We start from the raw sequence: 72,089 nt of genomic DNA, 5'->3' as shown, positions 1-72,089 counted from the left end.
AGATAAGAGGAATTTTCAGAAATAGCACAGGTCTTCAGGACTTGGCTAAGATAAGATTCCTTTCCGAGGCAACTTTAGAACATCAGCTAGATTTTATAGCATTCATGGAGACTAGGAGAGATAACTTCACTTCTCAGTTCTTGAGTTCTTTATGAGAGGGAGTGGCTTTTGACTAGCATTGTCTCCCTCCAAGAGGAAGATCCGGCGGGATCTTACTTGGTGTACGATGTGATACCCTTCAAGTTCGGGAGGTGATATTGGAAGATTTTGCGGTTAAATTTCGGATTACATCCAAAGTGGATGGTTTCCAATGGGCTCTCGTAGCGGTTTATGGGGCTGCTCAACCTGAGCTTAAACCTGATTTTCTCGCTGATCTGGTTCGGATCTGTGATGAGAAATTACCTCTTTTGATAGGAGGTGATTTCAATATTATTAGGAGAGCTGAAGAAAAGAATAATGATAATTTTGATGACAGATGGCCATTTTTATTTAATACTATTATTGAGAGCCTCGACTTAAGGGAAATTGAACTGCCTGGTAGGAAATTCACCCGGGCAAACTCCCTTCAGAACGAGACGTTTGAGAAGTTGGATAGGGTTCTTACTAGCACTGAATGGGAACAGAAGTTCCCTCTAGTAACGGTGCGTGCACTACAGAGAGCTATTTCTAACCACATACCTTTGTTGCTAGATTCCGGTAGTGCTATTCATGTGTGCAACAAATTTGGATTCTCCTTTGAGTCAAGTTGGTTCATAAGGGATGGGTTTATAGATTTGGTTGCGCGGGAATGGAATCGAGACTTGGGTGGGACATCCAACGTTGATCGATGGCAAAATAAGATCATGCATCTTAGACAATACCTTCGTGGTTGGGCTAAGAATATGTCAAGGATCTATAAAGATGAGCAGGAAAGGCTTATTAAACTCAATGATGATCTGGACCGTCAGGCTGAGACGACTAATCTAGATTGCAATGAGAGATCTGTGAAGAATGAAGCTGAACACCGTCTTCGGATACTCCTTAGAGAGGAGGAATCGAAATGGGCGAACAGAGCTAAAGTTTTGGCGGTTGTTCAGGGGGATGATAATACTAAATTCTTCCATTTGATTGCAAATGGAAAGCATAGGAAGAAGAGAATTATCCAGCTCGAGCAAGATGAGGGAACAATTGTAGGTCATGAGAACCTAAAATTATACATATCTAATTACTATAAACAATTATTTGGTGCGTCCGATAATAGTTATGTAACTATGGATGAGCACCAAGTGGCGGATATTCCTCAAGTTGGAGAGACTGACAATGAGTTATTATCCGCCCCATTCTCGAAGAAAGAGGTGTTGGAGGCAATAGGGGAGATGAAGAATGGTAAAGCTCCCGGGCCAGACGGGTTTCCGGCAGAATTTTAAAAGAAATGTTGGCATATTATCAAGAAGGATCTTATGGCAATGTTTCAGGATCTTTATGATGGTCAGCTCCAACTATTTCATTTGAATTTTGGTACCATCACGTTGCTACCAAAGAAAGAGGGGGCGACGCGTATTGAGCAGTTCCGTCCAATTTGTTTGCTTAACGTTAGTTTCAAGATTTTCACAAAGGTGGGAACAAATAGATTAACAAAGATGGCACATTCGGTGGTGCAATCTACGCAAACAGCTTTTATGCCTCGGCGGAATATTCTTGAAGGTGTTGTTGTTTTGCATGAAACAATGCATGAAATCCATTCGAAGAAACTTGATGGCGTTATCTTCAAGATGGATTTCGAAAAGGCATATGACAAAGTTAAATGGTCCTTTTTGCAGCAAACCCTACATATGAAGGGGTTCGACGAACTTTGGCGAAAGCATGTCAATTGTTTTATAAAAAAAGGGAGTGTTGGGATTAAGGTTAATGATGACGTAGGTCATTTTTTCCAGACTCTCAAGGGTCTTAGACAAGGGGACCCCATGTCTCCTATTTTATTCAACAATGTTGCAGACATGTTGGCCCCGATGATTAAAAGGGCCAAGAATAAGGACCTGATAGGGGGCCTCATTCCGCACCTTGTGGATGGGAGAGTTTCTATACTGCAATATGCTGATGACACCATTCTTTTTATGGAACACGATCTGGTTAAGGCCAGGAATTTGAAACTCATACTTTGCTTGTTTGAGCAGCTCTCTGGGCTGAAGATTAATTTTAATAAAAGCGAGGTGTTCTGTTTTGGAACAGCCCAAAATGAACAACATGCTTACAATCAGTTATTCGGTTGTGAAACTGGGAACTTGCCCTTTACGTATTCAGGGATTCCTATTCATCATCGAAAACTATCAAACAAGGAATGGAAATGTATTGAAGATAGGTTTGAAAAAAAAGTTGAGTTGCTGGAAAGGCAAACTTCTGTCTTATGGAGGACGGCTGGTGCTAGTTAATTCAGTATTAACAAGCATGCATATGTTTCTCTTATCTTTTTTTGAAATTCCCGTTGGGGTTCGAAAAAGATTAGACTTCTTTCGATCCCGTTTGTTTTGGCAAAGTGATGAGGTCAAGACTAAGTACAGGATCACTAGGTGGGATATTATCTGTAGACCAAAGGAGCAAGGAGGTTTAGGAATTGAAAATTTAGAGATCAAGAATAGATGTCTACTCAGCAGATGGCTGGCTAGACTATCTTCTGACACAAAAGGTATGTGGGTACAAATTTTGAAGAATAAGTACTTACAGAGCAAATCCTTATCTCAGGTTACAGCTCGTCCATCGGACTCTCCCTTCTGGAAGGGGTTGATGCGGACGAAAAATGCTTTCTTCAGTAGAACTAGGTTCATCATAGGTAATGGTGAATCCACTAGTTTTTGGGAAGACACTTGGTTAGGGGACTCGCCTCTTGCATTTCAATATCCGCAGTTGTATCATATTGCACAACGGAGACAGGCATCCGTTGCGTCAATACTTAATGAGAGTCCTCTCAATATTCAATTCCGTAGATCTCTCATTGGGGATAGATGGCTTAGTTGGCTGCATCTTGTGAGGAGGTTGATGGACGTCAACCTTTCCCATAACCCGGACAGGGTGTGTTGGAAGTTGACTAGTAATGGCATATTCACGGTTAAGTCGATGTATATGCATCTCATAAATTACACACCTATTCCAAAATCGGCTAATATTTGGAAGATCAAAGTCCCACTTAGAATTAAAATCTTTATGTGGTTTGTTCATAAAGGGGTAATTCTAACAAAGGATAATCTTGCCAAGCGAAACTGGAATGGGAATGTTAGATGCAGCTTTTGTCCAGATAAAGAGACCATTCAACACTTTTTTCTCGATTGTCCTATGGCTAAACTTATTTGGCACTCGCTTCATATTGCCTTTAACATCACTCCTCCTAATAGCATGACCACGTTATTTGGGATGTGGCTAAATGGGGTTGATGTGCAGTTTGCTAAACTTATCCGCGTGGGTTCCTGTGCTCTCCTGTGGGCAATATGGAATTGCAGAAATGACTCGGTCTTTAACAGAAAACGCGATTTGCACTTTTTGCAGGTTATCTACAAGGCTACCGCACTGATCCGCACGTGGTCATTACTCACTCTTGTGGAAGCCAGGGAGCCTATGGTTAGTGGGTGCGTCCGATGGGAGATGGTAGCACAGGGTATCTTCAATCGGTTTGGATGGCGGCATATTAATATGATAGGTGTTTAGTCATCTATTTTCTTTTTGGTCATCACCGGCTTGGGATTGAGAGATGCCTTGTATCTTTGTTTTTTACTGATTTTACATCAAACTTTATGTACTCGGCTAAGACTTGCTTTTGACTTTAATATTTGACTGTATGCATCACTTGATGCAGAGGTGGGGCTATGCCTCCTTTTCTAAAAAAAAAAATCTAGACGAAGAAAGTATGAAATATATCTATGTATATTTATATATAGTACGTAGTGGTTTTTTTTTAAACTTACATTTAAGAGACCAAACATGTAGAAAACTACTTTAGAACACTAATATAAAAGCATTTAGAACACTACTTTAATAATTTAAACACTCTTATATTAGTTTAGAGAGGGAGTAGTAGAGAAAAGGTGACTCCATAAAAAAATTTGAACCTGGCGCCATCCCTGACAGACACGCTCCTTTGTGATCTTGCACGAGGATGCAAGACAACAAAATTAAAGGCAACACATAGGAGATTATTAGAAACGGGTGTGGGTGAGCTTTGTCTGAACAGCAAAAAACCATGCATGCATACATGTAGAAAAATACCAAGTAGTAGGTCCTTCTGGGGTCGTCATGCGCGGCCCCACCCCGAGCAGCCTCCATTATAAATCACAGGTATATGCTCTTCCCGGCCAAGAGCGAGCTAGAGCTTCCCACCTCACTCCCTCCCTCATCAGCTCACTGTCTCACTCGCCTCGATTCTCCTCTCTCTTCTCTCCTTCGTCCAGGCTCAAGGAAGCGGTGGCCGGTGCTCATGGAGGTGTTGGGCGCCGAGGACAAGCAGACGCCGCCCAGGAAGAGGAGCGGCCGGAAGGGCGCGCGCGCGGACGGCGATGGCCGGCGGCCGTCCTTCTCCGGGCGGTGCGCGCGGCTCGTCAAGGAGCAGCGCGCGCGGTTCTACATCATGCGCCGCTGCGTCACGATGCTCGTCTGCTGGCGCGACTACGCCTGAGGCACGCCGCGCCGCGCCGCGTGCGAAGCTCGACCGACCGAGGAGCAGCAGCCAGACGGACCAGCTCCCTCCCATCCTCTCTCAGCAGCCCGAGGATCCTCCTCCTGTGTAAAGAGTAGATTTAGTAGGAGTATTTTCTTCTCTTTCACCCTTTGTTGTTAGGAAGAAGAAGCAGTAGAGCGACGCAGTGCCGCGCATTTTGTTGCATTCTGATCTGATGTCATGTGGTGCGAGCATCTGATAGAGGAAGAAGTGTTGATCGTCGAAATTGGGGGAGGGGGCGTTGCTGGGTTCCTGATTTGTCTGCTCCTGGAAATCACCCCCTTGTTTGACTCCTCGATGTGTGGTTCATCGGAGTGCGAGGAGATGCTCCTACGAATCTTAACATTTGGGCAACAAGTAGGAGTAGCATGCATAGCTGCTTTCCTTCGGCCGTATTCTTTCTTTACTCCTGGAAATCACCCCGTAGCAGCTTACCGGCAGCAAAGGATTCTCGGCGCCCTTCGAAAAAAAATAACCAGCGACAGCATTTCAACCGGCGAGGTTTTTACTAGTATTCTAAGCCGGATTTTTAGTACTCGTTGGCAGATTTTCACTGCTACTAGCACTACGTAGTGTAAGTAGCAACCTTGGCAAAGATCAAGAAATTTACCACGGCCTGGTCGTGGTAAAACGCAGCAGCTGAAGAGGAGGAAGGAATCTAGCCTAGGAGCCAAAGAAAGAAAAACCGTTGCAATCTTTTTTGAGGGGGGGCTGCGGCCACCCGTCCCGAGGCGAGCCAGGCCCAAGTGTGCGGTGCTCGCTGAATGCTGACGCACTGAATAATTTACTCCCCAAGACGACACCTCCGTATCTGAGCGTCCCTGTTTCCCCTGTGCTTTGCACGCGGCTCCCTTGGACCAGCCGCGGCGTGCGTAGTCGGAAGCCGGAGGCCCTGCAGCCAGCTACCAGATCGCCACGCCTACACAATATATACGGTGCTGCACGTAGGAGGAGGTTCAGTCGGGCGGCATCCCATCCTACACGAGGCTTCATGGCTTCAGTCGCCAGCAATCAGAAAGTTTGAATGGTTTGCGTGTAGGTACACGTACGTACGTAGTGGCTGCTTACGGTTAAGTGCGTAGTATAAGGTACGCAGCCAGCAAGCATCTGTCGATGCTGGGGAGATGTCAGGGGCCGGCCCATGCTGTTGCTGCTGCCATGCTACGAACGTCGCAGCAGGCAGCCAACACCAACACGGCCGGCCGGGCAGCGGTGGTCCTATGACCACCCTAGTAAGTACTCGCTCCCTGGTCCCTTTGCAGGTAACCAAAGCGGGTGTAAGCTAGGATCGGGAGGGAGGGATGATGCATCGGACCCCCACCGGGCTCGACCGGCCGCGACACATACGGCCCCTGCCTTCTTTGCTTCTGCCGTGCCATGGTGCATCCACATCCATCCAGCTTTGATCATTTGCCTTCTTTGCTTCTGCCCTGCCATGTTGCATCCACATCCATCCAGCTTTGATCATTTGCGACGCGTTTGATTGTAACAGGGCCATAAGAGCAACTCCACCACAGCGATCCAAATAGTTTGTCCGCGTCCGTTTGAACCGGTACGGACAAAAGTGAAGCCTAATGCACCGACTCAAATCCAAAAAATGTCCGCTTCGCGTCCGTTTGGATCCATTTCTGACGTAAATTTGGATCACAATTGACACAATGCAAACATTTTCTGTGTGTGCGTTGTTCACGTGTGTCCGGCCTGACTCACTAGTTCCCCATCCACCCATCCACCTCTTTTTACTTATTTAATTCATTGGTTCATCCTCACCCACTTCTCTCTTATTATTTACTGTCACAGTGTTGTCGTTCACTTGCTTATCGTTGGGTGCATTGGCTGATCCACTTAAAAAAGCGAACACGGACACGCGAACGGTCGACCCAAACGGATAAAAAAAAGACAAAAAAGTTGTCCGTTTGGGTCGCCGCATTAAAGTTGCCCGAAGTACTTTAAGTTTCATGCGAACCGCCTTTTCTATGCGGGCGAGCAAACCAAACATGTCAATTTCTTTTGGCGTGGCCCTGGTTGGGGTTGATACTGGCCACCACACACGTCATTAGGTCCACGTGATGTGTGAGAGTGGAATAGCTGCTTTGATCGCAATGCCGCTAGGATCCTCGCATAGAAACTACACAATGATTTCACCGTGGACTTGCTATGTTAATGGTGGAGCCCAGATTGAAGCAAACTACGAGCCATTTCTTTTCCGGCAGCACGAAGTAATTTTTTGGCCTTATAACTATCAAAAGTACATCATAACATTAAAATAATCATGTGAAAACCATTTCTTTTTCGGCAACACGAAGTAATTTTTGGCCTTATAACTATCAAACGTACATCATAACATTAAAAAAATCATGTGAAAACTTGCCAAATAAAGCTTGATTGCTCAATATATCAAGACTCAGAATAAATGGTTATGGATCCAACAAACACGAGCAGTATGTGTTGGAATTATGCCCTAGAGGCAATAATAAATGTATAGTTATTATTATAATTCCTGTATCAAGATAATAGTTTATTATCCATGCTATAATTGTATTGAATGAAGACTCATTTACATGTGTGGATACATAGACAAAACACCATCCCTAGCATGCCTCTAGTTGGCTAGCCAGTTGATCGATGATAGTCAGTGTCTTCTGATTATGAACAAGGTGTTGTTGCTTGATAACTGGATCACGTCATTGGGAGAATCACGTGATGGACTAGACCCAAACTAATAGACGTAGCATGTTGATCGTGTCATTTTGTTGCTACTGTTTTCTGCGTGTCAAGTATTTATTCCTATGACCATGAGATCATATAACTCACTGACACCGGAGGAATGCTTTGTGTGTATCAAACGTCGCAACGTAACTGGGTGACTATAAAGATGCTCTACAGGTATCTCCGAAGGTGTTAGTTGAGTTAGTATGGATCAAGACTGGGATTTGTCACTCCGTGTGACGGAGAGGTATATCGGGGCCCACTCGGTAATACAACATCACACACAAGCCTTGCAAGCAATGTAACTTAGTGTAAGTTGCGGGATCTTGTATTACGGAACGAGTAAAGAGACTTGCCGGTAAACGAGATTGAAATAGGTATGCGGATACTGACGATCGAATCTCGGGCAAGTAACATACCGAAGGACAAAGGGAATGACATACGGGATTATACGAATCCTTGGCACTGAGGTTCAAACGATAAGATCTTCGTAGAATATGTAGGATCCAATATGGGCATCCAGGTCCCGCTATTGGATATTGACCGAGGAGTCTCTCGGGTCATGTCTACATAGTTCTCGAACCCGCAGGGTCTGCACACTTAAGGTTCGACGTTGTTTTATGCGTATTTGAGTTATATGGTTGGTTACCGAATGTTGTTCGGAGTCCCGGATGAGACCACGGACGTCACGAGGGTTTCCGGAATGGTCCGGAAACGAAGATTGATATATAGGATGACCCCATTTGGTTACCGGAAGGTTTTCGTGCATTACCGGAAAAGTTTCGGGCTCATCGGTAGTGTACCGGGAGTGCCGGGAGGGGTGCCGGGGACCATCGAGAGGGGTGTCACGCCCCAAGGGGTCTCATGGGCTATGGGAAGAGATAAACCAGCCCCTAGTGGGCTGGAATAAGTTCCCACTAAGGCCCATAAGGTTTGAGAAGGAAAAAACACAAGGTGGAAAGAGTTTCCAAGTGGGAAGGTGGAATCCTACTCCAAGTAGGATTGGAGTAGGACTCCTCCACCTCCAATTTCGGCCAAACCTTGAGGGTTTGAGGCTGCCTCTTCCCTCCCCCTCCCTCCTATATATACTAAGGTATTAGGGCTGATTTGAGACGACTTTCTCACGGCTGCCCGACCACATACCTCCATAGTTTTTCCTCTAGATCGCGTTTCTGCGGAGCTCGGGCGGAGCCCTGCTGAGACAAGATCATCACCAACCTCCGGAGCGCCGTCACGCTGCCGGAGAACTCTTCTACCTCTCCGTCTCTCTTGCTGGATCAAGAAGGCCGAGATCATCGTCGAGCTGTACGTGTGCTGAACGCGGAGGTGCCGTCCGTTCGGTACTAGATCGTGGGACTGATCGCGGGATTGTTCGCGGGGCGGATCGAGGGACGTGAGGACGTTCCACTACATCAACCGCGTTCTCTAACGCTTCTGCTGTACGATCTACAAGGGTACGTAGATCACTCATCCCCTCTCGTAGATGGACATCACTATGATAGGTCTTCGTGCGCGTAGGAAAATTTTTGTTTCCCATGCGACGTTCCCCGACAGTGGCATCATGAGCTAGGTTCATGCGTAGATGTCTTCTCGAGTAGAACACAAAAGGTTTTGTGGGCAGTGATGTGCGTTTTGCTGCCCTCCTTAGTCTTTTCTTGATTCCGCGGTATTGTTGGATTGAAGCGGCTTGGACCGACATTACTCGTACGCTTACGAGAGACTGGTTTCATCGTTACGAGTAACCCCCTTTGCTCAAAGATGACTGGCAAGTGACGGTTTCTCCAACTTTAGTTGAATCGTATTTGACCGAGGAGGTCCTTGGATGAGGTTAAATAGCAACTCATATATCTCCGTTGTGGTGTTTGCGTAAGTAAGATGCGATCCTACTAGATACCCTTGGTCACCACGTAAAACATGCAAGAACAAAATTAGAGGACGTCTAACTTGTTTTTGCAGGGTATGATTGTGATGTGATATGTCCAATGATGTGATGTGATATATTGGATGTATGAGATGATCATGTTGTAATAGAAATATCGACTTGCACGTCGATGGTACGGCAACCGGCTGGAGCCATAGGGTTGTCTTTATACTAACATATGTGCTTGCAGATGCGTTTACTATTTTGCTAGGATGTAGCTTTAGTAGTGATAGCATAAGTAGCACGACAACCCCGATGGCGACACGTTGATGGAGATCATGGTGGGGCGCCGGTGACAAGAAGATCGTGCCGGTGCTTTGGTGATGGAGATCAAGAAGCACGTGACGATGGCCATATCATGTCACTTATGAATTGCATGTGATGTTAATCCTTTTATGCACCTTATTTTGCTTAGAACGACGGTAGCATTATGAGGTGATCTCTCACTAAAATTTCAAGACGAAATTGTGTTCTCCCCGACTGTGCACCGTTGCTACAGTTCGTCGTTTCGAGACACCACGTGATGATCGGGTGTGATAGACTCAACGTTCACATACAACGGGTGCAAAACAGTTGCGCACGCGGAACACTCGGGTTAAGCTTGACGAGCCTAGCATGTGCAGACATGGCCTCGGAACACACGAGACCGAAAGGTCGATCATGAATCATATAGATGATATGATTAGCATAGGGATGCTTACCACTGAAACTACTCCCGACTCACGTGATGATCGGACTTGGGATAGTGTAGGTGGATCATGAACCACTCAAATGACTAGAGAGATGTACTTTTTGAGTGGGAGTTTAGCATCTAATTTGATTAAGTTGAACTCTAATTATCTTGAACATAGTCTAAGTCCACTTTGAATATATTTGTGTTGTAGATCATGGCTCACGCAAGTGTCATCCTCAATTTTAATACGTTCCTAGAGAAAGCTAAGTTGAAAGATGATGGAAGCAACTTTGTAGACTGGGCTCGTAATCTTAAGCTAATCTTACAAGCTGGAAAGAAGGATTATGTCCTTAATGCTGCGCTAGGAGATGAACCACCCGCTACGGCTGATCAGGATGTTAAGAACGCTTGGTTAGCGCGTAAGGAGGACTACTCAATAGTTCAATGTGCAGTCTTGTATGGCTTAGAACCGGGACTTCAACGTCGCTTTGAGCGTCATGGAGCATTTGAGATGTTCCAGGAGTTGAAGTTCATCTTTCAGAAGAACGCCCGGATCGAGAGGTATGAGACCTCCGATAAATTCTATGCTTGCAAGATGGAGGAAAACTCGTCTGTCAGTGAACATGTGCTCAAAATGTCTGGGTACTCAAACCGTCTAGCTGAACTGGGGATTGAACTCCCGCAAGAAGCTATCACTGACAGAATCCTTCAATCACTGCCGCCAAGCTATAAAGGCTTTGTGTTGAACTACAACATGCAAGGGATGAACAAGTCTCCCGGCGAGTTGTTTGCGATGCTGAAAGTCGCAGAGTCTGAACTCCGTAAAGAACATCAAGTGTTGATGGTGAGCAAGACCACTAGTTTCAAGAGAAACGGCAAAGGCAAGAAGGGCAATTCGAAGAAGAGCGGCAAGCCTGTTGCCAATCCGCCGAAGAAACCCAAGGCTGGACCTAAGCCTGAAACAGAGTGCTTCTATTGCAAGGGTATGGGTCACTGGAAGCGCAATTGCCCCAAGTATCTGGCAGATAAGAAGGCGGGCAAAGAAAAATCAGGTATATTTGATATACATGTTATTGATGTGTACTTAACCAGCTCTCGTAGTAGTGCCTGGGTATTCGATACCGGTTCTGTTGCTCACATTTGCAACTCGAAGCAGGAACTGCGGAATAGACGAAGGCTGGCGAAAGACGAAGTGACGATGCGCGTAGGAAACGGTTCCAAGGTTGATGCAATCGCCGTCGGCACAGTGTCACTTCAACTACCATCGGGATTAGTGATGAACTTAAATCATTGTTATTTAGTGCCTGCGTTGAGCATGAACATTATATCTGGATCTTGTTTATTGCGAGACGGTTACTCTTTTAAGTCTGAGAATAATGGTTGTTCTATTACTATGAGTAACATCTTTTATGGTCATGCACCGAATGTGAGAGGATTGTTCATATTGAATCTTGATAGAGATACGCATATACATAACATTGAGACCAAAAGAGTTAGAGTAAACAATGATAGCGCCATATTTTTGTGGCACTGCCTCTTGGGTCATATTGGTGTAAAGCGCATGAAGAAACTCCATGCTGATGGACTTTTGGAGTCACTTGACTTTGATTCACTTGACACGTGCGAACCATGCCTCATGGGCAAGATGACTAAGACTCCGTTCTCCGGAACAATGGAGCGTGCAAGTGACTTGTTGGAAATCATACATACCGATGTGTGTGGTCCAATGAGCGTGGAGGCACGCGGCGGATATCGTTATTTTCTCACCTTCACTGACGATCTAAGTAGATATGGTTATGTCTACTTGATGAAGCACAAGTCTGAAACATTTGAAAAGTTCAAGCAATTTCAGAGTGAAGTGGAAAATCATCGTAACAAGAAGATCAAGTTCCTACGGTCTGATCGTGGGGGTGAATATCTGAGTTTCGAGTTTGGTACTCACTTAAGACAATGTGGAATTGTTTCGCAGTTAACACCGCCCGGAACACCACAGCGTAATGGTGTATCCGAACGTCGTAATCGTACTTTATTAGAAATGGTGCGATCTATGATGTCTCTTACTGATTTGCCGTTATCATTTTGGGGTTATGCATTAGAAACAGCTGCATTCACTTTAAATAGGGCACCATCGAAATCCGTTGAGACGACACCATACGAACTGTGGTATGGCAAAAGGCCAAAGTTGTCGTTTCTTAAAGTTTGGGGATGTGATGCTTATGTCAAAAAGCTTCAGCCTGAAAAGCTGGAACCCAAAGCGGAAAAGTGCGTCTTCATAGGTTACCCAAAAGAGACAGTTGGGTACACCTTCTATCTCAAATCCGAGGGCAAAGTGTTTGTTGCTAAGAACGGAACTTTTCTCGAGAAGGAGTTTCTCTCGAGAGAATTGAGTGGGAGGAAGATAGAACTTGACGAGGTTGTCGAACCTCTCATCCCTCTGGATGGTGGCGCAGGGCAAGGGGAAACCTCTGTCGTTGCGACGCCGGTTGAGGAGGAAGTTAATGATGATGATCATGAAACTCCAGTTCAAGTTTCTGTTGAACCACGCAGGTCGACGAGATCACGCGCTGCTCCAGAGTGGTACGGTAATCCCGTCTTATCAATCATGTTGTTAGACAACAATGAACCTGCAAATTATGAAGAAGCGATGGTGGGCCCAGATTCCAACAAATGGCTAGAAGCCATGAAATCCGAGATAGGATCCATGTATGAGAACAAAGTATGGACTTTGGAGATACTGCCTGAGGGCCGCAAGGCTATTCAGAACAAATGGATCTTTAAGAAGAAGACGGACGCTGACGGTAATGTGACCGTTTATAAAGCTCGACTTGTGGCAAAGGGTTTTTCACAAGTTCCAGGAATTGACTACGATGAGACTTTCTCTCCTGTAGCGATGCTTAAGTCCGTCAGAATCATGTTAGCAATAGTTGCATTTTTCGATTATGAAATCTGGCAGATGGATGTCAAAACGGCGTTCCTTAACGGTTTCCTTAAGGAAGAGTTGTATATGATGCAACCCGAAGGTTTTGTCGATCCTAAAAATGCTGACAAAGTGTGCAAACTCCAGCGATCCATTTATGGACTGGTGCAAGCATCTCGGAGTTGGAACAAACGCTTTGATGAGGTGATCAAAGCATTTGGGTTTATACAAGTGGTTGGAGAATCTTGTATTTACAAGAAAGTGAGTGGGAGCTCTGTGGCGTTTCTAATATTATATGTGGATGACATATTACTGATTGGAAACAACGTAGAGCTTTTGGAGAGCATAAAAGGTTACTTAAATAAAAGTTTCTCTATGAAGGACCTAGGAGAAGCTGCTTACATTCTAGGCATTAAGATCTATAGGGATAGATCAAAACGCCTGATAGGACTTTCACAAAGCACATACCTTGATAAAGTTTTGAAGAGGTTCAAAATGGAACAGTCCAAGAAAGGGTTCTTGCCGGTGTTACAAGGTACGAGATTGAGTAAGACTCAGTGCCCAGCAACTGATGAAGATAGAGAGCATATGCGCTCCGTCCCCTATGCTTCAGCCATAGGTTCTATCATGTATGCGATGCTGTGCACTAGACCGGATGTTAGCCTGGCCATAAGTATGGCAGGCAGGTTCCAGAGTAATCCAGGAGTGGATCACTGGACGGCGGTCAAGAATATCCTGAAGTACCTGAAAAGGACTAAGGAGATGTTTCTCGTGTATGGAGGTGACGAAGAGCTCGCCGTAAAAGGTTACGTCGATGCAAGCTTTGACACAGATCCGGACGACTCTAAGTCACAAACCGGATACGTATTTATTCTTAACGGGGGTGCAGTAAGCTGGTGCAGTTTCAAGCAAAGCGTCGTAGCAGATTCTACATGTGAAGCAGAGTACATGGCTGCCTCGGAGGCGGCTAAGGAAGGTGTCTGGATGAAGCAGTTCATGACGGATCTTGGAGTGGTGCCAAGTGCACTGGATCCAATAACCTTGTTCTGTGACAACACTGGTGCCATTGCCTTAGCAAAGGAACCAAGGTTTCACAAGAAGACCAGACACATCAAACGACGCTTCAACCTCATCCACGACTACGTCGAGGAGGAGGACGTAAATATATGCAAGGTGCACACGGATCTGAATGTAGCAGACCCGCTGACTAAACCTCTTCCACGGCCAAAACATGATCGACACCAGAACTGTATGGGTGTTAGATTTATTACAATGTAATTCACATGGTGATGTGAGGGCTAGATTATTGACTCTAGTGCAAGTGGGAGACTGTTGGAATTATGCCCTAGAGGCAATAATAAATGTATAGTTATTATTATAATTCCTGTATCAAGATAATAGTTTATTATCCATGCTATAATTGTATTGAATGAAGACTCATTTACATGTGTGGATACATAGACAAAACACCATCCCTAGCATGCCTCTAGTTGGCTAGCCAGTTGATCGATGATAGTCAGTGTCTTCTGATTATGAACAAGGTGTTGTTGCTTGATAACTGGATCACGTCATTGGGAGAATCACGTGATGGACTAGACCCAAACTAATAGACGTAGCATGTTGATCGTGTCATTTTGTTGCTACTGTTTTCTGCGTGTCAAGTATTTATTCCTATGACCATGAGATCATATAACTCACTGACACCGGAGGAATGCTTTGTGTGTATCAAACGTCGCAACGTAACTGGGTGACTATAAAGATGCTCTACAGGTATCTCCGAAGGTGTTAGTTGAGTTAGTATGGATCAAGACTGGGATTTGTCACTCCGTGTGACGGAGAGGTATATCGGGGCCCACTCGGTAATACAACATCACACACAAGCCTTGCAAGCAATGTAACTTAGTGTAAGTTGCGGGATCTTGTATTACGGAACGAGTAAAGAGACTTGCCGGTAAACGAGATTGAAATAGGTATGCGGATACTGACGATCGAATCTCGGGCAAGTAACATACCGAAGGACAAAGGGAATGACATACGGGATTATACGAATCCTTGGCACTGAGGTTCAAACGATAAGATCTTCGTAGAATATGTAGGATCCAATATGGGCATCCAGGTCCCGCTATTGGATATTGACCGAGGAGTCTCTCGGGTCATGTCTACATAGTTCTCGAACCCGCAGGGTCTGCACACTTAAGGTTCGACGTTGTTTTATGCGTATTTGAGTTATATGGTTGGTTACCGAATGTTGTTCGGAGTCCCGGATGAGACCACGGACGTCACGAGGGTTTCCGGAATGGTCCGGAAACGAAGATTGATATATAGGATGACCCCATTTGGTTACCGGAAGGTTTTCGTGCATTACCGGAAAAGTTTCGGGCTCATCGGTAGTGTACCGGGAGTGCCGGGAGGGGTGCCGGGGACCATCGAGAGGGGTGTCACGCCCCAAGGGGTCTCATGGGCTATGGGAAGAGATAAACCAGCCCCTAGTGGGCTGGAATAAGTTCCCACTAAGGCCCATAAGGTTTGAGAAGGAAAAAACACAAGGTGGAAAGAGTTTCCAAGTGGGAAGGTGGAATCCTACTCCAAGTAGGATTGGAGTAGGACTCCTCCACCTCCAATTTCGGCCAAACCTTGAGGGTTTGAGGCTGCCTCTTCCCTCCCCCTCCCTCCTATATATACTAAGGTATTAGGGCTGATTTGAGACGACTTTCTCACGGCTGCCCGACCACATACCTCCATAGTTTTTCCTCTAGATCGCGTTTCTGCGGAGCTCGGGCGGAGCCCTGCTGAGACAAGATCATCACCAACCTCCGGAGCGCCGTCACGCTGCCGGAGAACTCTTCTACCTCTCCGTCTCTCTTGCTGGATCAAGAAGGCCGAGATCATCGTCGAGCTGTACGTGTGCTGAACGCGGAGGTGCCGTCCGTTCGGTACTAGATCGTGGGACTGATCGCGGGATTGTTCGCGGGGCGGATCGAGGGACGTGAGGACGTTCCACTACATCAACCGCGTTCTCTAACGCTTCTGCTGTACGATCTACAAGGGTACGTAGATCACTCATCCCCTCTCGTAGATGGACATCACTATGATAGGTCTTCGTGCGCGTAGGAAAATTTTTGTTTCCCATGCGACGTTCCCCGACAGTATGTAGGGTATTACTCTTCGGAGGCCCGAAACCGGGTAAATCCCCGTGCGACCTCCGCTCTGAGGCTTCCAGCTACTCTAGAACCCATACTGAGGGATCCAACATTTTTCTGCACCGTTGCAAAGATTGCGATGAAGAATGGTGGTGTTAGAACATAAAAGGAAGAGTTGATTGCGTTTGTGGAGGTGAAGAGGGCATTGGCGACTGAACGAAAGGATGAGGAGATGATTTTTTTTCTCTTTGAGATGAAGACGATGGAGGAGAAGAATTGGAAGGCAAAGGTAACGATAAATGACACAGATGTGGTAGCCGAAAAAAAGACTTGGGATTGAGGAGAAAAGGCTTGCCTTGGAGGCTAGGGAGAAACGGGAGAATTTCCAATTTAGCAAAGGCTTGCCTTGCACAGTGGGGAGAAAAGGGAGAATTTGCAATTGAGCAAAGACTTGCCATGAGGGCAGGAGAGAAAGGAAGAATTTGCAATTGAGCAAAGGCTTGCAATGGCAGCCGAGGAATGTGATATCATGTGGATGGATCCTAACAAGCTCGACAATAAGGCAAGACAATAATGAGCGTTAACTCATGGGAAGATCTTGGCCAAGTTTGATGGTTGCAACAATGGTGGCGACGACATGGTGGTGTCGACTATGACAGCGCAAGTGCGTCAGATCCATATGAACTACGATGTCTTTCGGTTCACCACATATATTTTTAAGGAACTTTTTCATTCGGTGTCATTTGGCACAAATTATGGTTATGATTAGTTTTTCAATAGGACCAACAAACTTTATTTATGCGTGTGGTTGAGTTATGATGTTTGAATTTGTCTATGTTTGTTTCAAATTGTGATGGATTTGTTTCAATTTTGAGCAAACATTTGAAAGAATTGGCAAAAAAATCAAGGGGTTGTGTTTCTAGGTCTCTAGTGCTTTTATCTCCTAGACGAACTATTAACTAATCCATTGAAGACTTTATAGTAAAACATGAAAGAATAACAATACAATTTTCTACGATAAAGAACAAACTAAGACCCCCTATTATACTCATAATTCGAGTATAATTCCTTTGTTGCAGTGGTATTACTGAGTTTCAGCTGGGAGTACTAAGTCTGCTATGAAGTTGCTGTCATATAACCTTCTAGTGTTGTTCTGCCAATATGACCGCGTGGCCTAATGGATAAGGCGCTCGCCTCCGGAGCGGGAGATTCTGGGTTCGAGTCCCAGCGTGGTCGTCTTTTTTCGTGTTCCGTTGTTGATTCTACTTTTTATTACGGGCTTGTCAAACAGAAATGCAGTAATTTATATTTATTCTTCTAATTTAAGCTATGTAGTTCACTACAAATCTTGTAATTTAAATTATGGGCTTCACTCCGAATTTTTCTGAATCATATGAAATTGCTAGGAGCGCTACAACCTTATTTCGCTATGTTATATTCTCTCTCTATCCAAATAATTATAAAAAAAAATTGAACTAGACAACTACAATTATTTAGATACAGAGGAAGTAGTATATGATGAAACTTCATCTCTCGCATTACAAAAACGAGCATTCATACTAGGGACCGCTAAAGTGGAATTTGAAAAGGCGCTGAAGCTAAACTTGCATTCATACTTCCTCCTATTTAAATTACGTGTCGCAGAAATGAATGTATCTGAAATTAAAATACATCTTAACACATTAATTTATATTTATTCTTCTAATTTAAGCTATGTAGTTCACTACAAATCTTGTAATTTAAATTATGGGCTTCACTCCGAATTTTTCTGAATCATATGAAATTGCTAGGAGCGCTACAACCTTATTTCGCTATGTTATATTCTCTCTCTATCCAAATAATTATAAAAAAAAATTGAACTAGACAACTACAATTATTTAGATACAGAGGAAGTAGTATATGATGAAACTTCATCTCTCGCATTACAAAAACGAGCATTCATACTAGGGACCGCTAAAGTGGAATTTGAAAAGGCGCTGAAGCTAAACTTGCATTCATACTTCCTCCTATTTAAATTACCTGTCGCAGAAATGAATGTATCTGAAATTAAAATACATCTTAACACATTAATTTTCACTACAAGTAATTTTGGACGGAGGAAGTACATCACAAGGTACAAGTTACACCCGCGCTGGGTGAAACCTCTTGGATTTTGCTGTTGTACATCGGAAGGTGATACCACAAAATTCAGAATCATCTCCAGAGAAAAATAGTTCAGACAAACATACTCTGTGCAACTGCTGTTTTGCGGATCAAGCAGCTGACGTTAACCACACACAAAAAACGTACGTATTTGTCGGCCAGCGTCGGATTTGAGGTGCCTGAATCGATTCGTGGCTTGTGACCCATGCAGCGCCTTTAGATCAGAACATACCTTAGACCCCCCTGCGACGTTGAAGATATTCGATGTTGAGTTAAACCAGGTCACCTGTACCAATTTTAAAGTACCTCATTACTTTCAAATTTAGCCTTGTTGACAAATCTTTCTAGCGATCCTTTTATATTCAGATTTCTTCGGAAAGGATTACTCATGAAGAAGCACAAACCTTAGTCTACAGCTTGTGGTTTTGCATTTGAATCTCACAACTGGCTCAAAAGGTCTGCAGAGAAGTTAACTTCATTCTCTTCCATAGCTCTCTGGGCCAAAGATTAATCATATTGACATCCTCTAAGATCATGAGTGCACCTGCGCTGAACCCAAAATATAAGGGCACACTTTCTTATCTTGGTTTCTTTAATCCACCAGAACACCAAGCCAGAGTCCAAGCAGATAGCCTGAATGCTGAGATACCTACTGACTCAGCTAAAAAAGGAACGAGCAAAAGATTGATTCTCCTTCCTTAACTGACCAAACCATTCAGAAATCTGTCTCACTTGCAGAACACATGGACCTGATAATGGTCCAGCCTGGTTAGAAACTGTTTTATCAAATGTCAACGGAAAGAGACTGAGCAGTGCACCAATGGCAGAAAACTGAACAGCCGTGCTCCTTGATCTTGTAAAACTCGTTCCTGTTAGCACTGCCAACTTGTTCCTCAGCTCAACTACTGATTCTGTCTCATAACCAACATCGTTAACAAAGAACATGCAAAACAGTAATCAAGCAATTGTAAAATATGTCACCGAAAAGTGAAAACAACTCCAGAAGATAATGTCCTAGCACTAAATCGATTAACAGAAGTTGGAACAATATGTATGCAATGAACATGCGCAAAAGCATATTCAGAATTAAAAGAAGAGGGGGAAAGAGATCATCACCCTTACAAGGCCTAAAGCAAAAAAGCATGTCTAAGGCTAAGAGATTATTTCACCACTAATAGACTCATTTAAAAGAACAAATAATCAATGCAGACTACCAGTCATATCAAAAGAGCTGGTCTAGCTTTGATAATGAAGACTGTAAGTCAAGAACAGATTGTATCGCCAATTTCATGCTTAAAAGAATGGGAGAAAAGTAATGAAGGGCCTCCGAGTGTGAAGAATTCTTGTGACAGTGTCTCAACTCTCAACTTAATCACGTGAGAGAAAGTTCCCAAGGATGTCACTCGACATTAGATTCTAATCTTTACACCATCACATATATCGGAATAGGGTCTCGCGTCGCTCCCCTTGCGGGCGACACGTGAGGTCTCAACCGTTTCCGCCTAGACCTCACCCAGCGCTCACCTCCCCCTTCACCATTGTCGATGGTCGGCGTCATGCAAAACCCGTGCGTGCGATGGCGGCGGAGGAGGGCCTCTCCTTCCTCTCCGGATCCGCGGGTGGTGACGGAGTTGTACATTAGGGGTAGTCCTACGAACCTACATCCCTAGGCTTACCTAAGACCCTACATGGACGTTAGTGTTCCAAAAGCCACCGGTGCAGTCGTGACCTTACTCGAGCAAGCGTGTCTTCACTCGGCTTGTACAAGCTCACTCGGATCATCCCGTATCAGTTGGATGCACCCCAACACTCGGACTACCACAAGGCGTTGGCGATGAAGGGACTACAACGGCTATAGACTTAAAGTATCACATGAAGTGCAGTGAAGACATGTGTTACCAGCAACGCTGAAGTTTGAGCTGTCGTTACCGGTAACTTCCGTAGTTATTAGCATTAACTTGCCCTTGTAATGAGGCTCGGCCGGTCGTGACGCCCTCTATATAAGGCACTCCCAAGCTCCTCACCAAGGGTTCAGCATCCTATATTATCACATACCCCATAAGCAAACATCAGCCTCGGGGCTCGAGACGTAGGGTTGTTACCACTCTCGAGTAGGGGCCAAACTCGTACATCCGAGTGTATCCATTGCGCCCTAGCTAGGCTTCGCCCCACATCCGTACCCCTGGTATTATTGTGACGATCATTTCGACGGCACTTGGCGCCCACCTTGGGCTGCGTGTTTAGCAAATCTGACGCAGTTGGAGTTTTAACTTTTTCATCATCATGATGACACTCGGCGAAGAGATCCTCTTCGGTTCCCTCAGTTTTGTCATCGACGACTCAGCATGGCTGCACGACGCACCGCTGGACACCGACGCCCTTCCCGCTCGAGGTACGTCGCATTTCAGCACGGTTGCGCATGGATTCCTGATCCGGCAACCATCGGTGTCGTACCACTTGGTGCCCCCACGCACCGTTGTAGTCCGTCGCAAGCGTTGAGGGCGCTTGCGACTGCACCGTTAGATCAAGCATGTGGTGGCCCACTAGGCCATCACGACAGGTGGCTATGATCAATTCAGATGAGCCCACCGTCAACCTCTTCCCGTCAACGAGCGACGAGTCACTCGGCGATTCCGACTGCGAAAGCAGCAAAGACGTCGCGGAGGTCCTGATGACCGATACGACGAGGGGAGGAGCCCCTGGATTCGCCACGGAGAACTCTCTCGAATGCGATGACGGGGAGTATCGTCACGGTGACGGCAGTCATCACATCCCGCAGCCGCTCACGGAGCAGGAGCGGGAGGGACTTCGGCGAAGGAGCGAACAAGCTCTTCGCACCCCCATCACCGGGAACGCCCCGGAGGAGATAGCGTTGGAAAACACGCGTAAAGCCACTCTGGCCGAGCGTGAACGTCTCGAGCGGCTCCAGCAGTCACTCAACGCTCGGGCCGCGAGAGACCAGCCGAGTTCCAGTCGCAACCATCGGCAGTTGTTTTCGAACGACCTACAACGCCACGTTGAGGTGATGTGAACACCTTTGCTGAACAGGGCCGCCGCCACTCGGATTGTTGGTTCCATTCAGCCGAGTGAGTCCACGAACGGAGAAGGCATTCGACAGATACATGCATTGCTGAAGACTGCCTTGCAGCAAAACTCCACAGTGTGGCAATCGTGACACCATATCCATATCAGGTCCGTCCAGGCGGACACGGTGTAGTCGGCTCATAGCCCGCATGTGCCCGGAAGACGTCAAAGACCTGCTCCTATTCTGAGAGGCCCACACGAGGATCGAAGACATGATCATTGATTTCGTAGCAAAACACCTCCTCCGATGAGTGGCTCACTCGGACATTGAGCCCACGGCCGCAGGCCAAGCTCCAATCGGTCGGGGTTTGATCGTGCAATCTCGGACGTTAGCTAGACGAATGCTTATGACAACAAACATTCTCATGCAACGGCACTAGAAGAATGCTGATAGCACTCCCCAGTAATGAAACTAGAAGAATGTTGTTGATGGCCCACCATCGCGTGGGTTCGCAGCAGTCTTCGAGGGTAGAGTATTCGACCCAAATTTGTTGGTACGCCAGGCAGGAGGTGAGAGAATACTCTCGAGTATTAGCATCTGAATTTGTCAGATTCAACCACACCTGAAAGATTAGTATCTGCAAGCACAGTAGTAACAGAAAAGTAATATGATAACAACGGTGTCAGAAACGATCTGTTGACGGTAGACTATTCCTAACGATTGTATCAATGGCGCCTCCGTTGCCGCGTTGACGGAAGTTGTCAGTTCCCGTCAACGGTCAGCAAATCAACAGTGTAGCAGGTAGCAGCAGTGTAACGAGCAATAGAGTGGCAAGGAACAACAGTAGTGACATCAGTAGAAAGTAGCAACATGCAGTAGCAAGCGACGTAGTAGCAACAGTAGCAGCAGAGCAAGACAAGTAACAGCAATAGCAACAGTAGTAGCAGCAGCAGCAGAGCAAGACAAGTAACAGCAGTAGGACAAACTCGTAGGCAGTGGGTCGGTGATTTGTTTGGATGATATTCATCATGCAACAGCTATAACACGGAGAGATAAGTGGCTAGCTCCCGTTCGTCAATGTGATGTAGGCCTGCATTCCGTGTGTCGTTTCATACATGCTTAGGGAAAAAACTTGCATGACATCTATTGTCCATCCATCCCGTGGCAGCGGGGTCCAAAAGAAAACTACGGGATATTAAGGTTCTCCTTTTAATAAAGAACAGGACCAACGCATTAGCACTTGGTGAACACATGAACTCCTCAAACTATGGTCATCACCGGGAGTGGTTCCGGTTATTGTCACTCCGGGGTTGCCGGATCATAACACATAGTAGGTAACTACAACTTGCAAGATCGGATCTAAAACACACATATATTGGTGACAACATAATAATTTCAGATCTGAAATCATGGCACTCGGACCCTAGTGACAAGCATTAAGCATGGCAAAGTAGTAGCAACATCAATCTCATAACATAGTGGATACTAGGGATCAATCCCCATCAAAACTAACTCGATTACATGATAGATCTCATCCTACTCATCACCGCCCAGCGAGCCTACGAATAGATTACTCACGAACGGCGAAGAGCTTCATGGAATTGGAGAGGGAAGAAGGTTGATGATGACGATTGCGACGATTTCCCCTCTCCGGATCCCAAGACGGACTCCAGATCTGCCCTCCAGATGAAGAACAGGAGGTGGCGGCGCCTCCGTATCGAAAACGCGACGAAAACTTCTCTTTTTATTTTTTCTCGGACGAAAGGCAACTTGTAGAGCTGGAGTTGGGGGCGGCAGGTGCCTGTGGGCCCCACAAGCCTGCCCACCGCCACTAGGGGGGTGGTGGCGGAGCAGGAGCTTGTGGCCCACTGGCCCACCCCCTGAGGTGGAACTTGGCGCAGATATTTTTGATATTTTCCAAAACTGCTCCCCGTAAATTTTCAGGACGTTTGGAGAACTTTGATTTTTGCACAAAAATAACACCAAGGCAATTTTGCTGAAAACAGCGTCAGTCCAGGTTAGTTCCATTCAAATCATGCAAATTAGAGTCCAAAACAAGGGCAAAAGAGTTTGAAAAGGTAGATACGATGGAGACGTATCAGGGTTGACGGCAACCGGGCTCCTCAGTTCAGCACGACCGGGCCCTGTACAGGGGTTATGGGGATGACGACAACCGGGCTCCTCAGTTCAGCGCGAGGTCCATAATCACACAAAACATGGTTGACCAATCGCGAGCAGGCAGTGGAGTATCTCGCCTCGAGTACTTTGGGCGGCACATCCGTGAAGCAGAGATCCCCTCCAATTACCGATTGGCCACGGGGATCGGCAAGTTCAACAGTGAGTCCAAACAGGAGACCTGGCTCGAAGATTATTGAGTGGCCGTGCAGATTGGCGGTGGCGATGACTTCATCGTGATGAAGCATACGCCCGTCATGCTAGAGGGATCGGGAAGGGAATGGCTCAAACAGATTCCCTCCAGCAGTATCCACAGCTGGGGGGATGTGGTTCGAGTGTTTGTCAAAACATTCGAGGGCACCTACAAGCGCCCAGGTGACCTAACAGAGCAACATCGGTGTGTCTAGAAGAGCAACGAGACTCTCCGAGAGTACATCCAGTGATGGACCACGTTGCACAACACGGTGGAGAACATCAGCGAGCATCAGGTCGTGTGCGCTTTCAAAGCAGCCACTCGGTACCGGGAGCTCATCCTCAAGTTTGGCCGATCGAGGGATCTGTCCCTCAGTGAGGGCAATGGAAATCACCAATCGGTACGCAAATGGCAAAGAAGAAGACCGCCTGAGCAGCGGCAAAGGCCGAGCCATCGAAGCCCCTCAGTCGGGCAATGCCGGGAAAAAACAAAAGCAAAAGGGCGACCCATCGAGCAAATCCGAAGTACCTGTTGTCCCAGGGCAAAGCCAAAACAAGCCCAAGAAAAAGAAGAATAAAGATTGGGCCGACAAAAAGTAGGTCGAGTCCAAGAGCCACCTTATGGACCAACCATGTCCATTTCATGCCAGGAAGGACGACGAGGGGGGATCATCACCGCCAAACACACGGCTCGAGACCGTCGCCTGCTCCGGCAGGAGATGAGCGGAGAACCCTTCGGGGATAAACGCGATGAGGACGATGAGAAGGCTACCCATGGGTACCCGAACATCGAGAAAGTCCTTGTGATTTTCGCCGATGTCGAGACTAAGAGCCAATTGAAAGTCATCAATCGAGAGTTAAACATGGCAGCTCCGGCTGTCACGAAGTACTTGATTGGGCAAAGACGCCCGTCACGTTCGATTAGTCGCGCCACACGGCCAACATTGCCCCCCCATAGGGAGGAAAGCATTCGTCTTCGATCCAGCCGTCAACGGGGTCCGACTGCGGAAGGTCCTCATGAAAGGCGGGAGCGGCACCAACATCATTTACGTCGACACGCTCAGGGCCATGGACATTCCGTTGTCCCACTTGAGCAAGAGTAACATGCTATTCCATGGGGTCAACCCCGGGAAGAAGGCCGAATCACTCGGTCATATCAGCATGAATATTGTATTTGGAGGTGAAAAGAATTACAGGATGGAAAGACTGACCTTTGAGGTGGTCGACTTCCGAAGGCCCGTCCATGTTATGTGTATCATAAACTTAAGATGCCAGGGCCAGAAGGCGTGATTACGATAACTCACAATCGAAAGATCGATGAAGAATGCCACCAGCACGACTCTAGGATCGCCAACGAGCAAGTCCCTGCAGCGGAACTCAAAAGGTACAAGAAGGCGGTGGACCCTGTTGACTTGCTCACATCCAAACGGCCAACTACTAAGTCCGCCTTTCAGTCGACCGGTGAGACAAAGCACGTTCACATCCACCCTACTGTGCTGACTTGAAAACACGAACATTTAATAAAAAAAGAACATTTTTTTGCATATGTGAACAAATTTTGAAACTATGAACAAAATTAGAACATGGCATTATTTGAATTTTGCAAACATTTCTGAATTATGGAACAAAATTTTAAAACAAGAACATTTTTTGAAAGGAGAAAACTTTTTCAAATACGAGAACAGTTTTAAAAATCAATATTATTTTATTTCTTGTGAACAAAAAATAATAAAAGGGATTTTTTTTAATTTTCGGACTTTTTTTGAAATCTGAAAAACTAGAAACAAAAAATCAGAAGAAAAAGGAATTAGGAAAAAAAATGAAAAAAAGAAATAAGTAAATAAAAAAGAAAAAGGAAAAGGGTAAGAGATACAAAACAACTTTGAAATACAAGACAATTTTTGAAAAATCATGCAGTTTTTTGAATACTAGACCAATTTTTGAAACACAAACGCTTTTGAAAATATGAACACATGTTGAAAGCAACATCATTTTAATATAAATTATGAACAAAATTTTGAACACGACAACATTGTTTTAAGTTCAAGACAAAAATTAGAAAATGCCAAAGGAAAGGAATAGAAAAGGGGAAAAAAGAAAGAAAAAAACGAAAACAAGAATATTTTATAAAAATCCCTAACATTTTTTTGAAAATACTCAACATTTGTTAAATTACGAATATTTTTTTGAAAATGAAAATATTTAAATTTTAGAATATTTTTATAAAAGCAATAACGTTTTTTGAATTTCAAAACAACTTTCAAACATGAATTTAATTAAAGTAAAATAATATAATCTTGAAAAAAAGGGGAAAAGAAGAAGGAGAAAAAGGAGAAAAAAAGAAACAAAAACAAAAAAGGGAAAACCGGTCGAGGGAATGTCGTAGAAGGTTCCCGAAACCGATGATAATCGAAACTCAGGCAGCCCAAATCGTCTCGAGGATGTGCGGAGTTTCATCAATTCGGCCGCAAAATGCGGCAAATAGTTTTTTTCGGTGAGGAGGAGATCTCGGCTAAGAAGAAGCTGGGTGCGAGGTTTTTTTTGGAGTGGTAAACCAACCTTTATTAATTAGATGAACGATTTACACGGATAACAAAAGGGTCATGGGGTGAACCGAGCCACATGTGGCGTCCGTCATCTAAACTAGAAGCAAATTTAGCTAAATTATGAGCATGAACATTCCTCTCACGGACTTAGAAAACAAACTCGCATTTGGTAAAATTATGAGCAGCTAGTCCTATCTCCTTGATGATGGCATTGTATATTTCCTTTGTGTGGGACATGATTTCTTTGACTACCGCTTCACAATCACATGCAATAACAACTTGATCCAAGGACAAATCAAGCGCTAGTGATAGAGGCGAGGGTGTCCCGATCTTTCGATGAGATGGTGGCTATCGATTTGGTGGACACGACTTTGACGATCCGACTATAAACGTCCACTACGTTACGCCTTAGCAATCGCTAAACCAACTCCAAGAGGTTATTGACCACGCCGGAGCACGATCAACATGACCACGAAGGTCTTTTCCTGCAAGCAATTGAAAAACAAGCAAGAATATGATAAAAACAATATGAATATTACGAATATATATGAAGTATTGATATGGATGGGGATCCGAAAGCGGTCTTGGTATGGTTGTTGGACAAAAACGAAGTACACGAAATTGCAATGGCTAACTTTTAACTAAACAAATGACAACCAAAAAGCTACTAGGTTGATCTACTTATATAAGAGTAAGGGGTGGCGGCCAAGGAGGTGGGAGGACGTACGAAGGCAGCCTAAAACTAGCCTATGTCGTACAAGGCCTATGGTCCCAAGTGGAGGTGATGCAACATCTTTGGACTTATAGTTTGACTCGGATTCTGATGCAACGTCAGATTGTTTCGTTAATATCTCCATGACCCGGACGAATTTTAAGGTGATTCCAATTGGGCTGTACATAAAATCTACTTTCCAACAAAAAAGAACCTCCCAATTTGGCGTGTGTATGAAAAAGTTGTTGACGTTTTGAGACACGTATGTTTGTGCAGTCCGAATCTGAGTCCAGAACGTGAGAGACTTGGATTTTAACTTCTCTTGGGCTAAAAGTGATGTGAGAGAACTTCTTGAAAATCACATAATCATTTCCGATGATGTGAGGGTACTTTTTGAACAACACTTAATCATTTCTTCTTTCTTTATCTTCATACGTGGTTCGTGCAAGCGTCCGACAATTCTGTATTTAGGCATGGAGTAAAAAATAGGTGAAGTATTTTTGTTCCGGGTAACATAATTAAATTATTGCATGATTATTATAAAAAATCACCTCACAAATATGCAAATGTAATTTTTTTTTGTTGTATCCAAGGTAGCCATGTCCTCATCAACTAGGGCCATAGCTTCTCGGCATGAAAGTCCTTCAAGAGTTGGTGTATCCGTAACACCACAGAAAACCATTGCTAAAGTACCAAAAAAAAGTCATGTATGATCACGACAAATAGTTGCCGCTGCACCTTTACTGCCATTCTTGGAGAGTCCCCTATCAACCTGAATCTTGGATACTTCATGGGCTGGGGCTACCCACCGTGTCGTCTGAATCCTATAGGTGCGTGAAGTTGACTAAATTCCTGCTTTCTCCTTATCCTTTATGCTTGCTAGTTTTGTAATATAGCTGGTTATGGAAGAATTTGTTGCATGGGGGCTCTATAGGATACCTTTGTGGATAGCCTTGTGGTGCACACACCAAATAGCCCACGGAGTAACCAACATCTTTGTCAAGCTAGCATGAGGCAAATACTCAAAAGGTAACCAACATCTTGGTCAAGCTAGCATGAGGCAAATCCTCAAAAGGTACAAACAACCACTGTTTTGCTCTCGACTCTGTAGCGGCCTGGATATAGTCAACAATATCTTCATCTTCCAAAGCCCATACGCATCGTGCGATCGAGCATTATAAGCGAATGTCTCCATGTGTCTTGCATCCCTCACAGCTGAGACTTGTCATTGTTCGCCATGTGTTTATTACGACAGACATCTTTGATGAGAATCGAGTGCCTGGCTAGTCGTCACAAGAAATTATGGATTTTGCTAGGTATTTGAACTAACCACACAAAAGTCCATGCCTTGTAATCGTAAGAAGAGGACGACCCCACATTGCCTTATAGCCAATCCTCTCATCACCTCTTAGTGTCAACTAACATGCGGTATGCCGATTTCACAATAAAGAGCCATTTTTCTCATAGTTCCATGCCCAATGATCATTTATCTATCCAGTGCAGATAGGAATGCTCAAAATAGTTGCCGAGTGTGCTGCTACAAAGGTTTGGTTCAAAACTTCTCTGTTCTAGGCAGCATTGTGGCTATCTATCAGCTCAGTAACCATCGAGGGCGGGTTGTGTGACAAGCACGCAATCGACCTCAGAGATCTAGTCTTTGGAATCCAATTATCCATCCATACATGTGTGGTTTCTTTGTCACCAACCCTTCTTATCCGACCGTGTTTCAAAACTTCTTTTCCCTCCATAATAGACCTCCATATATGCGACAACTTGTTTCCAAGCTCGGCTGAGAGGATCGATCCGTGCAGATAATATATTGCCTTCTGTAAGCGCGCACATAGTGAGTCTAGTTGTTGTAATAATCTCCAAGACTGTCTAGCCATGAGTACTAGGTTGAACAACTCAAAGTCTGAGAAACCGAGGCCTCCCATGTGTTTGGGTTGTGTCATGTCTCTCGAGGAAATCCACACTGGCTTACGTTTTCCTTCTTTATCCCCATCAAAACTGTATGGTCAACTTGTTTAGATTCTCACACAAGCCACCTGGTAGTTTGAAGCAAGACATCGAGAAAACCGAGACTGTTTGTGCTATTGATTTCATCAAAACCTCCTTGCGAGCCGACGATAAGCACTTCTCTATCCACCCCTTTACTTTACTCCATAATCTATCTTTCAAAATCTTGAATGCACCATCTTTTGATGTGCCTATGGCCGAGGGCATACCCTGATACTTGTCATTCAATGTCTCATTGGGCACATTCACAATGCTTTTGATCTCTTCGTTAGTGTTGGTAGGGTACGCTTACTTAGCTGGACGCGAGGTGATCCATTACCAATTGTTTTTTTTGTCCATCGGAAATTTTCTTCTAGGGCCCTTTCGGCCCACCTATCCAGCCCACTCAAGCCTTCCCGAAACCCTAACCACCCTCACGCTCTCTAAAAACCACCCCCTCTCCCTCCCCCGTCTCTCTCCCACCCCTTCACCGCCGCCGCCAGCCTCCAACCCCTCGATCTCCCTCCCAGCCCCCAACCCCTCACTCCCACCCAACCATGGCGGACCGCGGCGGCGAGCGTGGTGGAGACCGCGGAGGCGAGCGCGGCGGCTTTGGACGCGGCTTCGGGCGCGGCGGACGCGGGGACCGTGGCGGGCGCCGCGGCGGCCGCCGTGGCCCTCGCCAGGAGGAGGAGCACTGGGTGCCGGTCACGAAGCTTGGCCGCCTCGTCAAGGACGGCCGCTTCACCAAGATGGAGGAGCTGTACCTTCATTCGCTCCCCGTCAAGGAGCACCAGATCGTGGAGCAGCTCTGCCCGGGGCTCAAGGACGAGGTGATGAAGATCACCCCCGTGCAGAAGCAGACCCGCGCCGGCCAGCGGACCCGCTTCAAGGCGTTCGTCGTCGTCGGCGACAGCAACGGCCACGTCGGGCTCGGCGTCAAGTGCGCAAAGGAGGTGGCCACGGCCATCCGCGGCGCCATCATCCTCGCCAAGCTCTCCATCGTCCCCGTCAGGAGGGGCTACTGGGGGAACAAGATCGGCATGCCCCACACCGTGCCCTGCAAGGTCACCGGCAAGTGCGGCTCTGTCACCGTGCGTATGGTGCCCGCCCCGAGGGGTTCTGGAATCGTCGCCGCCCGGGTCCCCAAGAAGGTGCTCCAGTTCGCTGGTATTGATGATGTCTTCACTTCCTCGCGTGGATCCACCAAGACCCTTGGCAACTTCGTCAAGGTATGAACTTTCCCTGCCCTTTTCTTTTCATATTCTGCCTTGCTCCCACCATTGCTACTTTACTTTCAGTACATAATTGCTTGTATTATGTGTGCATATTGTAGAATGTTCATTTTAACTACGCCGAATCTTCTGTTCTGTTTTGGAAGTAATTGCTCTGTGCAGCTTGTGAACTACAGTACCCCTTATTATACTTGTTAGATATAAGCTTGCATACTATTGGAAGGGGCTTTGCTGATTTACACTTGATGCAGTTTCGTCTATGTCAATTGAGTAGTCTAGAAGCAATTCTTCTGGAAATTGTAGTGTGCTACCTTAGCCTAAGGTTGTCTATGTTTTGTGTGTCTGTCTGCTTTATACTCTTGTTCTAAAATTGGTTTATTGAAAATGTATTGCAACCTTTTTAAACAGTTCGGCTCATTTGTATAGATGCTGTTCATGTTTCCTAGTTGTTCATGTAATGCATTTTGGAGTTGCTGAATCCTGGCATGTGTTCTGATACATTTTGTGTTCATGTATTACAACTATTTAGACATTTCTGGTTGAGCATCAAACTAACAGGGTGATACTGGAGTATTACAACCATTTTATACATTTCTGGTTGAGCATCTAATCTCTTGTATGTTTATACTATGGGTGCCATGATCTGTTTTATTTCACACACAGTAGGTTCTTTTCATCTGTACAGATGATGATCTTGACTCCTGTCAGTCAGGTTGAATCTATTCTTGTTTGTGTTGACTAGTTGCCAACATGAGCTGATAACTCTTTTGTTTCCAGGCAACCTTCGACTGCCTGATGAAGACCTATGGATTCCTCACCCCTGACTTCTGGAGGGAGACGACCTTCACCAAGACTCCGTACCAGGAGTTCACCGACATCTTGGCGAAACCGACCAAGGCCCTGATCCATGATGTACCAGCCGAGAAGATAGAAGCTTAGGATGTCGGTGTAAAGGGTTTTTACTAGCTGGGAGCTGTCTAATGCACTTTGTTTTATTATAGTTATTATTAAGACTTTGAATCGTGCTGCCTCAGGATGCCTCTGTTTGCCGTCTAAGCTTTTGTTTGTGGAACTATGCTACTTTCTTTTATCGTCAAAATGGATGCTACATAATTATGGCAATTGCACTCTTATACTTCCAATGTCCCCTAATATAAGAGCGTTTTTAACACTATTATAGTGCCAAAAAAGCTCTTATGTTATGGGATGGAGGAAGTGGTTGTTTGGCTTCTATCTATGCTTTGTGTTCTTGATTGATGTTCTCCTTTGCCTCTTGGTCTGTTTTGTTGCTTACGAATGGCGTAGTTTGGCTGCTGTGATTTGTATGCTGAAGATTTCTTTCATCCTGTTCGACTTGTCCATCTTTAGGTGCACTATGAACTGCGCCTCCAGTTATCATAGCATAAATTTGAATCATCTCATGCTCAATCATACTCACTAATTTAAATCAAGTATATTAAAGTAACATGGAATAGAAGCTTGTGGTTGCAGCGTACATCACAAATACCGGAGACGATTTTGTAATTCTCGTGCCCAACACAACTTCTAATCCAAATACAGCAGTGGTCCTGCATAAAAACTAGGATGAATGTGAATAAGAACCACACAGTAGAAAGGGCCACATGAATCATAATGAATAATCAACACCATTTCCGTAATCTACATCTCTTGTATACACGAAGTTTATAAGGTTCAAACAATGCATGCAACTTAACAATCTACTCCCTCCGTTTCTAAATATAAGACCTTTTAGAGATTGCATTATGAACTACATTCGGATGTACATAGACATATTTTAAAGTATAGATTCACTCATTTTACTCCGTATATAGTCTTCTTATGGAATCTCTAAAAGGTCTTATATTTTGAAACGGAGGGAGTATGTTCTTAGTCATCAAACAATCTCAATGCATCTTATTTTTAACGAATTTAAGTAAAAGCTACACATACTCAATTATCATATAGTCTCATATAATTGCTAATACTTAAATCATATTTTTAAAACAAACAACATCCATCAAACATAGAGAAAGATAGGGGTTTAATGTTTCACCTCCCAACGTACTTATCATGAAGATAATTGTTAGCAATAATGAATCATGATCAAATATATCTGACTAGTGATATGTTTTTTGATCTTTCCCCACTACATGATGCTTGCCAACTACTCCTGTTTAGATAACTAAAATAGTAATCTAAACGCTCTTATATTAGTTTACGGAGGGAGTAATAGATTGAGGTTGGAATAAGAAGTTGACTTAACATGAAAAGTAAATAACATGAAAGTAAATAGATTTCCCTTCGCAGAGGGAAGCAGGGATTTGTAGAGGTGACAAAGCTCATTGCTTATTATAGAGATGAGTATATTTTGGGTGGTGTGCCTTTCCTCTCAATGTTACAACAAGGGGTTTTAGTATCTTCCATGCTAATCACATTATTGGTGGTTCCCAAACTGAATTAAATTTTACTCCCCTCAACCATTGAAACACTTTCCATGGCTACTCGTATCCACGGGTACCCTCCAAACAATTAACTTTTTAGGGGGATTCTTGTTTATTTATTATTGTATTATGCAGGACTAAGAATCCTTTTTACCAGCATCTCTCGTGCAATGATAAGTGAATAGACACTCATCATGAGAATAACCCGCTTAGCATGGAAGATATTGATCGCGCCGATCGCTCCATGAGTAGTACGAGCACACAAAACAGATGTTTATTTGATGGTTTTAGAGGTGACACATGCAAATTTACTTGAGATGGCAATGTGATACCATATGTAGGTAGGTACGTTGGACTCTCATGAAAGAAACTTGGCTCAATGATTTGGATGCACAAGTAGTATCTCTACTTAGAATGAAATTTTGGCTAACAAAAGGTTTTAAACCAACACCACATATTGGAGGACCCATAACAATATATCTTCTTGCAAATATACCCAAACATAATCATTATGTTGTCTTCCTTGTCCAACTTCAACAATTTGATCAAGGTTGAAAATAATTAATGGGTATTTACAATCATAAAACATGTCAAATATAATATATTTGTATGTAAAAGTTCTCTTTTTATACTAATCATTCATGAATTGCTTGTATGACCAATATTGTGATTGTCAAACTTCAATAGATTTTATTTTCTAAACCAGAAGTGAAACTACAACTAAGCATAAAACACATTGATAATTTCAGATTTATTATATTTCATTCATTCACAATTTACTCTCAAGATATAAGTGAAGCACAAGAGTAAACATCAAACTACTCTCGAAAGATATAAGTGAAGATCAATGAGTAGTCAAATAATTAGGTAACTATGTGAGGACTCTCTCAATAAAGATTTTCAGATTTGAGAATTTTATTCAAACAAAAAATTAAACAAAAATGCACTCCAAGAATAGCACATATCATGTGGACAGATAAAAAGTTAGGCTCAACATAGGCTAACCGATATTTGTTGACGAAGAGAGGTCAGATGCGTAGCATCCCCAAGTTTGATCTTGTGTATCTTGTTCAATCCTCTCATATTCCGGTTTTACCTAAGTCTTAGGAACTTCATCCACACAAAACATGAAAAGAACTCGTGAGATAGGTTAGTACACATAAGAATAAATCAACACTTCATGTACTGCCAAGACAAGTTGCGTAATAATTTTCAAACACTAGGTATTGTATAATATCATTTTCACAATTTATACCTACCAATATAAGCCATGAAAACTCTAGGATAAGTAGATAACAAAATTATGATAGCAATCTGTCCCAACGGGACATTTTGTAGTAGTCAATTTAAAAAGTGTACTTATGTAACTTTAAAATTATGAAAATTTAGAACATGATAAAGAATTTCTATGGAAGTACTGCTTAAAAATTTCATAAACTTTACATGTCTAGTAAAATATCATAATTCAAATACTACAACAAAAGTTTTTGTTTTTTTACATCACACATCACACATGCAATTCATGCATTTTAAAGGAAAATTCTTGGTACTTTTTATTGAAAACATGACTATAAATAACATCAAGAAAATACTAACAAAAAAATGATGCTCCAAGCAAGACACATATTATGTGACGAATAAATATAGCTCCAAGTAAGATATACATATAGTATTGAAGACGAAAGAGGGGATGCCTTCCGGGGCATCCCCAAGCTTAGATGGTTGAGTCTTCCTTGGATATTACCTTGGGGTTGCCTTTGGAATCCCCAAGCTTAGGGTCTTTCCACTCCTTATTCTTCTCATATCAATATCTCATCCAAAACTTAAAAACTTCAATCACAGAAAACTTAACGAAACTTCGTGAGATGAGTTAGTGTAATAAAAATATATCATTCACTTAGGTACCGCCAAGACAAGATTCATAATTGTTCTCACATAATGCATACTGTATTCTATCATTAACATAATTTATATCACTAAATATAAGCTATTGAAACATTAAAACAAGCAAACTATGAATGCAAAACATAATCTGTCAAAAACAGAACAATTTGTAAAGATCCGAACTTAGGAAATACTTCCCTATCTCTGAAAATTCTGAAAAATAGGAAAGATGTAGAATTTCCATAGAACAACTGTCTAGAAAATTTAGAATTTTTTGACTCTCCAATAAAATCACATAATTCATATGTTGGGCGCTAAAGTTTCTGTTTTTGGACATAATCAAATCAACAACTATCTACACATCCCAAAGGATTTACTTGGCACATTATTAAAGTAGAAGACACAAAACATACTTACTACAGTAGCTTAATCATGTGAACACAAAAAACAGTAAGTATAAATGTTGGGTTGTCTCCCAACAAGCGCTTTTCTTTGATGCCTTTTAGCTAGGCATGATGATTTCAATGATACTTACATAAAATATAGTAATTGAAACATGCAAGAGAGCATCATAAATCACATGAAAACCACATTTAAGTCTAATCCACTTCCTATGCATAGGGATTTTGCAAGCAAACAATTTATTGTAGCAAGAATCAACTTGCATAGGAAGCCAAAACAAGCATGACTTTAAAACTTTGAACACATAGGGAGGAAGCTTGATATTATTGCAATTCCTACAAGCATATGTTGCTCCCTCATAATAATTTTCAGTACCGTCATGAAGTAATTCAACAATACAACTATCACATAAAGCATTATTTTCATGATCCGCAAACATAGAATTTTTATTACTCTCCACACAAGCAGATTTCTTCTCATTCATAAAAGTGGGAGCAAACTCAACAAAATAACTATCATGAGATACTTGATTGACATAACCAAATTGAACATTAAAATTACGATGACAAGTTTCATGGTTACTATCAATATTTATAGCATACATGTCATCACCGTAATCATCATTAATAGCAACTTTGTTGTCATAGTCAATTGAAACCTCTTCCTAAATAGTGGACTCATCACTAAATAAAGTGATGACCTCTCTAAATCCACTTTCATCATTATTACAATAAGATTCAACACCCTCCAAAATAGTGGGACATTAGTACCTAGAGCTGTCACTGTTCCAAATCCACTCTCATCAATATAATCATCATAAATAGGAGGTATGCTATCATCACAATAAATTTGCTCATCAAAACTTGGGGGACTAAATATAGCATCCCCAAGCTTGTGGTTTTGCATATCATTAGCATCATGGATATTCATAAAATTCATACTAACAAAATTGCTATCATGCTCATCATTCAAGGATTTAATGCCAAACATTTTATTAAAATCTTCTTCTAACACTTTGGCATAATTTTCCGATCCATCATTTTCACGAAAGACATTATAAGGACGAAGCATTTGAGGCCACCTCAATTCCATTTTTAGTTTTCTTTTATAAACCAAACTAGTGATAAACAATAAACTAAAATATTCAATTGCAAGATCTAAAGTTATACCTTCAAGGACTCATCTCCGTGCAACGATGCTAGAAAAGAGCTTGATGTCTACTGCACAACTTTATTCTTGTAGACCCTGTTGAGCCTCCAAGCGCATAGTTTTGTAGGACAGTAGCAATTTTCCCTCAAGTGAATGAACTAAGGTTTATCAATCTGTGGGAGGTGTAGGATGAAGATGGTCTCTCTCAAACAACCTTGCAATCAAATAAAAGAAATCTCTTGTGTCCCCAACACATCCAATACAATGACAAATTGCATAGGTGCACTAGTTCGGTAAAGAGATGATGATACAAGTGCAATGTGGATAGTACATATAGGTTTTTATAATCTGAAAATATAAAAAAATAAAGGTAGCAAGCAACAAAAGTGAGCATAAACGGTGTTGCAATGCTTGGAAATAAAGCATAGGGTTCATACTTTCACTAGTGCAATCTCTTAACAATGCTAACATAATGGAATCATATGATCATCCCTCAACGTGCGACAAAGAATCACTCCAAGTTTCATAAGTAGCAGAGAACATAAGATGAAATTGTTGTAGGTAGTAGAACCACCTCCAAGTTATTCTTTTCGATCAATCTATTTAGCTGTTTCCGTAACTGTCAAAAACAACCCTAGAGTTCGTACTATAAAAACACATATGATACACATCAATCAACCCAATATCATCTAGATACTCCAATGACACCTCAAGTATCCATGGGTTAATTATTCGACATGCATCAAACAATTTCAGATTCATCATATTCAATGCAACACAAAGAACTCCAAAGAATACCCCAAGATATCTATCAGAGAAAGTAGAACAAGAACGTGTATCAACCCATATGCATAGATTACCCCATTGTCACCATGGGATCCGCAAGTTGAGTACCAAAACATACATCAAGTGAATCAATAGAATACCCCATTGTCACCACGGGTAGCCACATGCAATACATACATCAAATGATCTCAAATCCAATACTCAGTTCGACATAATAAAATCTCAAAGGAAAAGATTCAATTCATCACATCAAGATAGCAAGGTACAAACACCATATGATCCCACTATATTAATAAAGCCCGTGATACATCAAGATCGTGACATCTCATGAACACGAGAGGAAGAGATCAAACACATAGCTACTGGTACATACCCTCAGACCCGGTGGTGAACTACTCCCTCCTTGTCATGGAGACCGTTGGGATAATGAAGATGGCATCTGGTGATGATTGCCCCCTCTCGTAGGGTGCTGGAACAGGGTTCTGGATGAGTTTTCTTCGGTACATAGGCTTGTGTCGGCGGAGTGGAAGTTCTAGGTTAACTTTCGAATGTTTCCGGATTTATAGATTTTTTCAGCGTTGGAATCACGTCAACCGGACCACAAGGTGGTCGGGCGCGCCCTATTGGCTTGACACCAACAGGTGGCCTCTCTCCGATGGTTCTTCGTTCTAGTATTTTTTACTTGCTTAAAAAAAATCGTCAAAAAGTTTTGGACGATTCCGAGAATTTTTATTACAGCTCAAGGAGCACCCATGTAATCTATGACATCTTCATAGTCATCCTTGCAGGACTAGGGTTTTACCTCCCTTAGAGGGCCATGAACCTGGGTACATCTGCATCATTAGCGCTCAGCGCTCACACCCGCTTTCGGACACCGCTCACACCCGTCGCCCTTAACCACTCGATAAGCCACCCGATGACATCTGTCGTGGAAATACAACGACAACGAGGGTGATGAGTAGGTGGTTCTGGACGGCGACCCTGATAAGCCGGTTCCGGTTGCGGGCGCGAAGGGGAGGAGTAGGGGGTATGGTGCACTGGGCGAGGTGGAGATCGTTGCGGTGAAAGGCAAGGTGTGTATTGGTTTGTTTCCTTACTTTCTGATTCAAAGAATATCTAATTCGTGAAAGTTGCATCATTATATACTTCCTGATTCAAATACCATATTTTTCGCCAATGTTTCGTCATTGGGTTCTCCAAAAAAGGTATACTGCTATTATTTGCTGTAAATAGGAAATGAATTGTCCGAACAAGTACATAATATGGTTCCTTGACTACCTGCCTTTATTGTCTATGAATATTTGCGGTTTCAGTTCATGTTGTATTCGACAGACATGAGGGATTAGGGCTTTTCTGAAGGAATTATACTACTACTCCAGTTTACCTGTGGTAGTATTCCTGTATCAATCCAGTTACAGTTACATTTACATGCTATGCTTCTGCAGATAGCATGCAAGGACTTCCCTCACTCGCGCCATTCATGTTCTAATCTGAGATGCCCTTCAGCATCACTTCTCACGCGAAGCAATGCATATGGTAAGTACTCCAACAAGCATTTTTCACTCCCTGTCCTTGATTCTGTTGGCAGTATGGTTACAAAGATTGTCGGACGAAACCCCTTCGGCTAGCGTCTCGTCGGAGCTCACCGGCGATCAAGAAGAAGAGAAGCTCACACGCGCGAGAGAGAGAGATTTGTGCTGCGCAACTTTCTTGCAGCTTTTCAGGCTTTGCATACTTATTCTGTTACAGCGACAGAAAGAAAAACAAAAGGCCACCAACGGCCGATGCTATCTTCACGGCGACGATCCTCACGACTCGTGCCATCCCATGATTCGGATCATGCGCGCATGAAATGGCCCTCGATGACTCCATCAGCCCTCCTATTCCGTCGTGCCATCCCACGACTAGGCCAGCTAGAAATCAGCGAGGGTTTTGCCTAAACCTACACTACTCCCTGAATCGAACACTTCGCAGAGTTTCAATCCAGGATTTTATGCTGAAAACGAAAACCTCTACTCCATGGCGATGATGATGATCCCACCATGGCTACTGAACTTAAGTTTAAACCTGACAATCACCCCCTGAACTTAGGGTCCAGGGGTCATCTCCACCATCCCTACACTCGACCACAGCTTCTGAAGACGAACACGACCGAGAGGCTTGGTGAGCATATCCGCGAGCTGCAGTTCGGTTGCAAGGAAATCGAGCTCGATCCGCTTGGTCTCCACACAATCTCGAATGAAATGATACCTCAGCTCAATGTGCTTCGATCTGTCATGGAGTATTGGGTTCTTTGCCAACGATATAGCTGATTTGTTGTCCACTTTGAGCTTCACCGTCTCCACCGTGGCTTCTCTGAACTCGCCAAGTAGACGTGAGAGCCAGATTCCTTGGCAGGCCGCTGTCGTCGCTGCAACATACTCGGATTTGCAGCTAGATAAGGCCACAATCTTCTTTTTCTGGGATTGCCAACTTACCGCTCCACCTCCTAGAAAGAACAAGGTCCCGGAGGTGCTCTTGCGCGTGTCGACGTCTCCAGCTAGGTCGCTGTCGCTGTATCCCATAAGCTGTGCTGCCCCTTCTCCCTTCACATACCTGCAGCCCAGACGGAGTGTGCCCGCGACATACCGGAGGATGTGCTTGACAACAGTGTAGTGTTCTTCCGTGGGCGCCTCCATGAACCGAGAGACATAACCAACGGAGAACGTCAGGTCTGGCCGCGTGTGGACGAGGTACCGTAGGCTCCCCACTATGCTCCTGTACTTTGTTGCATCCACTGCTGGTGCCTTGCTGTCCCTGGACAGTTTGCATCTTGGCTCCATCGGGGTTTGACATGGCTTGCATCCTGCCATGCCGCTCTTCTCCAGCAGGCGCTGTGCATACGCGCTCTGGGCGATCTCTATACCTTCTGTCGATTGCTTCACCTCGATCCCAAGATAAAAGTTCAACAACCCCAAGTCTGACATCTTGAACAGATTCTGCATCTCTTCCTTGAACCTTGTGATTTCTGTTGTATCTGATCCAGTGATCACCAGGTCATCGACATACACTCCCACGATCAGCCGTGAACTCGCCGTGCCCCGGGCATACACCGCATGTTCTGATTCACAGCGCGAGAACCCCAGGTCTGTCAGACACAAGTCCAGCTTCGTGTTCCACGCCCTCGGAGCCTGCTTGAGTCCGTACAGTGCTTTGTCGAGCCTTAGCACGTGATCCTCCTTCCCGGCGATGGTGAAACCGGGGGGTTGCTGCACGTAGACTTCCTCCTCGAGCTCGCCATTGAGGAAAGCTGACTTGACGTCCATATGGTGCACAACCCAACCCGAGCTTGCTGCGAGCGCCAGGAGCAATCGAACTGATTCAAGTCGAGCAACTGGCGCGAACACTTCGTCGTAGTCGATCCTGTGCTGCTGCACATATCCTTTTGCAACCAGCCGGGCCTTGTGCTTGAGAACTTTTCCTTGCGCGTCTTTCTTCAGCTTGAAGACCCACTTGAGCCCGATCGCCCGGTGTCCCGGAGGAAGGACCGTCAAGCGCCATGTCTGATTCTCTTCGATAGCTGTCATTTCTTCGAGCATTGCATGTCGCCACGCCGCCTCCTGTTCTTCTTCTGAAAACGATCCAGGCTCCTCCATTGCCAGGAGGTGAAGTTCTTCGTCAGGTTCTGCAGCTGGTCCGGCTTTCAGCACGTTCTCCAGCGTGCGAAACCGGTGCTTCCGCCCTGGATCATCGTCGACGTCGAGATCCTTTGCTGCATCAGTAGGTGGTGTCGCGAACTCCACGCGCGCGTCTAGGGGTGCTGGTGTGGTGAGGCCACCGAGAGGGGTACTCGGCGGAGGTACGAACGCTCCAACGGCCGGCGTAGCAGGCTCTGCTTCTGACTCCGCTCCACCGCTAGCTTGGACTGTAGCACCACTCACGAGCTGATCGATCGTGAAAGTGTTGCTACCACTGAAGGTGTTCGCCACTGCTTCTTCCGAACTCCAGTCCCAGTGCGCGTTCTCATCGAACACTGCATCGCGGGTGATGTGCACCCGCTTTGTGACAGGATCATACGCCCTGTAGCCCTTCGTCCCTTGCTCATACCCGACGAAGATCATCTTCCTGCTGCGATCATCCAGCTTCTTCAGTCCTGGGCGCGTGTCCTTGACATAGACTACACAACCAAACGTGCGAAGGTATCCCACATTCGGCTTGCGCCCATGCCATGCCTCGTACGATGTCATACCTTCCACGCTCTTCGTCGGCGATCGGTTCAGCAGGAATATGACCGTCGTGATCGCTTCTCCCCAGAACTCTCCTGGAATGCGCTTGGCCTTCAACAAGCTACGAGCCATGCCCACCACCGTTCCATTCCGCCGCTCCACCACTCCATTTTGCTGGGGTGAATACGGCGCTGTGAGGTGCCTTGCCACGCCCAGCTCGGCGCAGTAAGCTGTGAATGATCCCGAGGTGAATTCCCCGCCGCGATCTGTTCGCAGTACCTTCAGCTTCCGCCCGGATCAGATTCTGCGCCGGCTTGTACTCTCTTGATTGCCGCCGGCGCCTCGTCCTTGGACGCTAGTAGCACGACCCACATGAAACGCGTGGCGTCGTCCACCAGGAGGAGGAAGTACTTCTTCCCGCCCGGCGTTGTAGGCGTGATCGGACCACAGAGACCGCCATGCACCAGCTCGAGGCGCTCTGTGCCCTGTACCGTGCCTGCCTGCTAAAGGAGGTGCGCCGCTGCTTTCCCGCCAGGCATGCGTCACAGAGCCGATCCGCCTGGTCGATTAATGGCAGCCCATGCACTATTCCCTCCCGCGCTAGCTTGCGCAGGGCGTCGAAGTTCAGGTGCCCGAAACGCGCGTGCCACGTCCATCCCTCGTCCTCTGCGCTTGCCGCCGCGAGGCACACAGGCTGACTGACTTGCAGGGCGATGGTGTACAGGCGATTTGGTGCTCGATGCACCTTCGCGAGTAGGCGTCGCTGACGATCACGAACACGGAGTACCCCGTCCTGGATCAGCACCTGGCATCCACTCTCATCGAGCTGGCCCAGGCTGATGAAGTGGGAGCGCAAGCTGGGTATGAAGTACACCCCCGTAATCGCGCGGTGCTCGCCGGTCTTGCAGGTGAGGAGGGTCGTCCCCCGGCCACAGATGTTGACCGTGTATCCGTCTCCCAGCTTGACGGTCCCGGTGACGGTGGTGTCGAGCTCGACGAAGAGGAGCGATCTCCCGTCATGTGGTTGGACGCTCCGGAGTCCAGGTACCACACTCCACTGCCGCCGTTCCCCTCGTGTCCGAGGTTGGCCTGGATAGTGTCTTCGACGAGGTGGACGGGCGCAGCCAGCGCCCTGTCGGGGTTGTTGTCAACCAGGCCGCATACCTGGGCCATCAGCAGCCCTGGTTCCTCATCGTCAGCGCCCGCCTGCATGAGATGCGCTTCCCCGTTGGGCTTGGATTTGCATTCTCGTGCCCAGTGCCCTACTTGCTTGCAGTAGCGGCAGATGTCCTTGGATTTGTCGCCACAGCTTCCGCCACGGCCCGAGCTCTGTCCGCGGCCACGGCCGCGGCCACGGCCGCGCCCCCGACCGTTGCTGTTCGAGGACCCGTCTCCCTCCCGCTGCTTCATGCGCGCAAACCACTCCTCCTCCGTGAGGAGCAGCCTGCCGCTGTTGTCGCCCGCTCCGGGCGCGGTGTCGAGCTCGTATCTTTCCTCCTCCGCCTTAAGCCTCCCGATCAGCTCTTCGAGAGGGAGTGTGTTCAGGTCCACAAGTGTCTCGATCGCGCACGCCATCGGGGAGTAGGCTTTGGGCACGACCGAGAGGAACTTGCGGACGACTGCGGGCTCGCCGATCTTGTCACTCAGCAGCTCGAGTTGCGTGACCAGGGAGGAGAGACGCATACCAAAGTCATCAATGCTTTCACCATCGCCGAACTTGATCGCCTCGAATTGCCGGCGGAGGGCCGTTGCCTTGGCCTCCCGGACGCGGCTCACGCCGAGCCGCATCGTCTTGATTGTGTCCCACGCATCCTTCTCCGTGTCCTTCGCGGCGAGTGTGGACACCATCGCAGGGGGAACCGACTGCAGCAGGCACTCCATTGCCGTGCGATCAGTGTCTCGCTCCGGCGTCCCGTCATTGACGGCGACCCAGAGTTGTCGCGCCTCCAGCATGACCTGCATCAGGAGGGCCCAGTCGGAGTAGTTCGTACGCGTGAGCATAGGCCACGCGCCTCCGATGTCACGCACGATGCGCTGGTGCACAACCATCGCGCCTCCCGCCGACCCGCTGATCTCGCTGTTCTTCTTCGCCGGACTGCTAGGTTCCGTCATCCCTCACAGGTCGTCGAGCACGAGGCTCTGATACCAATTGTCGGACGAAACCCCTTCGGCTAGCGTCTCGCCGGAGCTCACCGGCGATCAAGAAGAAGAGAAGCTCACACGCGAGAGAGAGATATTTGTGCTGCGCAACTTTCTTGCAGCTTTTCAGGCTTTGCATACTTATTCTGTTACAGCGACAGAAAGAAAAACAAAAGGCCACCAACGTCCGATGCTATCTTCACGGCGGCGATCCTCGTGACTCGTGCCATCCCACGATTCGGATCATGCGCGCATGAAGTGGCCCTCGACGACTCCATCAGCCCTCCTATTCCGTCGTGCCATCCCATGACTAGGCCAGCTAGAAATCAGCGAGGGTTTTGCCTAAACCTACACTACTCCCTGAACCGAACACTTCGCAGAGTTTCAGTCCAGGATTTTATGCTGAAAACGAAAACCTCTACTCCATGACGATGATGATGATCCCACCATGGCTACTGAACTTAAGTTTAAACCTGACAAAGATTATCTTAGCAGAGTAGACAGTTGAGCCTTCCTAATCTGATTGAATTACTGTTCTCCAAATGCAGTGCTACTGTTTTGTATGCGATGCTCCAGCTCCATGCAAGTACTGGGGCAAAGGGCTCTTGAATGATGATCATTGCCATGGCACTGACAAGGAAACAAAGTGGAAAACACTGAGGCAAACATTTAAGTGCAAAAGTGTGCCAGCATCTTATCCGGAGGAAGGCCCAAATGTTGTGTAATACCCAACAACGCCATCCCCAAGACAACAGGAATACTACGAGGAATACACACCAGAGGGGTACTCCGAGCCGGACGAGGAGGCCACGACGTGCATTGGGAACCTGCCGTATGACATTGACAAGAAGGACCGTGCCCTGCTCTTCATGGATGTCGGCATTGTCGTGTTCTAGTTCCTGATTCATGAGTAGTGTATGCACGACTCAATATGGCCCTGCAACTACTGGTAGCAAGACACACAGTTCTCTACTCCCCCTGTTGTTATTGGCCATGTACATTGTTGAAATCCATAGGGTGAAGCTGCTGGAATCTAATAGTAGCTGGCTGTTTTGTGAGCTTGTGTGATATCTTTACGTTGCAGGTTGTACCTGTATGATCTTGTTTCGACCGATGTTTGTGCTGTGTGGATATGCTGTTGATTACAAGATTGTTACGTATTCATTTCTAGCCACTTGGTTTGGTCATTATACTCTTTTTATTTCTAGCTTCTTAATAAACTCTCAAATAATTTAGACATGTTTCTTGGCCTTCTCTAGGCTATTCATTCGCTATGGATATCTGTTTCATCAGTGTTATTGAATAGGCAGTTAGACAATAAAGTTATTAAGACTTGTATGTGTTTTCTTTGTTCTGAAATACAGTTTCTACTTTGTGTCTGTGCAGATCATTTATGAGAGGGGAACATGCGAGAGCTGTGGATATGGGTGTCACCATGAGTACTGCTGAGGAGGCCAAGAAAACTATGGACTACATACGTAGCAAAATAAATGAACCTATACTTTAAAAATATCTACATATATCCATATGTAGTTTATAATGAAATCTCTAGAAGGTCTTATATTTACAAATGGAGGGAGTAAATGATAACTTGGCGCGGCCACTCTCTTTTAAGTTAATAAGGGACCAATTCTTCTATCATAGCTGCAGCTCCTGTGCTCATAGTTGAGCAAGTATATCATGGCAGTATCAGTATGGATGGAATGTCTTCCCCTGGTTTGCATCTGCACACCTTTCATGTAATACAATCTTATTAATATAGAAATTTTCATGCTTTGCTGACTTAAGAATATAGAAATTTTCATGCTTTGCTGACTTGCCTTTAATCTGAACATGCAGGAGATGGACGGCAGGCTGACCCTGACTGTGTACAAAACAGCTGCTACCGGAGCTGCCCGGACAGAAGAAACACCGTTTCCCCACCCCTGTCGATCAGTGTCTTCTTCGTTCAAGATCTATGTGGACAATCTCCCTGGAAAGTGAGCAGCTCTAATCTGAAGCAGCTGTTCAGTGACTACGAGGGAAGTGGTCGATGCTTAAGTTGTTTACCACCGCCACCGCGGAAGAGAAGCCGGGCGCTCCCCGTTCGGTTTCGTCACGATGGCGACGCGGCAGGAACCGGAGAACGCCATTTGGTACCTCAACGAGCAGGTCAGTCAGTGCGTGGTCTGGTTGGTTACCTGTCAATTGTTGTATGAGCAGATGAAGCAGATGTGAAGCTAACTTTGAAGCACTATTTTTCTTGCCCGAATGGGGCACATTTTCATGTTTTGATTTTGATGTTTGCAGGTTTGGTGGGGACGCAAACTGCGAGTGCGAGTCGCAAGAGAGGAAGGGACAAGGTGAGGTGAGGGTTTTAGGTGCTGGGTTTTGCAGGTTTAGGTAGGAGCATCATAGCACACGTGATACTGGTCTAGATTCAGAGCCTCCATCAGCTTTCTTGCCGTGCTTCTCTTTTTTACATTTAGTGTTACTACCCCTGCAGCAGATGAGTAGAAATCATAAGCATTATGCTTGGTTTCAGACCAATAGTACTACCTCCGTAGGTTATACTCCCTCCGTCTTTTTAGTGTTAGAAAGACACACCCGTATCTCGATAAATCTAAGACAAACTTATTTGGGGCGGAGGTAGTATTTTATAAAAACCTGTAATTTTAATCATGTTGGCTACTGTATTCACGGCTAAAACAAAGTTTGCTACTCCGAACTGTCCACACTGTACCTACACATCCAGACGTCCTAAACTATCTAGGCGACTTGCTGTGCTGCCCTCCTGCTGCCACCGTCTCGTAGCAGCCTTCAGCGAACAAGGTAACCAACTCCTAAATTGTATTTGAAACCTCCAAATTTAGCCATTACAGCTTCTCAAGCGTCACAGGCTGCATAGGTTTCACAGAAAATGGCCCGCTTTCCGGTCTGACCACGAAAAAACCTGCGTCCGGTCACAAGCACATATACAGACAGACACACATTTTGTAAGCAGATTTCACGGATTCAACATCTATAACACAACAGCTCTATACAAATCGACTAAATTGGACATTTGTCCCTTAACCCTCCGTGACACGAAAACGCAATATACGGACTTCAGGGGAAACGACACTTACTTTACAACAGAGTAGTCTTTGCCTCTTCACTTCAGACTTTTGTATACTGAGCACAGGCCACTCCAAATCTAAGGAGAGGTATCGGTGATTCTTCTCATCGAGCATGTCAAAAAGTATAATGGAATAACTAGCTAGATTAGTATTTTTCTAACTCTAGATACATCCTTGGGGCCTGGAGGAAATACTCTTGAAGCTCCTCGGCCCTCGCTATGTACCTTACACTTGCAGCATGATTCACGGATTTGATCCCACAATATAAGCTCTCAATGCAAGAGCTCAAGACATTGCCAGATGCTTTTCTGCTTTAGGTGGTGGTGTAGATAGCGGAATATCATATGATGTGCGGAAACGAACGCCGTTGCCTATGTTCCTCGATACAGGGCAGAGCCAGCATAGCATGTTGGGGCCTAGTACCTGCCATAGGGGAGGAAAAGAGCTGAGAAAACTGATGCCCCCATGGTTCCTGTTATACTTTTTAAGAGATAAATTTACAAATTAAGAAGCATTCTGAACTGGCGTTTAGTAAGAAAAACGGAATGCAAATTATAGGCACGTACGGACATGCACTCGCTATCAAGTATGTCCACTTGCCCATTTCGAAAAAGATTGAAATATTAAATAGTTATGTAATGTATGCGAATATTAGCACTACCAAAAAAATTGTGCAGAGATATGCACCGTGCTCACTTGTGATAGACATAAACAAATCTAGCCAAATGGTTAATATGAAAAATGTCATATAAGCCATGCTAGACATAAGAGATAGAAGATGTAATAGAGGTCTGAATATTTCTTGCCAAAATTTTCAGATATAAATGCTGTTTTTATTTTTTGTTAACTTTTTTTTCTCTAGATTACTGCATTTACTCCGTTTGAAAGGACAAGTAGAAAGCAGAGTCATGGACTTAGAGAGGCTATTACCAAAGTTACTAACAAGGCATTTGAATCATTGCATGGTAAGCATACTTCAGTGCTGAAGTGATTGCGGTGTGTGTAAAAGAGAAGTGATGGGAAGAGTTCTTACAGAAACAATATTATGATAGACACCGAGATCATACGGATGATGGTAAAGACCTCCAGCCTTTTCTGCCAGCCACATTGCCCTAACTCCTTCATGGTACTGCAAAACACAGCTACCATTATAGATGGACAAACAATTAAGTCCTCAAAGATAAAGAGGATTCTACTTTTTCAAACCTCAATAGTAGTTTTATTATGGAAGACGAGGTAAACATGCCAGACCAAGAGGGTAGCCAATGACAAAGCCATTGGACACAGAATGACACCACAAATAATCTGCACATTTTTAACATTCTTGTGTTAGTTATCTAGAAGATATGTTTTATCCGCCAGCATTTTATATGCTGAAAACTGAAATAACTTTCTCAATTCACTTACTATCGATTTTCTTGGAGAATCAATTCCTGATTGTTCATCTTTAGGCGCACTATGCACTGCGCCTCCAATTATCAGAGCCTGACATAAATCTGAATCTTCTCATGCTCAATCACAACACAGGCATATTCACTAGAGTAAATCAAGGATATTAAAGTACCATAGAATAGATGCTTGCGGTTGCAGCATACAGCACAAAGACGAGGAAAATTTTGTAATTCTCATGTCCAACACAATTGTTAATCCAAATACAGTGGTGGTCCTGCATAAAAAATCAGAACAAATGTGAATAAGAACCACACAATAGAAAAGGGCCACATGAATCATAATCAATAATCAGCACCATTTTCAAAATACATCTCTTGCAGACACGACAATGATGAGCGCGAGGAGGTTTATAATGAGAACACTTCTGGCAGTATCTCAGGTCACCACCCTGCAATGACAACGTGGAGGCTGGTAAGATATTGTTAATAAGAATTAAACACGGACAACAAGGTAAGTTATATCTTATCGTACATCGGCAAACAGTCACATGTCTTTCACTATACAGCAATGAACATAACCCTATTTCGGTGACATAGATTAAGCTTGTCAAATCAACTGCAGATAATATGTATGCGCATACAAGTCCACCCATTCATCATTAAGCACTCCATGCAAGACTGGACCTATAGTTTATGTTAAGATATACTCCCTCCGTCCGAAAATACTTGTCCTAGAAATGTATAAAATTGATGTATCTATAACTAAAATAAGTCTAGATACATCTACTTCTAGGACAAGTATTTCCGGACGGAGGGAGTATGTATTATCTAATAAGTAACAACTGTAATCTGTATGAGATTCAGAGAATATCACACTCTGTGCATTCTTGTCCCACCCTTCAGTTGAAAATGGCTCCTTTTATTCATCAATCAAATCTTAACTATTAGAGTCAGGGACCCATGTTGGGTCAGGCGTCAGGGGTATACTAGACGTACACACAGAAGTTTTGGCAAAAGATCGGTATTTTATTTTCTTATTTTTAGAAATAGAAGGAGGGCCTACGTTTTCCATTATGGGAAACACTGAGAAGTTCTTACAGACTAGAAGTTCTGTGCAGCAGAAAGCTAACACTAAAAACTTGCTATATAAATAACAACGGTAAGCCCCTCTTGGTGAAGAAGCACACAGAAAAGGTGCACCATCCCATGTTTCAACCAATAAGACCAGTCTGAACAAGGTACTGATGGCAACAGCTTGAAGCAAGCATAAGAACACATCAGTAAAATTTGCACATCTTCATATTTATACAGATCAACAATAGAGATAAAGACTTTGTTGAGTACAGTCGTCTGTAAAGTCGTTTGTTGACTACAGTAGTCTGTAAGGTCCTTGCCACACAGATGACAAGATACAGAAGCAAGGCAATAAGATACAGCAGAACAGCAGAATTGAGAGGGAAGAGAGAGCAACTAAGGGAAAAATTCAGATTTCTCTTTTCATTTCTTGAGAACAAAGACAATAGGAGTTATATATCCTTCCCTTACGAGTCAGATCCACCTGCTAGATAATCAGATATAACACACACCACTATAGGTCACACGAAACACAAACGTCAGCAAATCGTTAACCTGCCACTAGTGACACCCACTTGTTCTATGGGTTTGTCGTTGGCGGTACTGGTGCCGGTCATGACAAAAGCATAAATAAAATCCAAGCTGATCCATTGGTAGGAGGCACAACTAATAACTGGCAGCTGGCCGTGGCATTGCTTCATGTTTTTGATCAGTTGCGTCACCTTTGTGCTTGAAAAGGGGGGGGGGGATCTATGTTTATTCTTTTATTTTATTTTCAGTATATTGTTCCCCTTTATGGCGAATAAACTTTTATATCTTTCCGACATCCTTCAAGAATTTGGTAGCGGGATCATTGTCGGCATGCTGTGTTTTTCCTTGTGGTGCGGGACAACACAGGCTTCTTAAAATGGTGCTAACACTAATTCTTTCCATAGCTATAGTTAGAGCTGAGACTTATATTATAATAGACTCTGTGATAAATAAGCTAAAAACAGAACAGGGTTTTAATGATATAATGACTGCTGTGTTACATTTGGTGAGTGTGAATTCTTTGTGCAAGTTAAGGATGGTGAGTGGTGACACCATCATTAGCTTGCTTGCCACTACAGGTCACACGAGACCCAAACGTCGGCAAATCGCTAACGCCTGACACTAACGACACCCACTTGTTCTTCAAGGTTTGTCGTAGGCGGCACTGGTGCCGGCCATGACATAAGTATAGATAAAATCCAAGCTGACCCACTGGTAGGAGGCACAACTAGCAACTGGCAGCAGGTCGCGACATTGTTTCATGTTTTTGATCAGTTGCGTCACCTTTGCTCTTGAAAATGGGGGACACAATCCTATGCTTATTCTTTTAGTTTGTTTTTTAGTATTTTGTTCCCCTTCATGAAGAATGAACTTTTACATCCTTCCGTCATCCTTCAAGAAATTGGTAACGGTTTCATTGTCGGCATGCTGTGTTTTTCCTTGTGGCGCGGAGCAAGGCGGGCTTCTTAAAATGCTGCTAACACTAATTCTTTCCATAGCTATAGTTAGGGCTGAGACTTATATTATAATAAACTGTGTGATAAGTAAGCTAAAGATAGAACAGGAGTTTAATGATATAAAAACTGATGTGTTACATTTGGTGAATGTGAATTCTTTGTGCAGGTTAAGGATGGTGAGTGGTGACACCATGCCCATCATATCTTGCTTGCCATGACAAATGTAATTTATACTGATTGCTAATTTTGTTTTCTATAAATTATACTCCCTCCGTCCCAAAATAACTGTCTCAACTTTGTATAAGCTCTAGTACAAATTTATACTAAGCTTAAGACACTTATTTTGAGACGGAGGGAGTACGACATTGCGTAAACAGTCTGTACTTCCATTTTCGTTTTTGTGGACTTGTATGGTTAGGTTGCCAAGCACCCCATCCTGAAATCCTGGGACCGTCACTAAGTACAGTGTGTCAGTGTGCAAGGATGCAGAGCAGGACACTCGTCAGACCCATCTCCGACTGAGACATTACCAAGATTGACTGATTGAGCTACAAATGGTAAAGCAGCCTTCCGCTTCAAAGATCCAAACCCCACAGACGGAATCACCAGCTCACTGAATCTTGCTTCCAGGTAATGTTCTACCACAACCACATCTAAATCCAAGACCCCAATGTCTGAGGCCTAAATTCGGCAATCGAAACATAGGAGCCACCGGAAAGATCCAATCTCCAATCTTTGAAGCGAGATCTGGGTGCAGTGCCGGTGCAGGACGAGGGAGGCTGGCGGCCGGTCATACCTTGCGCTTGATCTCATGGAGCGGGGTCTCGGCGTCCTCGACGTCCGGCACGAAGGCGGGCGGCACGCGGCCCGGGTCGCGCGTGACGGCGAGGGCGTAGGCGGCGACGCAGGCGAGCGCGAGCGCGGTGTAGGCGGCGGCGTTGGCGACCCCCGCCGCCGTGGCGAGCCCCAGCCACGCGGGGATCGCGAGGAACACCGCGGTGTAGTAGACGTAGCCGATCGCGGCGAGCACCGAGATTATGGGCAGCGTGACGTACCCCGGCCGCCCCGCCATCGGAGCAGCCCGGCCGCGGGAGAGCCGAGGGCGGCGCCGCGCAGCGAGCTAACCGAAGCAAAGCAAGCAGCTTGCTGGCTGGCTGGCGTCTGACGGGGAAAAGGGGCGTGCCGGGTCGGTGTGGGTGCGATGTGATGGTGGCAGGCGGTAGCGGCGAGTGAGGACGCGGGCCGCGGTTGGTAGGCAGGTGGTGGTGCGGCGCCGCGCGGTCCATGTGGTTGCCGGGGAGACGTCCGGGTTTGGCTCGCGTAGCCCTCACGGCTGCGGCCTGCGGGTTGAGTTAAATCGTCACGAAATCGGGCGGCGCACATTTCCTCCCTTCTTGAGCTACCGAATCTCGGCCAAGGTCATTTTGATTGCCTTTCTCACAAGTGGAGTTCGAATGTCAGAGACGATGTGGCGTTCCTTTGATGAAAATGCATCTCCGTCTTGCTGGAGAAGAAAATCGAGCTCATCAATGTAGTCCAAGTAATGCTACATCGCCGCCTCCTTCCCTTTCAACGTCGGGCTACTCCGGTGTGGGTTACAATCTGAACGATCCGGCCACCGTGCAGAACTTTTTCCGCATTACCCACGAGAAATTGTGCAAGGTGATGTTCAAGCCTCGGAAGACTTGGCCAGCTGAAAAGGAAGACATCGGTATCACCATTATCAACCCTCTGAGACCGGTAAGGTTTTATCATATATTTTGTTTTTTCCCTTTCCTTTTAACAAGATTCTTACTTCTCTTTTCCTCCATGTTTGTAGATTTCGATGAAAAAGTCTCGGCAGATCAACTGTCCGATGCCCTTGCCCGAGGACCCCAAGACGGTCTTATTGACAACAACCATGCTGGTCGAGAAGCCGTACATGGCTTCGAAGGAGAAGGACGAGAAGAAGAAGGAGAAGAAAAAGGCCCGAGAGGGTCTTCGATCGAAGGGTCCATCGGACACCAGGTCCGAAGACACGTTTGCTCCCTCCAATCTGAAGGGAGAAGAGGGAGAAGATGATGAGGAGGAGAGTGGATACTCCCACACAAAGAAGAGGGCAGCGTCCGAAGACATCGAGGGAGATCTAGTTCCCTCTGCCCCGAAGAGGCAATGCAGGGCCCCACTGGCCATGTTCGATGATGTTTCAGATTCCAACGAGGAATCTGAGGATTTTGAATTGGTCCCTCGAAGGACCCTCGGGGTGAAACCCTAATCGCAAAGGTATGGATCCAATCACCCAAACATCCTATAGTTTTGAGGTTATGTGTTAATGGTTAGGTCTTCTTTCCGTATTGCAGCCCACAACGTGATTTTCCCACTGATCAGATCTCGGAGGGGGACTCTTTGCGAGCCAATCTCGCGGGAAAGCGGGGTCGCTTAACACAACACGCCCCCCCCCCCCCCCCGCCGCCGCCATCAAGGAGATTGGAGAGGCAGTGTCTCGAGAGAATCCCCCAGAACTGGAAATCAGGGTCGGGGTAACGATATTATGGCTGAGGTTAATACCTCGGCCGCCAAGGGCCAGGAAGATGAATCCCTCCTGGTAAGCAAGTAAGGAGAGCTCAGACACTCCGGGTCTTCTCCAAATACAATTTCGGAGACCTATCAACCTCTGGAACCATCTGCAAAAGTTTCTCCGCAAAGGGAAACTATAATGCCGTACACATAGCCGTTCACAACAGAACGGCCCCAATCCGGGTGTTCGGCTATGATGGAGGAGGATCTAAATGACTCTTCCATCCCTCAAGAACACCACACTCTTGTGGGTGCGGTTTTGAAAAGCATTTGATCCGTCGACATTGGATTGAAAGAGGCTTTCGACGGCCTGCTCGCACGCTTCAAGGTAATTCACAGTCTTTTTTACAAAGTAATTGTGTTTTATGGGTTTATAAGCAATCCCTATATTCAGTAGCCCCCGAGCCCTGTGTGAGTTTAAAAATCTCATCCAGGGCGTCAAAGTAGTGCGGGAAAACACACCCATATAGTTATAAAAAGTGAACCGTAGCCCCCAAGACGCTAGTAGGACAATGAAAAGATCCTAGCACAGGATTTCAAAAAATCTGATAAATTGAGAGTCTAACACGCATTTCTGCAAGCCTCGTCCTCGGCAGCACCCCCAAATCCGTAGAGTTGGCGGAAATGAACCGGAAGCTGAAGAGCTCTGAAGAAGAACTCGACCTTCTGAACAAGCGGTTTGATGACGTGATGTTCCTCACTGGTGCGTTGGTTTCTCTCCAAGCTTAACGGATGATGCAGAACATCGATGACAAGTATTTCCCTCAGTTAAGAAGCCAAGGTATCAATCCAGTAGGAAGATCCACAAGACTATGTAATCAATACCTGCACACAAATAGCAAATCCCCGCAACCCAACACGTAGAGGGGTTGCCAATCCCTCGTGGGTAAAGTAAGGATAAATTGATAGATGCATATAGTAGTGATAGCAAATAGAATACATCAAGGTATTTTTGGGTTTTTGATAATATAGATCTGAAAACAAAAGAGCAAATAAAGTAGAAAAGCAAATAACAAAGTAGAGATTGCAAATAGATGATGTGAAGTACACCTGGGGGGCGTAGGTTTCACTAGTGGCTTCTCTCGAGAAAATAGCAAGCAGTGGGTAGACAAATTATTGTTGGGCAATTGATAGAAAAGCAAATAATCATGAAGATATTCATGACAATGATCATGTATATAGGCATCACGTCCAAGATAAGTAGACCGACTTCTGCTTGCATCTACTTCTATTACTCCACACATTAACCATTATCCAGCATGCATCTAGTGTATTGAGATTCATGGAGAAACGGAGTAATGCCTAAGAACGATGACATGATGTAGACAAGATCTATTCATGTAGGAATGGACTCCATCGTTTTATCCTTGATAACAACGATACATGTGTGTCATGTCTCTTTCTGTCACTAAGATTGAGCACCGCAAGATCGAACCCATCACAAAGCACCTCTTCCCATTACAAGATAGAAGATCAAGTTGGCCACACAAAAACCAAATATCAGAGGAGAAATACGATGTTGTAATAATCAAGCATGAATATGTTTTCATAGATCTGATCATAAACTCACAATTCATCGCATCCCAACAAACACACCACAAAAGAAAGAGTTACATCATATGGATCTACAAGAGACCATTGTATTGAGAAATAAAACGAGATAGAAAACCATCTAGCTACTGCTTACGGACCCGTAGGTATGATATGAACTACTCACGCATCATCACTGGAGGAGCGCCAATGAGGATGGTGAACCCCTCCGTGATTGTGTTCCTTTCCGGAACGAGCTCTAGATTGGTTTTCATGGCTCTGGAATTTCCGACGGCTGAAATGATTTTTCGTCGACTCCTCTAGGGTTTTCTGAATATTGGGATATTTATAGAGCTCAATGGCGGCGGAGAAGCTTCCAGAGGGCCCCACTAGACACCAGGCCACACTAGGGGCCTCTAGCACTCCGTGGTGTCTAGTAGCCCCCGTGGGACTTGGCTGCTGCTCATTCTTGCCCCCCAAATTTCCTTCTGGTCCCAAAAAATCTTCATAAAGTTTCATGGCAATTGGACCTCATGTGATATGTATTTTCCGCGAAGGAAAAAATAGCAAACAACAACAATTGACACTAGGCACTATGTCAATAGGTTAGTCCCAAAAAATGATTTAAAACTGCTATAAAATGATTATAAAACATCCAAGGATGATATCATATCAGCATAGAACAATAAAAAATTATAGATACGTTGGAGACGTATCAACATCCCCAAGCTTAATTCTTGCTCGTCCTCGAGTAGGTAAATGATAAAAACAAAATTTTTGATTGTGGAATGTTTCCTCACATGTTTATCGTATTATTTTTCTTTCAGCATGGACATATGGACTTGTAGATGACACAACACAATAGTCAATAATTTGACATGAAGATTTCAACACTCAAGCATATCAACAAGCAACTAAGTCTTTAAAAATATCACATATTAGAGTATTAGAGTTGGCACTTGCAAATTTACTTGGAACGGCGTTGAAATACCAAATATAGGTAGGTATGGTGGACTCATTTGGCACAACTTTTGGTTTGGAATTTTGATGCACAAGCAGTATTCCCGCTTAGTACAAGTGAAGGCTAGCAAATAGATTGAGAAGCACCCAACCAAGGAACAAAAATCATCATAGGTGAACATTAAACATAACTAACACCGAATAATGCAACATAAGTAGGATGTAATTTCATAGCATAATTATTGACTTCATGTGCATGCATAGGAAATCACAAACCTTAACACCAATATTCTTACTAGAGCATAATTACTCATCAATATTCATATCGCAAAAACTATTGCAAAGAATCAAGTTTAACATCCAATTATCTTCATGAATTTTTTTTATTATATCTTTCGTGGACATTCCTCACTTTGGAACTAATTTTCATTTAAAGTAAATTGCCAAAGCAAATAACAAGCTCTCAAACAAGTATAAGTGAAGCACGAGTGCACAAGGTTCTTTTAAAAAATTAACTCTCAAAATTATATAAGTGAAGCAAGAGAGGATTTCTTCAAAATTTCAGCTACTCTGAAAATAATATAAGTGAAGCATAAGAGTAAAATTCTTCAAAATAACAGCACCACTGTGCTCAAAAAGATATAAGTGAAGTACTTGAGAAATTCCATGGCTCAAAAAATTTAAGTGAAGCATAAATAGCGATTCTAACAAATCATAGCATAATTTAGCTATCTCAAATGGGTGTGTCCAACAAGGTTTATTATGACAAACTAATCAGAAAATAAATAAAAGACACAAATGATACAAGACGCTCCAAGGAAAACTCATGATATGTGACGAATAAAAATATAGCTCCAAGTAAAATTACCGATGGTTTCTACAAGAAAGAGGGGATGCCTTCCGGGGCATCCCCAAGCTTAGCTCATTGGTACTCCTTAGATATTGCCTTGGGGTGCCATGGGCTTCTGCTACGGCAACAAAAGTTCTTCCCCGACAGTGGTGCCAGAGATCCTTCTGTTGTCTCTGGGGCTTGCGTTGGTTCTTCCCTTGAAGAGGAAAGGGTGATGCAGCACAGGAGCAGTAAGTATTTCCCTCAGTTTAAGAACCAAGGTATCAATCCAGTAGGAGAATCTCGTCAAGTCCAGAGTACCTGCGCAAACACAAAAGAGCTTGCACCCAACGCTATAAAGGGGTTGTCAATCCCTTCAAGATTGTTTGCAAAGTGAGATCTGAAGGCGGAAAGTGCAACGAAGTAAAAAGTGCAAGGCTGAAAATATGGTGTTGAGTAGACCCTGGGGGCCATAGTGAGGCTTCTCTCAAAATAGCAAGTATTATGGTGGGTGAACAAATTACTGTCGAGCAATTGATAGAACCGCGCAAAGTCATGACGATATCTAAGGCAATGATCATACATATAGTCATCACGTCCGAGACAAGTAGACTGATACTTTATGCATCTACTACTATTACTCCACACATCGACCGCTATCCAGCATGCATCTAGTGTATTGAGTTCATGACGAACAGAGTAACGCCTTAAGCAAGATGACATGATGTAGAGGGATAATCTCAAACCAATGATGAAAACCCCATCTTTTTACCCTTGATGGCAACAACACGATGCGTGCCTCGCTACCCCCTCTGTCACTGGGTGAGGTCACCGCACGGTATGAACCCAAAACCAAGCACTTCTCCCATTGCAAGAATCATAGATCTAGTTGGCCAGACAAAACCCACAACTCGAAGAGAATTACAAGGATATGAAATCAAGCATAAGAGAGATGAGAAGAAACTCAAATAAGATTAATAGATAATCTGTTCATAAATCCACAATTCATCGGATCTCGACAAACACACCACAAAAGAAGATTACATCGGATAGATCTCCATGAAGATCATGGAGAACTTTGTATTGAAGATCCAAGAGAGAGAAGAAAACATCTAGTTACTAGCTATGGACCCATAGGTCTATGGTGAACTACTCACGCATCATCGGAGAGGTCATGGTGTTGATAAAGAAGCCCTCCGTATCCAAATCCCCCTCCGGCAGGGCACCAGAACGTGCCCCAGATGGGATCTTGCGGAGACAGAAGCTTGCTGCGGCGGAAAAGTACTTTTGATGATCTCCTAATTTTTTTGGGATTTTTAGGGAATATATAGGCACAAAACCTAGGGCAAAGGGGCCTCAGGGAGCCCACAAGCCAGGGGGCCGCGGCCTCCCCCCTGGCCGCGCCATGAGGGCTTGTGGGGTCCCTGGTGGGCCCCTGCCCTGATTCTCCGGCTCTCCGATCTTTTTCTGTTCCGGAAAAAAATCTTTTTGACAGTTTCATTCCGTTTGGACTCTGTTCAAAATCCTCCTCTGAAAGGGGTAAAAAACATGGAAAGAAGAGGAACTGGCACTTGGCACTGAGTTAATAAGTTAGTCCCAAAAAATATATAAAAGGCATACAAAACATCCAAAGTTTGACAAGATAATAGCATGAAACCATAAAAAATTATAGATACGTTGGAGACGTATCAAGCATCCCCAAGCTTAACTCCTGCTCGTCCTCGAGTAGGGAAGTGATAAAGAATGAATTTTTGATGTGGAATGCTACCTATCATAGTTGTCCTTTGCAACTTCTTTCACGTGACATGAATGTTCAGATCCATAAGATTCAAAACAATAGTTTGCTATTGACATGAAAACAATAATACTTCAAGCAAACTAGCAAGGTAATCATGAACTTTCAAAATAACAAGGCGAAGGAAAGTTATCCCTACAAAATCATATAGTCTGGCTATGCTCCATCATCCTCACACAACTAATGTAAATCATGCACAACCCCGGTATTGGCCAAGTAATTGTTTTTGCACTCTTACTTTCTCAAACTTTTTATCACGCAATACATGAGCGCGAGCCATGGATATAGCACTATAGGTGGAATAGAGTGTGGTGGTGGTTGTGAGACAAAAAGGAGGAGATGGTCACATTGACTCGGCGTATCAAAAGGCTATGGAGATGCCCATTAATAGATATCAATGTGAATGAGTAGGGATTGCCATACAAAGGATGCACTAGAGCTATAACTATGTGAAAGCTCAAAAGGAGGACTAGTGGGTGTGCATCCAACTTGCTTGCTCGCGAAGACCTAGGGCAATTTTGAGGAAGCCCATCATTGGAACATACAAGCCAAGTTATATAATGAAGATTCCCACTAGCATATGGTAGTGACAAAGTAAGAAGCTCTCAATCATGAAGAACATGGTGCTATTATGAAGCACAAGTGTGGAAAAAGATAGTAGCATTGTCCCTTCTCTCTTTTTCTCTCTTTTTTTTATTTGGGCTCTTAGGCCTCTTTTTTTATTTTTGGGCTCTTTGGCCTTTTTTTATTTCCTCACATGGGACAATGCTCTAATAATGATGATCATCACACTTTTATTTACTCACAGCTCAAAGCTTAGAACGATGATGACTCTATAGGAAATGCCTCCAGCAGTGTACCGGGATGTGCAACGATCTAGCATGGCGTATGACGTTGAAACATCTCGCTAGCTATCTTACGATCATGCAATGGCAATATGAGAGTGACGACACAAGTCATGAGACGGAACGGTGGGAGTTGCATGGCAATATATCTCGGAATGGCTATGAAAATGCCATAGTAAGTAGGTATGGTGGCTGTTTTGAGGAAGGCATATAATGGGTTTGTGCACCAGCGAGAATTGCGCGGCACTAGAGAGGCTAGCAATGGTGGAAGGTGAAAGTGCATCTATACCATGGACTCACATTAGTCATGAAGAAATCACATACTTGTTGCGAAAGTTTTTATTAGTAAATCGAAACAAAGTGCTAAACGCATACTCCGAGGGGAAGGGTTGGTAGGTGTAAACCATCGCGCGATCCCGACCTCAACACAAAGGATGACAATCAATAGATCAATTATGCTCCGACTTCCTAACATAGCGGTTCACCATACGTGCATGCTACGGGAATCACTAACTTCAACACAAGTATTTCTATATTCACAACACCCTACTAACATAACTCTTAATATTACCGAATCCACGTCTCAAAACTAATTGAGAGGAATCCAGACTTCTCTTTCTACTCAATGCACATGAAGATGGAGGTTTTTGTATCCTATTTGGGTACCTATCACATTTGGGACTACTTTCATAGCATAAGACAACTACCAAGTCACACACCGTCGTGTTCTAAAAGATATAAGTGAAGCACATAGAGCAAAAGTATCTAGCTCAAAAGATATAAGTGAAGCACTATGAGCATTCTAGCAAAAATCACGATGAGTGAATGTCTCTCTCTCTCAAAAAGGTGTGCAGCAAGGATGATTGTGACACAACAAAAATAAAAGACTCCTATGATACAAGACGCTCCAAGCAAAACACATATCATGTGGTGAATAAAAATATGGCTCCAAGTAATGTTATCGATGGATTGAAGACGAAAGAGGGGATGCCTTCCCGGGGCATCCCCAAGCTTCGGCTTTTTGGTGTCCTTGAATTTGGCTTGGGATGCCTTGGGCATCCCCAAGCTTGAGCTATTTCCACTCCTTATATCTTTGTCCATGATAACATCACCCAAAACTTGAAAACTTCACAACACAAAACTTAAACAGAAACTCGTGATAACATTAGCACAAGAAAACAAACTACCACTTCTTTTGGTATTGTAGAAAACTTGAATTCTATCTATATTGGTGTTGGGATACTGTATTCTCACTTTTCCATGGCTAGTACCCCCGATACTAACCATAGTTTCATCAAAACAAGCAACCAACTCAACAAAAACAGAATCTCTCAAAAACAGACCAGTCTGTAGCAATCTGTATACTTCTAGTACCTCAAAAAATCTCACAAATTATGACTGCCTGGGCAAAAGGCATATAAACCAGAAGAAAAAATAATCAACTCAAAATATATTTCTGAATAAAAATGAAAAATCATCTCGTGAGCAAAAAGTTTCTGTCTTTTTCCAGCAGGATCAAACAACCATCACCAAGACTAATCATAAAGGTTTTGCTTGGCTCAAACACAAAAGGAACACAAAAAACATAATCACAACAGAATTATAATGGTGTGGACGCAACAAAACAGAAAGAAAAAGATAAATTCATTGGGTTGCCTCCCAACAAGCGCTATTGTTTAATGCCCTTAGCTAGGCATAAAAGCGATAGAATCACGTATCGTCGTCTTTGGTGCTCAAACCATAAGTGGCCCTCATCATGGATTCATAAGGCAATCTTATTTTCTTTCTAGGAAAGTGTTCCATGCCCTTCCTTAAAGGAAATTGAAATCTAATATTCCCTTCCTTCATATCGATGATAGCACCGATAGTCCTTAGGAAAGGTCTACCAAGAATAATAGGGCATGTAGGATTGCAATCAATGTCAAGCACAATGAAATCCACGGGTACATAGTTACTATTTGCAATAATAAGAACATCATTGATCCTTCCCATGGGTTTCTTGACAGTAGAATCAGCAAGATGCAAATTAAGAGAACACTCTTCAATCTCATTAAAACCCAGAACATCACATAAAGACTTTGGAATCGCGGAAACATTAGCACCCAAATCACACAAAGCATTGCATTCAAAGTTTTTGATTTTGATTTTGATAGTAGGTTCCCACTCATCATGAAGCTTTCTAGGGATAGAGACTTCCAATTCAAGTTTCTCTTCAAGAGGTTTTATCATAGCTTCGACGATATGATCGGTAAAGCCCTTGTTTTGGCTATAAGCATGTGGAGAGTTTAACATGGATTGCATCAAGGAAATGCATTCAATCAAGGAGCAACTATCATAATTGAATTCCTTGAAATCCATAGTAGTAATTTCATTACTACTCAAAGTTTTAACATCTTCTACTCCACTTTCAATGCTTTTAGCATCAAGATAGATGGACTCCGAATCATTGGGGCTCTTTTCAACCAAAGTGGATTCATATCCAGCCCCATCATCATTAGGTTTGACACAAGAAAACAAAGATTCAATGTGAGTCACACCAAGCACTTTAAGATCTTCGTGATTCTCATCACGAGTTTCGGGTTTAGCATCCATTTTATTGACTAAGGTAGCCTGCTTATCAGAGATCTGGCCTACTGATACGTCTCCATCGTATCTACTTTTCCAAACTCTTTTGCCCTTGTTTTGGACTCTAATTTGCATCATTTGAATGGAACTAACCTGGACTGACGCTGTTTTTAGCAGAATTGCCTTGGTGTTGTTTTTGTGCAGAAATGAAAGTTCTCAGAACGTCCTGAAAATTTACGAAGAATATTTCTGGAAAATATGAAAAAAACCTGCGCAAAGATCCACCGGAGGGGATGGGCCAGTGGGCCACAAGTGTTGGAATTATGCCCTAGAGGCAATAATAAATATAGTTATTATTATAATTCCTGTATCAAGATAATCGTTTATTATCCATGCTATAATTGTATTGAATGAAGACTCATTTACATGTGTGGATACGTAGACAAAACACCGTCCCTAGAAAGCCTCTAGTTGGCTAGCCAGTTGATCAAAGATAGTCAGTGTCTTCTGATTATGAACAAGGTGTTGTTGCTTGATAACTGGATCACGTCATTAGGAGAATCACGTGATGGACTAGACCCAAACTAATAGACGTAGCATGTTGATCGTGTCATTTTGTTGCTACTGTTTTCTGCGTGTCAAGTATTTATTCCTATGACCATGAGATCATATAACTCACTGACACCGGAGGAATGCTTTGTGTGTATCAAACGTCGCAACGTAACTGGGTGACTATAAAGATGCTCTACAGGTATCTCCGAAGGTGTTAGTTGAGTTAGTATGGATCAAGACTGGGATTTGTCACTCCGTGTGATGGAGAGGTATCTCGGGGCCCACTCGGTAATACAACATCACACACAAGCCTTGCAAGCAATGTAACTTATTGTAAGTTGCGGGATCTTGTATTATGGAACGAGTAAAGAGACTTGCCGGTAAACGAGATTGAAATAGGTATGCGGATACTGACGATCGAATCTCGGGCAAGTAACATACCGAAGGACAAAGGGAATGACATACGGGATTATATGAATCCTTGGCACTGAGGTTCAAACGATAAGATCTTCGTAGAATATGTAGGATCCAATATGGGCATCCAGGTCCCGCTATTGGATATTGACCGAGGAGTCTCTTGGGTCATGTCTACATAGTTCTCGAACCCGCAGGGTCTGCACACTTAAGGTTCGACGTTGTTTTATGCGTATTTGAGTTATATGGTTGGTTACCGAATGTTGTTCGGAGTCCCGGATGAGATCACGGACGTCACGAGGGTTTCCGGAATGGTCCGGAAACGAAGATTGATATATAGGATGACCTCATTTGATTACCGGAAGGTTTTCGGAGTTACCGGGAATGTACCGGGAATGACGAATGGGTTCCGGGAGTTCACCGAGGGGGGGGGGGGGAACCCACCCCGGGGAAGCCCATAGGCCTTGAGGGTGGCGCACCAGCCCTTTGTGGGCTGGTGGGGCAGCCCAAAAGGGCCCTATGCGCCTAGGAAAGAAAATCAAAGAGAAAAAAAAAGAGGAGGTGGGAAGGGAAGGAAGGACTCCCACCCACCAAACCAAGTCCAACTCGGTTTGGGGGGGGGAGCCTTCCCCCTTGGACTCGGCCGACCCCCTTGGGGCTCCTTGAGCCCCAAGGCAAGGTCCCCTCCCTCCCACCTATATATACGGAGGTTTTAGGGCTGATTTGAGACGACTTTTCCACGGCAGCCCGACCACATACCTCCACGGTTTTTCCTCTAGATCGCGTTTCTGCGGAGCTCGGGCGGAGCCCTGCTGAGACAAGGTCATCTCCAACCTCCGGAGCACCGTCACGCTGCCGGAGAACTCTTCTACCTCTCCGTCTCTCTTGCTAGATCAAGAAGGCCGAGATCATCGTCGAGCTGTACGTGTGCTGAACGCGGAGGTGCCGTCCGTTCGGTACTAGATCGTGGGACTGATCGCGGGATTGTTCACGGGGCGGATCGAGGGACGTGAGGACGTTCCACTACATCAACCGCGTTCACTAACGCTTCTGCTGTACGGTCTACAAGGGTACGTAGATCACTCATCCCCTCTCGTAGATGGACATCACCATGATAGGTCTTCGTGCGCGTAGGAAATTTTTTGTTTCCCTTGCGACGTTCCCCAACAGTGGCATCATGAGCTAGGTTCATGCGTAGATGTCTTCTCAAGTAGAACACAAAAGTTTTTGTGGGCGGTGATGTGCGTTTTTCTGCCCTCCTTAGTCTTTTCTTGATTCCGCGGTATTGTTGGATTGAAGCGGCTTGGACCGACATTACTCGTACGCTTACGAGAGACTGGTTTCATCGCTACGAGTAACCCCGTTGCTCAAAGATGACTGGCAAGTGTCGGTTTCTCCAACTTTAGTTGAATCGGATTTGACCGAGGAGGTCCTTGGATGAGGTTAAATAGCAACTCATATATCTCCGTTGTGGTGTTTGCGTAAGTAAGATGCGATCCTACTAGATACCCATGGTCACCACGTAAAACATGCAACAACAAAATTAGAGGACGTCTAACTTGTTTTTGCAGGGTATGCTTGTGATGTGATATGGCCAACGATGTGATGTGATATATTGGATGTATGAGATGATCATGTTGTAATAGAAAATATCGACTTGCACGTCGATGGTACGGCAACCGGCAGGAGCCATAGGGTTGTCTTTATACTAACGTTTGTGCTTGCAGATGCGTTTACTATTTTGCTAGGATGTAGCTTTAGTAGTAATAGCATGAGTAGCACGACAACCCCGATGGCAACACGTTGATGGAGATCATGGTGTGGTGCCGGTGACAAGAAGATCGTGCCGGTGCTTTGGTGATGGAGATCAAGAAGCACGTGATGATGGCCATATCATGCCACTTATGAATTGCATGTGATGTTAATCCTTTTATGCACCTTATTTTGCTTAGAACGATGGTAGCATTATGAGGTGATCTCTCACTAAAATTTCAATACGAAATTGTGTTCTCCCCGACTGTGCACCGTTGCTACAGTTCGTTGTTTCGAGACACCACGTGATGATCGGGTGTGATAGACTCAACGTTCACATACAGCGGGTGCAAAACAGTTGCGCACGCGGAACACTCGGGTTAAGCTTGACGAGCCTAGCATGTGCAGACATGGCCTCGGAACACATGAGACCGAAAGGTCGATCATGAATCATATAGATGATATGATTAGCATAGGGATGCTTACCACTGAAACTATACTCAACTCACGTGATGATCGGACTTGAGCTAGTGTAAGTGGATCATGAACCACTCAAATGACTAGAGAGATGTACTTTTTGAGTGGGAGTTTAGCAAATAATTTGATTAAGTTAAACTCTAATTATCTTGAACATAGTCTAAGTCCACTTTGAATATATTTGTGTTGTAGATCATGGCTCACGCGACTGTCACCCTGAATTTTAATACGTTCCTAGAGAAAGCTAAGTTGAAAGATGATGGAAGCAACTTTGTAGACTGGGCTCGTAATCTTAAGCTAATCTTACAAGCTGGGAAGAAGGATTATGTCCTTAATGCTACGCTAGGAGATGAACCACCCGCTACGGCTGATCAGGATGTTAAGAACGCTTGGTTAGCACGTAAGGAGGACTACTCAGTAGTTCAATGTGCAGTTTTGTATGGCTTAGAACCGGGACTTCAACGTCGCTTTGAGCATCATGGAGCATTTGAGATGTTCCAGGAGTTGAAGTTCATCTTTCAGAAGAACGCCCAGATCGAGAGGTATGAGACCTCCGATAAATTCTATGCTTGCAAAATGGAGGAGAACTTGTCTGTCAGTGAACATGTGCTCAAAATGTCTGGGTACTCAAACCGTGTAGCTGAGTTGGGGATTGAACTCCCACAAGAGGCTATCACTGACAGAATCCTTCAATCACTGCTGCCAAGCTATAAAGGCTTTGTGTTGAACTACAACATGCAAGGGATGAACAAGTCACCCGGCGAGTTGTTTGCGATGCTGAAAGTCGCAGAGTCTGAACTCCGTAAAGAACATCAAGTGTTGATGGTGAATAAGACCACTAGTTTCAAGAGAAATGGCAAAGGAAAGAAGGGTAATTCAAGGAAGAGCGGCAAGCCTGTTGCCAATCCGACGAAGAAACCCAAAGCTGGACCTAAGCCTGAAACAGAGTCCTACTATTGCAAGGGTATGGGTCACTGGAAGCGCAACTGCCCCAAGTATCTGGCTGATAAGAAGGCGGCCAAAGAAAAATCAGGTATATTGGATATACATGTTATTGATGTATACTTAACCGGCTCTCATAGTAGTGCCTGGGTATTCGATACCGGTTCTGTTGCTCATATTTGCAACTCAAAACAAGAACTGCGGAATAGACGAAGGTTGGCGAAAGATGAAGTGACGATGCGCGTAGGAAATGGTTCCAAGGTTGATGCAATCGCCGTCGGCACAGTTTCACTTCAGTTACCATCAGGATTAGTGATGAACTTAAATCATTGTTATTTAGTGCCTGCGTTGAGCATGAACATTATATCTGGATCTTGTTTAATGCAAGACGGTTACTCTTTTAAGTCAGAGAATAATGGTTGTTCTATTTCTATGAGTAACATCTTTTATGGTCATGCACCTAATGTGAGAGGATTGTTCATATTGAATCTTGATAGCGATACACATATACATAACATTGAGACCAAAAGAGTTAGAGTTAACAATGATAGCGCCATATTTTTGTGGCAGTGCCGCTTAGGTCATATTGGTGTAAAGCGCATGAAGAAACTCCATGCTGATGGACTTTTTGAGTCACTTGACTTTGATTCACTTGACACGTGCGAACCATGCCTCATGGGCAAGATGACTAAGACTCCATTCTCCGGAACTATGGAGTGTGCAAGTGACTTGTTGGAAATCATACATACCGATGTGTGTGGTCCGATGAGCGTAGAGGCGCGCGGCGGATATCGTTATTTTCTCACCTTCACTGACAATTTGAGTAGATATGGTTATGTCTACTTGATGAAGCACAAGTCTGAAACATTTGAAAAGTTCAAGCAATTTCAGAGTGAAGTGGAAAATCATCGTAACAAGAAGATCAAGTTCCTACGGTGTGATCGTGGGGGTGAATATCTGAGTTTCGAGTTTGGTGCTCACTTAAGACAATGTGGAATTGTTTCACAGTTGACACCGCCTGGAACACCACAGCGTAATGGTGTGTCCAAACGTCGTAATCGTACTTTATTAGAGATGGTGCGATCTATGATGTCTCTTACCGATTTGCCGTTATCATTTTGGGGTTATGCATTAGAAAGAGCTGCATTCACTTTAAATAGGGCACCATCAAAATCCGTTGAGACGACACCATACGAACTGTGGTATGGCAAAAGGCCAAAGTTGTCGTTTCTTAAAGTTTGGGGATGTGATGCTTATGTCAAAAAGCTTTAGCCTGAAAAGCTAGAACCCAAAGCGGAAAAGTGCGTCTTCATAGGTTACCCAAAAGAGACAGTTGGGTACACCTTCTATCTCAAATCCGAGGGCAAAGTGTTTGTTGCTAAAAATGGAGCTTTTCTCGAGAAGGAGTTTCTCTCGAGAGAATTGAGTGGGAGGAAGATAGAACTTGACGAGGTTGTCGAACCTCTCATCCCTCTGGATGGTGGCGCAGGGCAAGGGGAAACCTCTGTCATTGCGGCGCCGGTTGAGGAAGAAGTTAATGATGATGATCATGAAACTCCGGTTCAAGTTTCTGTCGAACCACGTAGGTCGACGAGACCACGTGCTGCTCCAGAGTGGTACGGTAATCCCGTCTTATCAATCATGTTGTTAGACAACAATGAACCTGCAAATTATGAAGAAGCAATGGTGGGCCCAGATTCCAACAAATGGCTTGAAGCCATGAAATCCGAGATAGGATCCATGTATGAGAACAAAGTGTGGACTTTGGAGGTACTGCCTGAGGGCCGCAAGGCTATTCAGAATAAATGGATCTTTAAGAGGAAGACGGACGCTGACGGCAATGTGACCGTTTATAAAGCTCGACTTGTGGCAAAGGGTTTTTCACAAGTTCAAGGAGTTGACTACGATGAGACATTCTCACCCGTAGCGATGCTTAAGTCCGTCAGAATCATGTTAGCAATAGCTGCATTTTTCGATTATGAAATCTGGCAGATGGACGTCAAAACGGCGTTCCTTAACGGTTTCCTTAAGGAAGAGTTGTATATGATACAACCCGAAGGTTTTGTCGATCCTAAGAATGCTAACAAGGTGTGCAAGCTCCAGCGATCCATTTATGGACTGGTGCAAGCATCTCGGAGTTGGAACAAACGTTTTGATGAGGTGATCAAAGCATTTGGGTTTATACAAGTGGTTGGAGAATCTTGTATTTACAAGAAAGTGAGTGGGAGCTCTGTGGCGTTTCTAATATTATATGTGGATGACATATTGCTGATTGGAAACAACGTGGAGTTTTTGGAGAGCATAAAGGATTACTTGAATAAAAGTTTCTCTATGAAGGACCTAGGAGAAGCTGCTTACATTCTAGGCATTAAGATCTATAGGGATAGATCAAAACGCCTGATAGGACTTTCACAAAGCACATACCTTGATAAAGTTTTGAAGAGGTTCAAAATGGAATAGTCCAAGAAAGGGTTCTTGCCAGTTTTACAAGGTACGAGATTGAGTAAGACTCAGTGCCCAGCAACTGATGAAGATAGAGAGCATATGCGCTCCGTCCCCTATGCTTCAGCCATAGGTTCTATCATGTATGCAATGCTGTGCACTAGACCGGATGTTAGCCTGGCCATAAGTATGGCGGGTAGGTTCCAGAGTAATCCAGGAGTGGATCACTGGACATCGGTCAAGAATATCCTGAAGTACCTGAAAAGGACTAAGGAGATGTTTCTCGTGTATGGAGGTGACGAAGAGCTCGCCGTAAAAGGTTACGTCGATGCAAGCTTTGACACAGATCCGGATGACTCTAAGTCGCAAACCGGATACGTATTTATTCTTAATGGGGGTGCGGTAAGTTGGTGCAGTTCCAAGCAAAGCGTCGTAGCAGATTATACATGTGAAGAGGAGTACATGGCTGCCTCGGAGGCGGCTAAGGAGGGTGTCTGGATGAAGCAGTTCATGACGGATCTTGGAGTGGTGCCAAGCGCACTGAATCCAATAACCTTGTTCTGTGACAACACGGGTGCCATTGCCTTAGCAAAGGAACCACGGTTTCACAAGAAGACCAGACACATCAAACGACGCTTCAACCTCATCCGCGACTATGTCGAAGGAGAGGACGTGAATATATGCAAAGTGCACACGGATCTGAATGTAGCAGACCCGTTGACTAAACCTCTTCCACGGCCAAAGCATGATCAACACCAGAACTGTATGGGTGTTAGATTTATTACAATGTAATTCGCATGATGATGTGAGGGCTAGATTATTGACTCTAGTGCAAGTGGGAGACTGTTGGAATTATGCCCTAGAGGCAATAATAATTATAGTTATTATTATAATTCCTGTATCAAGATAATCGTTTATTATCCATGCTATAATTGTATTAAATGAAGACTCATTTACATGTGTGGATACATAGACAAAACACCGTCCCTAGCAAGCCTCTAGTTGGCTAGCCAGTTGATCAAAGATAGTCAGTGTCTTCTGATTATGAACAAGGTGTTGTTGCTTGATAACTGGATCACGTCATTAGGAGAATCACGTGATGGACTAGACCCAAACTAATAGACGTAGCATGTTGATCGTGTCATTTTGTTGCTACTGTTTTCTGCGTGTCAAGTATTTATTCCTATGACCATGAGATCATATAACTCACTGACACCGGAGGAATGCTTTGTGTGTATCAAACGTCGCAACGTAACTGGGTGACTATAAAGATGCTCTACAGGTATCTCTGAAGGTGTTAGTTGAGTTAGTATGGATCAAGACTGGGATTTGTCACTCCGTGTGACGGAGAGGTATCTCGGGCCCACTCGGTAATACAACATCACACACAAGCCTTGCAAGCAATGTAACTTATTGTAAGTTGCGGGATCTTGTATTACGGAACGAGTAAAGAGACTTGCCGGTAAACGAGATTGAAATAGGTATGCGGATACTGACGATCGAATCTCGGGCAAGTAACATACCAAAGGACAAAGGGAATGACATACGGGATTATATGAATCCTTGGCATTGAGGTTCAAATGATAAGATCTTCGTAGAATATGTAGGATCCAATATGGGCATCCAGTTCCCGCTATTGGATATTGACCGAGGAGTCTCTCGGGTCATGTCTACATAGTTCTCGAACCCGCAGGGTCTGCACACTTAAGGTTCAACGTTGTTTTATGCGTATTTGAGTTATATGGTTGGTTACCGAATGTTGTTCGGAGTCCCGGATGAGATCACGGACGTCATGAGGGTTTCCGAAATGGTCCGGAAACGAAGATTGATATATAGGATGACCTCATTTGATTACCGGAAGGTTTTCGGAGTTACCGGGAATGTACCGGGAATGACGAATGGGTTCCGGGAGTTCACCGGGGGGGCAACCCACCCCGGGGAAGCCCATAGGCCTTGAGGGTGGCGCATCAGCCCTTAGTGGGCTGGTGGGGCAGCCCAAAAGGGCCCTATGCGCCTAGGAAAGAAAATCAAAGAGAAAAAAAAGAGGAGGTGGGAAGGGAAGGAAGGACTCCCACCCACCAAACCAAGTCCAACTCGGTTTGGGGGGGGGAGCCTTCCCCCTTGGACTCGGCCGACCCCCTTGGGGCTCCTTGAGCCCCAAGGCAAGGTCCCCTCCCTCCCACCTATATATACGGAGGTTTTAGGGCTGATTTGAGACGACTTTTCCACGGCAGCCCGACCACATACCTCCACGGTTTTTCCTCTAGATCGCGTTTCTGCGGAGCTCGGGCGGAGCCCTGCTGAGACAAGGTCATCTCCAACCTCCGGAGCACCGTCACGCTGCCGGAGAACTCTTCTACCTCTCTGTCTCTCTTGCTGGATCAAGAAGGCCGAGATCATCGTCGAGCTGTACGTGTGCTGAACGCGGAGGTGCCGTCCGTTCGGTACTAGAACGTGGGACTGGTCGCGGGATTGTTCGCGGGGCGGATCGAGGGACGTGAGGACGTTCCACTACATCAACCACGTTCACTAACGCTTCTGCTGTACGGTCTACAAGGGTACGTAGATCACTCATCCCCTCTCGTAGATGGACATCACCATGATAGGTCTTCGTGCGCGTAGGAAATTTTTTGTTTCCCTTGCGACGTTCCCCAACAACAAGCCCTGTAGCCGCCATCCCCTAGTGGCGGCTAGCAAGCTTGTGGGGTCCACGTGGCTCTGCCGCCCCCAAACTCAGCTCTATAAATTCACTTTTATCCCAGAAAAAATCAAGAGAGAAGATTTCGTCGCGTTTGCGATACGGAGGCGCCGCCACATCCTGTTCTTCATCTAGAGGCAGATCTGGAGTCCGTTTTGGGCTCCGGAGAGGGGAAATCGTCGCCATCGTCATCATCAACCTTCTCCCCTCTCCAATTCCATGAAGCTCTTCATCGTTCGTGAGGAATCTATTCGTAGGCTCGCTGGGCGGTGATGAGTAGGATGAGATCTATCATGTAATCGAGTTAGTTTTGACGGGGATTGATCCCTAGTATCCACTATGTTCTGAGATTGATGTTGCTACTACTTTGCCATGCTTAATGCTTGTCACTAGGGCCCGAGTGCCATGATTTCAGATCTGAAATTATTATGTTGTCACCAATATATGTGTGTTTTAGATCCGATCTTGCAAGTTGTAGTTACCTACTATGTGTTATGACCCGGCAACCCCGGAGTGACAATAACCGAACCACTCCCGGTGATGACCGTAGTTTGAGGAGTTCATGTGTTCACCAAGTGCTAATGCGTTGGTCTGGTTCTTTATTAAAAGGAGAACCTTAATATCCCGTAGTTTCCTTTTGGACCCCGCTGCCACAGGAGGGATGGACAATAGATGTCATGCAAGTTCTTTTCCCTAAGCACGTATGACGACACACGGAATGCATGCCTACATCACATTGACGAACGGGAGCTAGCCACATATCTCTCCGTGTTATAGCTATTGCATGATGAATATCATCCAAACAAATCACCGACCCATTGCCTACGAGTTTGTCCCACTGCTTCTGTTACTTGTTTTGCTCTGCTGCTGTTACTACTGTTGCTGCTGCTGTTACTTGCTTTGCTCTGCTACTTGCTACTGCTGTCACTACTGTTGTTCCTTGCCACTATTGCTACTCGTTACACTACTGCTCCCTGCTACAATACTAGTTCGCACGACGTTGACGGGAAAGAATATTTCCCGTCCATGGGCAACTTCTGGCGCCATTGATACGATAGTTAGGAATAGTCTGCCTTGTCACCAGATCGTTTCTGACACCGTTGTTATCATACTACTTTGCTGCTGATACTTTGCTTGAAGATACTAATCTTTCAGGTGTGGTTGAATCTGACACATTCAGCTACTAATACTTGAGAGTATCCTCTCACTTCCTATCCGGCAAACCAACAAATTTGGGTCGAATACTCTACCCTCGAAAACTGTCGCGAACCCACGCGCTGGTGGGCCATTGCAAGACTGTTGGGGAGGCATCAAGTCAGGAACACGTCAACAACATTCTTCTAGTGCCGTTGCCGGGGACTGCTAGCACCTACGAACTTTTCAGGACGAGCAAACTAAGAATTTAGCGCAAGAAAATCTTTGGCCATATCATCAACTTCTCTACTCATAAAAGCCAGAAAAGAGATTTGCTCCTTTAGTTCTCTATGAAAGTAACTGTTGTATTCAAACTGTGTAGACATGAAGCCCTTAACACTAGTTTCAATCTCTTCTAACCTTGCATAGTGAGCATCAAAATCTCTTGGTCGGGCCATGTTTAGCGGGCAGACAAGCAG

General features: G+C 44.7%; 4 protein-coding genes and 1 non-coding gene across 5 annotated transcripts; 4 read left to right on the top strand and 1 right to left on the bottom strand.

Annotated features, from left to right (window-relative positions):
* Nucleotides 1–4,296: 4,296 nt before the first annotated feature.
* Nucleotides 4,297–4,907, top strand: LOC123440535 (small polypeptide DEVIL 11-like). Its single transcript, XM_045117100.1, has one exon. It carries the CDS (start codon nt 4,307–4,309, stop codon nt 4,637–4,639), a length of 333 nt encoding a protein of 110 aa, XP_044973035.1. The 5' UTR covers nt 4,297–4,306; the 3' UTR covers nt 4,640–4,907.
* A 12,297-nt stretch (nt 4,908–17,204) lies between these two features.
* On the top strand, nt 17,205–17,277 carry TRNAR-CCG. The gene has a single exon. It is a non-coding gene; the product is annotated as a tRNA-Arg (tRNA).
* Nucleotides 17,278–29,318: 12,041 nt separating this feature from the next.
* On the top strand, nt 29,319–31,185 carry LOC123444916 (40S ribosomal protein S2-3-like). The gene is made up of 2 exons (XM_045121802.1): nt 29,319–30,060; nt 30,841–31,185. Exons 1-2 carry the CDS (start codon nt 29,386–29,388, stop codon nt 31,000–31,002), a joined length of 837 nt encoding a protein of 278 aa, XP_044977737.1. The 5' UTR covers nt 29,319–29,385; the 3' UTR covers nt 31,003–31,185.
* Nucleotides 31,186–46,024: 14,839 nt separating this feature from the next.
* LOC123444914 (probable protein S-acyltransferase 16) lies at nt 46,025–51,381 on the bottom strand. The gene is made up of 7 exons (XM_045121799.1): nt 50,916–51,381; nt 47,915–48,007; nt 47,732–47,833; nt 47,575–47,652; nt 47,374–47,472; nt 47,201–47,296; nt 46,025–46,590 (listed from the first exon to the last, which is right to left on the bottom strand). Exons 1-7 carry the CDS (start codon nt 51,189–51,191, stop codon nt 46,453–46,455), a joined length of 882 nt encoding a protein of 293 aa, XP_044977734.1. The 5' UTR covers nt 51,192–51,381; the 3' UTR covers nt 46,025–46,452.
* A 97-nt stretch (nt 51,382–51,478) lies between these two features.
* On the top strand, nt 51,479–52,375 carry LOC123444915. The gene is made up of 2 exons (XM_045121800.1): nt 51,479–51,859; nt 51,939–52,375. Exons 1-2 carry the CDS (start codon nt 51,602–51,604, stop codon nt 52,371–52,373), a joined length of 693 nt encoding a protein of 230 aa, XP_044977735.1. The 5' UTR covers nt 51,479–51,601; the 3' UTR covers nt 52,374–52,375.
* Nucleotides 52,376–72,089: the final 19,714 nt, after the last annotated feature.

The sequence above is a fragment of the Hordeum vulgare genome, chromosome 3H (genome assembly GCF_904849725.1).
Source record: "Hordeum vulgare subsp. vulgare chromosome 3H, MorexV3_pseudomolecules_assembly, whole genome shotgun sequence".
Classification (NCBI taxonomy): Eukaryota; Viridiplantae; Streptophyta; class Magnoliopsida; order Poales; family Poaceae; genus Hordeum; species Hordeum vulgare.
Note: the sequence above shows the minus strand (reverse complement) of the source record. Positions and strands in the feature narration are given on the sequence as shown.

Coding starts and splice junctions, on each gene's coding strand:
- LOC123440535 (XM_045117100.1), top strand. CDS start 4,307: ATGCTCTTCCCGGCCAAGAGCGAGCTAGAGCTTCCCACCTCACTCCCT.
- LOC123444916 (XM_045121802.1), top strand. CDS start 29,386: ATGGCGGACCGCGGCGGCGAGCGTGGTGGAGACCGCGGAGGCGAGCGC. Junction 30,061..30,840: donor CCCTTGGCAACTTCGTCAAG/GTATGAACTTTC, acceptor TTTTGTTTCCAG/GCAACCTTCGACTGCCTGAT.
- LOC123444914 (XM_045121799.1), bottom strand. CDS start 51,191: ATGGCGGGGCGGCCGGGGTACGTCACGCTGCCCATAATCTCGGTGCTC. Junction 47,653..47,731: donor CCGCAAGCATCTATTCTATG/GTACTTTAATAT, acceptor GATTTATGTCAG/GCTCTGATAATTGGAGGCGC. Junction 47,297..47,373: donor ATAATAAAACTACTATTGAG/GTTTGAAAAAGT, acceptor TGTGTTTTGCAG/TACCATGAAGGAGTTAGGGC.
- LOC123444915 (XM_045121800.1), top strand. CDS start 51,602: ATGAAAATGCATCTCCGTCTTGCTGGAGAAGAAAATCGAGCTCATCAA. Junction 51,860..51,938: donor TTATCAACCCTCTGAGACCG/GTAAGGTTTTAT, acceptor CCATGTTTGTAG/ATTTCGATGAAAAAGTCTCG.